At 48.3% G+C, this 68,732-nt stretch overlaps 1 long non-coding RNA gene and 1 pseudogene across 3 annotated transcripts; one reads left to right on the top strand and one right to left on the bottom strand.

Moving 5' to 3' along the window:
• Nucleotides 1-30,479: 30,479 nt before the first annotated feature.
• On the bottom strand, nucleotides 30,480-33,117 carry LOC310914338. 2 transcript variants are annotated; one of them, XR_014591005.1, is made up of 5 exons: nucleotides 33,074-33,117; nucleotides 32,902-32,946; nucleotides 31,863-32,018; nucleotides 30,806-31,022; nucleotides 30,480-30,643 (listed from the first exon to the last, which is right to left on the bottom strand). It is a non-coding gene; the product is annotated as an uncharacterized lncRNA (long non-coding RNA). The 2 variants fall into 2 exon arrangements; XR_014591006.1 differs by lacking the exons at nucleotides 32,902-32,946; nucleotides 33,074-33,117 and having other exon boundaries at nucleotides 31,863-32,766.
• A 522-nt stretch (nucleotides 33,118-33,639) lies between these two features.
• Nucleotides 33,640-60,593, top strand: LOC310914037 (T-cell surface glycoprotein CD1a-like; annotated as a pseudogene). Its single transcript has 6 exons — nucleotides 33,640-33,685; nucleotides 34,860-35,120; nucleotides 35,656-35,908; nucleotides 36,003-36,286; nucleotides 36,406-36,502; nucleotides 60,548-60,593. The product of its transcript is annotated as a T-cell surface glycoprotein CD1a-like (transcript).
• The last annotated feature ends 8,139 nt before the right edge of the window (nucleotides 60,594-68,732 follow it).

Below are 68,732 nucleotides of genomic sequence, written 5' to 3' on the forward strand. Positions count from 1 at the left end.
TAACTGTTCTTACCAAAATCGAAGAATGCAGTGCAGGTGTTCTCAAATTCAGTTCGGAGGTTTCCTGATCACCGACCTGCAGATTTCAGGAGACGAGTCCTGGGCCCTTGGAACTCGTCCGTCCGAGGTGAATTTGCAATCAGCTGCCGTCTCTGGTTAGAGATTTCTTCCCCTGTCTTCTCAGCTTGTCTTCTTTCCTTAAGAGGTTTTGCTGTGTCCACTGGAAAGCACCGATTCTGCCCACACTGGTGTCCATTCGTGCCCGTTCATGCCCATCCATGTGCCCACTCGTGTGCCCACCCAGGGACGCCAATTCTTGGGGTTTCAATCCAGTTGTTTCCTCACCCGAGATTCCAAAGCTGGCTGGTGGTTCGTGTGGGGACGAAGGGAGTGATTTTCCCTCTTGACCTCTGAAGGATTTAGGGTCTGCTGTCTGACTCTGTGTCTCTGTGTTCTGTGCTGAGCTCGGTGCTCGGTGTTCAGAGCGAGAATGATGAGGAGTCTCAAGGTCTTGGTTTTCTGGTTTCTCGCGTTGTTTATTAGTTCTTATCTTACAATTCTCTGTGTCCGGCCATGGTGTTCACAGCAGCCTGGACACGAGGTGACTCCCTTCCCCTGTGTCCGGCCATGATGTCCACTGCAGCTCGGACACAAGGCGACTCCCCTCCTGTGTCCAGCCATGGTGTTCACAGCAGCTCGGACACAAGGCGACTCCCCCGTGTGATGGGAGGTCGCTACCTCTTATACAGATAACTACGTACCCATTGTTTACAATTCTGTGCCAATGTCTATCACCTATACTAACACGGTCATTTCTACTTTGATCCAATCCACTGAAACTATTTTGTGCCCATGTCACTGCAGAAGATGGATGCCAAGGGAGAAGAAGAAGAACCCAGGGCACCGCCCTAAAACCACCATCTTGTCCCTTTGCATCTACATTCTAAAAATCCAAAACTACAAAATCTTCTGCACAGTGATAACTACACTACTCTCAGTAACACCTTTGTGACTTGCAATTCTTCTTTGTGTTAGATGTTTTTCTCATGGACCAAGATCAAAGACTGTGTCTTCCTGGGCTCTGTGCCAGGCAAACCCCCCTGCACAGACCCCAGACCCTCTTTCTTGGGTCCCAGGCCTCTCTACCAAGGTCTGTGACTTCCCAGGGCGCCCAGAGGGATGCCCTGGACTCCAACACCTGTCCAGTGTGTTCAGCCCAAGCACAGACAGACTGCAGCACACAGATCTCCTTTGCTCTCTGTTAGTTTCAGCCAGCTAAAGCAAAGATTTTTTTTTTCCTTTTTCTTCTGACTGTTTAAACCTGCTGCAGACTGAAAAACCCAGAGAAGCACCGAACAATAAACAAATCAATCCACAAAAATAAAAACAGCACAAATATACTCAAATTAACAGCACCAAAAACAATTATTCCTGACTCAATAAACCCATAATTCCTCAAAACCATCAAAACAAACTGACTACCTATAAATACACACAAAACCAAAAGATCCATTTGACTACAAACAATATCTCCTAAATTATGCAAAAATATGAAACATACACTGTAGTCAAGCAGGCTAAATAAACAAACCCCAATAATAAAACAAACAATTATCTAATTATAAATATTAAAAAACCTGTAAAAAATTAACTACATCACACTGTCTCAAACCCACTAAAACAAACACAACACACTCACCATGATAAAAGCCACCACTAAATAAATAAAAGCCTCCCCTACACCTCACACCACAGCCAACTACACCATTATAAACCTTAAAAAACAATTATGCGGAAAACACAATATACCCCAAAAATAATTCAACAACAAAACTCAGTTAAAAAATACTCTGACCATGTGAACTACGAATTCTAACATGAAATAAATACACCACATATCCCTCATCACACCACCTACAAACAGAATAAAGCCACACAATAAATCACTAAAAACCACCAAACAGAAAAACCAGCTCTACCCAACCTGAATCCCTCCACACAACACACAAAACCCCAATAACACATTTCAGAAGTCTCTCAAAAAGAGCTACTTAAATTAATTCTACCTCAAATACAAACAAACCCACATAAAGTTACCTTCACTCAAAAACCAAATTACTCACAATAAATAACACCAAAAAAGTCACACAAAACACTACACACCACCTAAGAACATCATATTGAAAAGAAGCCACAAAGAAGGGCCACTATTAATTAAAATTCCAGGAGAAAAGAAAATCTCTCCAGTTTAAACACAGACAGCAACAGAAGAAGAATTTCTTCAATCAACTTGAACTCCTTTTGTCTCCATAACTCCTTTTTCTTCTGGGAGCACCGGGGAGGGATTGGTGAGACGAAGCTGAAAAAGAAAAAAAAGTCCCCCCTATAAACCCACACTGGCTTACCTTCTGCTGCTGCTGGGTATAAAGGTTTGTCCCTCGTGGCCTCCAGAAGTGACGCTCCAAACCCACGTGCTCCTGCCTTCACTCCAAGAGCCACAGCCAGGACCCGAGCACTCACTGCTCTCAGCTGGATACCGAACTGAGCTGAGGCTCCCCCTCTTAAACCGCCCCCTCGTTATCCATTACAACTCCCACCTGTGCCTGGTGTGTCCCCTCGTTATCCATTACAGCTTCACCTGTGGGTGCCGGGGGATCGGGGCCGGGGGAGATCGGGGTCGGTGCTGAGCGCGGGGCGGAGCCGGGGGCGGTTCCCGGGACCCGCTGTCCAATCAGCGCTGCCGATGCCTCAGCGAGCCCGCCAATTGGGAGCCGGGCGGGGATTCAAATCGGTGCCGGAAAATGCCGATGCTCCATGAGCTCGGTGTGGAACTCTCCGGTGGGGTCCGGGGTCCTGGCACCTGGGACCCGCCCCGCGCCCGTGGAGCCCCGCCCCCGGCCGCCTCTGGGCCCCGCCCCCGGCCGCCTCTGGGCCCCGCCCCCGGCCGCCTCTGGGCCCCGCCCCCGGCACTGCCCGGCCCCGCCCCTGGCTGCCTCTGGGCCCCGCCCCCGGCACTGTCCGGCCCCGCCCCTGGCTGACTCTTGGCCCCGCCCCCGGCACTGTCCGGCCCCGCCCCCGGCCGCCTCTTGGCCCCGCCCCACAGTGCCCCGGCTCCACCCCGAGTCCGCCCAGCGCCCCGCCTTCTTCAAGTCCCATTTAACCAGAATGAATTTTCTGGGGATAGCAGCACCCAAAGCCAGCAGAACTGGCCTTAATCACTTTTTGGGGGATCTCTCTTTTCTTCCTCACCAAACTCCCACTGTCAAAACCCAGCCTGAGGCTCAGCTCCCCATCCCCTCAGTCTCTCCAAGGACCTCGGCTTGGATTTCCCAATCCAATAAGGCAGAAATTCTGCTGTCCTCATTGTATATCCTAATTGCAGTAATTGCTTAAGAAATAATTGAAAGACATTAAAGGAATGAAGGGAAATTAAACAAGAGCTGCCAGCTCCAGGGGCCATCCCAAGGGTTGCTCAAAACCCTCAAACCAATAATTTGCTTTAATTAACCAACTCAAATGGAGTAATTAATACCACAATGATACAGCATGATCCTTTATAATTGAGTTATAGAAAAATATTGAAGTATTTAAAACCTTTCTAAACCCAGAAACTCTTTTAAGAGATATACAGGGCACAGCTGCAGACAGAGTCTGGTGACTCAGGGGAAAAACCCCAAAGTTTTCAGTCTTTAGCATCTTCCACAATGTCACCGTTGACAGCAAACGTGGCTTCAGCCTCAGCAAGACAGACTCAGAGATTTTGCAGATCCTGGTCTCGCCTCAGCTTTTCAGCAGGTCCAGCCTGCAAGGAGAGAGAAGAAAATGAGTCAGAATGGACAGCCTACCTCCAGAAAATCAGCATCATCCACAAAGCATTAAATAGAGCTGTAAGAACTTCCCAAAGGTCCATTTCTCTGTGGACTGAGGGCTCCAGGTTGAAGCACAGGCTGCACCTGCCAAGGGCAGACTTTGGGAACCCCAGAAGTAAAAGCTGCTCGATATTTCAATACAAAGTGACAGCAACAACATTAAGTCCATTTGCACAAAAGGCAGAAGAGACGTGACTCAAACTTAAGTCAAGATCTGGGGAAGTGAATCACAACTAACTAAAAACAACCTATCAAATTATTGAGACACAAACAGGAACCTAATGCTGTGCTGGATAAACACAAAATGCTGATTACCATGAAAACTGAAGGAAAAGTTGCTGAAGATCTTCCATAACACAAGACAGCAATTACATGAAGCAGTGCAGTACGTGTTACAATGCACTGAAATGCTCGGGGTGAAATCATCTGTTCCACAGAAACTGTTGAAGCATATTAAGGTTTCACAGAGATGATTAAACAAAAATGATATAAGGTTAAATCTCACTCTTTGCAGCACCTCTTGCAAGAGAGCTCGACTTTCAAGAGTTAATGGTTCCTCATAAATAAGAGCTTGCTTTTCCAGGGTTCCTAGAATAGAGCCCAGATGCCACCGTTGAGATCCTGAAGCCAAAAATCCAAATACAGTGCTCCTTCAGAACCCTGAGGGACAGCCACGGATTCTGGGGCTACAGGAAACAGTGAAAAATGGCACCAAGATCAGTGCAGTGCTGGCTGGGAGAAGCAGCATTACTCTGTCCGAGAAAATGCCATTCTGCAGCCGGTTTAGTGCTTTAGAGAATTTTACTGCCATGAGAAAGAAAAAAAAAAAAAAAAAAAAAAAAAAAAAAAAAAAAAAAAGGTAATATAGCTGTGGAATGAAAAAAATCCCCAAACCACTGTCCAGAGTACGAGGGTGAACATCCCCAACAACACAGCAAAATAAATGAGAACTTCAGAAAATAACAGAGACATTAAATCCAGTTCAGATGAACAACCATCCTCCATTAGAACAATGCTCTCACCAAAGAACTCTGGCGTGGAGCCTTAATTCAGGATACAGTTACTGAGGAATAACTGAAGACCACTTTTAAGTGCTGTACACCAAACTAAACCCAAGCCCGCTTCCTTTTTCTAGACAGATTCTCCGACAGCTGAGTGAGAGGCTCAAGCACACACTCAGTCGTCAGATTTGCCTTTGCCCTCCTCAGCAAGGACAGAGCAGACGTGGCCAGTGCAGGTCAGACCCACCCCAAGCCCTGCCTGAGCCCCTCTGGCCACCCTTCCCCCTGCTAAGGCTGACCCCAACAGGCTCCAGCCAGGCCCTTTATGAGTTTGCTTTGTGCACTCTCCTGATCTAATGGGAGGGAACCCTCCTGTGCCCTGGGCCCGGTGAGATTTTCCTGGACAAAATGCAATTTCTGATACAAAAGGCAGACACGGTTGTTTTGTTTGGGTTTTTTTCTAGGATTTGCCCTACACAGGTGATGTTCCTCACAACTCAGCACTACGATGCCAACAGCAGCAATATAGAAAACCCCTCTGGGACAGAGCAGCAGAAAAACCCACCTCCAGACTCCCCAGAGAGATGACAGGAGGGCCCTCCCTGCGATGCCTGCTGAGCCAAGTGGAGCTGGCAGGGTGACCCATAGACATTCTGTGTTCACCCTTCAACAGAGTCAATGCGGAAACAGAACAAATCTCTCTCGGTGTCGAGATGCCTTCAGGTGCACCTGGAGATGCTGCAGTGTCCTTCAGCAGCCAGAGCAGAACAGGGTTTCTACTGTGCTGTAAGTGAGAAATACAATTTAATCAGAAGAAAATAAAAGGAAGCATCTCTCCTTGTATTTTTATATTAAAAAAAAATCATGCACTAGAATTTTTTTAAGTGTTCATTCTTGCTTTTATGCAAGTGTAAGTTATGAGGACTCAACTTCCAGCCTGAAATTGCAACAGCCCCTCAGGCTGACTGAGCTCAGCCAGACCACCAGAATCACTGAATTGTGGAAGGGAAAGCTCATCCCATTCCAGCCCCAGCCAGGGCACGGACACCTTCCACCAGATCCAGGGGCAGCCACAGCTTCTCTGGGGAACCCGTGCCAGGGCCCCGCCGCCCTCACAGGGAACAATTCCTTCCTGATATTTAATCTAAACCGGCCTCTGAGGCATAAACTGAAAAATCACAACTAATCCTTTATAGTAAATTAAAGACCATATACATTATGTATATTAGTATAGAATAGTATATAGTATAGTATATAGTATAAAATATAGCATACAATATAGTATATTAGAATACATTCCAAGTAGTATTTTAAAATATATAAATTTATTATTATATACTACATATATATAATATGTATTATATATATATTATTATATATATTAATATATTTAGTAACACTGTGCTTATTACTTTTTTGCATATATTTAAACATTACAAATAAGAAACCTTCAAATAATCAGACAATGAACTAGAAGAACTAACCTAAACAACAGAATAACAACATTAAGAGCACAAATAAAGAAATGAACACAGACTCTAAAAAAATACCTTCTCTTAAAATTGTGCCAAAAAAGCCAAAGCACACATGAGAAAGATAAAGGTGAAAAAATGAATAAAACAAGACCCCCCCCCCCACGGCCTGGAGACCACCACCACTAAAAACTGAGCTTGCCCAGAAAAGCATAAAGTAATTACTATTCCAAACGAAAATAACCAAGATCAAAAAATAAATATGTATGAAGAAAGTCTGTAAGACATTATGCATATGTAAAACCTCAGAAAATAAGAAAGGCGGCAAATCCGGCCCGGAACTGCCCTGGGCTCGTTCGGTTCGGCTGAGGGGGCGACGTTCAGGGAGACTCGGCTGGGTTCGCCTGTTCGGCGATTTCCGTCAGCCGTCGGCTACTCTCGGCTCTTCGGGGAAACTCGGCGATTTCCGTCAGCCGTCGTCTCTTCTCGGCTGTTCGGCAACACTCGGTCATTTTCGTCACTCTCCGGCTCTTTACGGTGACGTCGCGCCTTACATCACTTTCGCCCCTCCCCGCCGCCATCTTTGGAAGGTCGAGCACTGCGAGCCGCGCCGCCACCTTGGTTGTGGCACACTTAAGGACCTCATCGGTGTCTAACACAGGCGCCTGACTAAATTGGTTAAGCCGAACCCGGCTGCGGCGTGGCGGAACCCACAGCCCATGTCCCTACACCTGGAGACGCAACAGAAAATTGTCCCCGAGCGGCGCCGTGGTCGGGATTTTTATGCAGGCAGTCAAATAGACACACATGGGGGTCCTCATTTTTTCCCGCCCTTTTGGCCGCCATCTTTAGAAGGTCAAGCGCCGCGAGCCGCGCCGCCATCTTGGTTGTGGCATCCCCCCAAATGTCCCCCTCGGCTGCTCGCACAGGCGCCTGACCACATCGCCTGCCCGAACACTGCCGTGGCGCCGCTCAGCCACCATCCCTTGTCCGTGCACCTGCGTACGCCACGGAAAAATCGTTCCCGGGCGGCTCCGTGGTCCAGGTCGCGCGCAGGGAGCCGGCTGCCACGTGTCCGGGGTCTTTGCACTTTTTTCTCGCCTTTTTGGCCGTGATCTTTCGGCGCTCGGGCGGCAACACTGCCCGTGAGCTCAGAGCCTGGGGCTGCTACGGCGGAGAGCTGCAGTACCGCTTTTCATCCACGAGATGGCAGCATTGCCTTACAGTTCACAGCCCGGTGCCAGGCGGGGGGAGCTGCAGTACCGCTCTGTGTCCACACGGTGGCAGCACTGCCGCAGGGAAAGGAGGCAGAAAAGAACGTGGCCAAAATTCCCCTTCCAAACATCCCCGGAAATAAAGGCCCTAAAAGACCCCCAACCACAAATACTACGAAAATCCCACCATCAACCAAGCCAAAACCAAAAGAGCCTTCATTTTAGGCTATATTTAAATATTTCTTCTATTTCTTATTATGATATTTCTATTATATCATGTATTTATCTATGATAATTTATCTATTTATATTATCTGCCTATTTTTATTATTATAGTTTACCTATTATATCATGTACATTATATCAGGTATATTTTACAGATTATAATACATGCAACACATAATAAGAATATAGTGTATCTACTGATATTATTTTTCATATTTTACAGTTCCCTTTTTGTTACTTACATATTTTTGTACTTGTATTTTTTTTTTATTTACTTCTTGATATTTTAAACAATATGAATTCATTAACCTAAGAATTCAGAACCACAGTTAATTAAAATTGAATGACCCTGGTTTCCTAAAGGGTAACTATTTAATCTTTATTAAAATAATAATTAATAATAAAAATAATCTAAAAATAATTTAATAATTAAAATTATTTTCTTGTGCTCCATCCTTTTGGGGAGGGGGTTGTTTCTTCAGGGTTTGTTTTGGGGTTTCTTTTTTTTTGCTTAATTTTAGATTTCTTGGCTAATAAACAAGGAGGTGCAAAGAGTTACAAAATAAAATGTCTGAATTGTTTTATTGCCTCTGAAATACACCTCGACATCAAGTTCCTGCTGGCTATACTGTGCATGGGGAGAATGAGACCTGAAAGGAAAAAAAGGCACCACAGTGTTCACAGCTTTCTCCGTTCAGGTTTTTTAATTCAGCAGAAAATACAGCGGTTTTTCCCTAACTGCACTCTCAATTATATCCAGACACCCAATGGACATGGAGGTCATTTTTCAACTTCTTTCTTGCCAACAGCCAAACTTCCACCTACTCAGGGTAAGAAAGAGAACGGAGGAAAAAAAAAAAAAAAAAATAAAGAACAAAGAAAACATAAAAAATATGTGGAGGGAAAAATAGGATTAACAAGTTAAAGGTTTCTGTGTCCAAGTCCACCAGAAGGGTGGTCAGTGCTCAGAGAATGGGAGTCGCCTGGAAAACAGAGAATGCTTGGTCTTTTTTCATGTTATCCTTTATTCTTTTTATATTAAAGTGTGGCACAAATGAATTTAGTGTTCTTTGATGTCAGTCTTTTCCTGGTTTTTCTCTCCTTCAGGGTCAAACTTCCACGTACTCTGGGTAACAAATAGTATTTAAAAAAGGAACAAAGAAAACATGAAAATATAAAAAATTAAAAAATTGAATAAAAATTAATAAAAAGTTTTTAAAAAATTAAAAATACAAAAAATAAAAACATGGAAATAAAAAATTAAAATAAAATAAAAATATAAAAGTAATATAAAATAAAAAACTAAAATAAAAAAAATAAAGTAATATAAAATAAAAAGTAAAAAAAACCTAAAAGTAATATAAAATAAAGTTAAAACTAAATATAAAATCTTTTAAAGAACACACAACAACAGCTGGACTGGGATGAGGCCTTCCAGTGGCTTCACTTCCTACTGGCTCCATCCTTTTTTGCCAACTACATGCAAGAGGAAAAACAACAGGGATAAAGTTTCAAACAGGATCTCCTTGGTTGAGGCACTTCAAAATAAGATTTTTAACAAAAAAAAAAGTTGGCCAAAAAAGAGAGTCTCAAAATCAGGATATAAGTCTCACAGATATTAAAAAAAAAAATAAAAAGCTGTCTCTGGTGTGTATAACCTGCCAGCCCCTCATGTTTTCAGTCCTTAAATTGATTTTTAGCAAGGAGAACTTGACAATTCCAGACACTTTGTGCCAATCCAGGAATACCCTCTACAGCCCAACTACACCCCACAGGACAAATTTCAACTCCCCAGGACTTGTCCCATTCCCCCCACACCCAGACTGAGCAACAAGGCAGAGCAGCTCCAGGCCAAACACACCAACACCCGTGACACAGGACAGGACAAAAGGGGGGACACAACAGGGACAGAAATATCTCAGCAAGAAGAATGACCCTGAGGACCGAGAGAACTCGCAATGAGATGACCGAGGTAAGACCCATGGGGAGCTGACCAGGCTCAGAGAACCCTGCAGGAAGAAGATGCCAACGGGATCACTGATCCCAAGAAACGCAGGGATGGATGCCTGAGAATCCCAAGGTCAGAATCCTCCACTCGGCTGTGCACTTTTAGAAGACCTAATCTGCCAGAATGGATCACAGCAGTGCACAGCTGTGGATACAGCTCAGAACAAGACTTGGAAAGGCACCAGCCTGGATGGTTGTGAAGAGAGATGGCTTCTGATGTGTGTCTGAGCACCTGAGTCAAAGTCACCTGGCTGAGAAATGCAGAGATCAGAAATGCAAAGACTGATGCCAGGGTTTTTGAAGGGCCCTTTGAAGGGAAAAGGGAAAAGACATGAAAGAGACGAGTTGCCAAAAGACACAGAGTACACAACAGACAAGTGACATGACTTGCCCTGGGACTGCTCTGCCCTGCACACCTCAGCACTGGGATCAAAAATAAGACTTTTCCCTTTACACAGCCTAAGGGGTCACAGCTTGGACATCCCCATCTCCAAACCTGACCCAAAAATCCCTCCCGGTGACTCCCAACCCACACCCCACTTTCATCCCCTCTGTGGCTCCCAGCCCTCCACTTATCTCTCAGACATCTGGAGAAGCAAATCCACGCCAGGTACAAAAAAAGGCCGCCTCTCCCTCGGGGAAATTCCTGCTGTCACTGGGCTGGTGTCTCTCAGTCAGCTACAATAAAGGAAAGCAAACGTGACCGTGTGATCTCAGCAGCACATGGGGCAAAAACCAGCAATTCTGCTACTCACCACCTCCTGAGCACACCCAGGTCCTTGGGCCCTGTGCTCCAGCTCTGCTCAGACACCAACACTGCGGGGTGTGCCTGGGTTAAGAGCAGACAAGGTGATGTGGCACTGCTGAAACTTGAGCAGACCCTCCCTCCTCCTCCCTGACACACCTCAACTCCTCGGCTGTTACCAAAGCCCACCTGGATGGCCCCTTCAAATGGAGAAGGTCAAGGCTTCACCACAGAGTCCTGTAATGCTCCCACTGTCTGGCTGGTGAGGGGAGCTCGGCATCGTGTGAGTGGAACACCTAAAACACACAGCACTGGATGCTCAGAGTTCCACCAGCAAGTGAGGCTGGAGCAATAGTAACTGCTTCTGTCCACCCATCACTGCTCACCTCGTCCACTTCACCTTGACTGCAGAGACCCAGCTTTGCCTCCTAAAAATACAGACAAAGAGCAGTGCTGTAACATGGCCACCATTTACACTCCCCTGCAAACACAAACAGTGACTGACCTTCTCAGGGGAGCCCCCTCACCCGGGATGGGGCACTCTGCCATGGATTTAATCCATCTGCACCTGAAACAAAGTCAGGACAAGAGTCAAAGTGCTGCAGGAGAACTCGACAGCTCCAGACACTTTGTGTCACTCTCACTGTTTTTACTCCAGAGGGGTCCATCCCACTGGGGCCCTCTCCTCTCTAAGGTAACTTTAAATTGCCTCCTGGAAATGAAAAGGTTTTTCTCCTTCACCCCAGCACCAACCCCAACAACTTAACTTTGGGATATGAGTGGAAAAAATCCATCCTGGGCAGAAATGAACGTGCTGGCTCCGTGGATTTGGAGATGTTCTCTCAGTGCTGCCCAATCCAAACTCCAGCTGTGCACCTCCTCACACTACCTGGGACCACAGAACAGAAAATGTGACTATTCCCCTCCAGAAGAGTCACCCCCGGGGCTCCTCTGCACCGCTGTCCCGACTCCCCCTCAGATCTCCCCCCACTCCAGAGGCTGCCCAGACTGAACCCAGCAAAAGGAAAAGGGACACACTGAGCACAGCACTCACCTCTGGGCCACCTGCCCAAGGGCCAACTCACCCCCTCCCTCTATTCCTTGGCACACCTGGGGCAGCAGCAGCAGCACCTGCAAAGAAACAAAAAAGGAAAAATCATGGTGAGTTACTGTGAAACAGCAACGTCCCCGCTCTGACTGAAGCACAGCACAAGTGAACCTTAATGTTGCACCCACCTACCCTCCTCTGGCATCCTGGGCCAGCACATCTGCCAAAGGGACCACCTAAAATAAAATAAAAAAAAACCCAAACAGTGAATGCTTCAAGTTCCACCAGCAAGTGAGACTGGAGCAATAGTAACTGCTTCTGTCCACTCATCACTGCTCACCTCGTCCACTTCACCTTGACTGCAGAGACCCAGCTTTGCCTCCTAAAAATACAGACAAAGAGCAGTGCTGTAACATGGCCACCATTTACACTCCCCTGCAAACACAAACAGTGACTGACCTTCTCAGGGGAGCCCCCTCACCCGGGATGGGGCACTCTGCCATGGATTTAATCCATCTGCACCTGAAACAAAGTCAGGACAAAAATCAAAGTGCTGCAGGAGAACTTGACAGCTCCAGACAATTTGTGTCAATCCAGGAATACCCTCTACAGCCCAACTACACCCCACAGGACAAATTTCAACTCCCCAGGACTTGTCCCATTCCCCCCACACCCAGACTGAGCAACAAGGCAGAGCAGCTCCAGGCCAAACACACCAACACCCGTGACACAGGACAGGACAAAAGGGGGGACACAACAGGGACAGAAACATCTCAGCAAGAAGAATGACCCTGAGGATCGAGAGAACTCGCAATGAGATGACCGAGGTGAGACCCATGGGGAGCTGACCAGGCTCAGAGAACCCTGCAGGAAGAAGATGCCAACGGGATCACTGATCCCAAGAAACGCAGGGATGGATGCCCGAGAATCCTACGGTCAGAATCCTCCACTCGGCTGTGCACTTTTAGAAGACCTAATCTGCCAGAATGGATCACAGCAGTGCACAGCTGTGGATACAGCTCAGAACAAGACCTGGAAAGGCACCAGCCTGGATGGTTGTGAAGAGAGATGGATTCTGATGTGTGTCTGAACACCTGAGTCAAAGTTCAATGATATCAGTGCCTGTCCAAGGAACAGGGAGATGTTAAGAACGATCCCTGGGGTCTCCAAAAGACCCCTTGAAGGGTTAAGGCAAAAGACACACAAAACAAAACACACAACAGACACTGAGGGCACAACAGACAAGTGACACAACGTGCCCTGGGACTGCTCTGCCCTGCACACCTCAGCACTGTGAGACCTTCCCTTCACGTGCCCTAAAGGGGTCACAGCTTGGACATCCCCATCTCCAAACCTGACCCAAAAATCCCTCCCGGTGACTCCCAACCCACACCCCACTTTCATCCCCTCTGTGGCTTTGAGCCCTTCACTTATCTCTGGGATGTCCAGGGATGAGAATCCACATCAGGTGCCAAGGAAGGCTGTCTCTGCCTCAGGGAAATTCCTGCTGTCTCAGTCAGGTGCCATAAAGAAAACCAAACATCCACGGATGATCTCAGCAGGGCTGTTGGGTGAGAGGATCTCAGTGTGAGACAAGTGACCACCTGAAACACACAAACAATAAGGGATGCTCAGAGTTGCACCAGAAACACCACTGCCCTGACCACACAAATATATCAATTGTAGGAAACACAAACCAAAGTCCAGCAAAAAAAACCCCAACTCTTATTACTGATAGTCAAACTACCTAATACAATACAATAATACAATACAATACAATAATACAATACAATACAATAATACAATATAATACAATAATACAATATAATGATGTATACTATAATATATATAATAACATATAATATATTATATAATATATAATATAAAAACGTATAGCATAATATAATATGTAATAAAAATAACCCCATGTCCATTCCCCTCAAAAAACCTCCAAGATGCATATCTTATATATCTGGGTATACCCCCAATTTAAAGACCTGCCTCTAATCAAATAAGCGTAAACCCCACATCTTTTAAACTATATAAATTCATTAACCTAATGCATCAAAACCACAGAATTTTAAATCCTTAGTCAACACCATACACACCAATCCCATCACTATATACAAAAACAAATCCTCTTTTCTATTAATAAAATAACAAAAAAGTCTCAACTTTTAACTACAAAAAAACCATAAAAACACCGAATTAAAAATAAAATAATCTCATTATAACTAAGCAAAAACTTCAAACAAACTTCCTCCAAAACAAATGTTTTAAGCGTCAAAAAACCTCAAACATTTAAAATAACTCCTTCAGAAATGCCTTCTGTACATTCCAGACTGATTTTGGGAGCAAAGCAAGGAAAGAAAAGCACACAGCCTGTTTTAAGAAAACAGCGTTCACTCCTGTGCATTCCCTGTCCAGTGTATTCAGCCCAAGCACAGACAGACTGCAGCACACAGATCTCCTTTGCTCTTAGTTAGTTTTAGCCAGCTAAAGCAAAGACTTTTTTTTTCCCTTTTTCTTCAGACTGTTTAAACCTGCTGCAGACTGAAAAACCCAGAGAAGCACAAGAATAAACAAATCAATCCACAAAAATAAAACCAGCACAAATATACTCAAATTAGCAGCACCAAAAACAATTACTCCTAACTCAATAAACCCATAATTCCTCAAAACCATCAAAACAAACAGACACCTATAAATACACACAAAACCAAAAGATCCATTTGACTACAAACAATATCTCCTAAATTATCAAAACTATAAAACATATACCATAGTCAAGCAGGCTAAATAAACAAACCCCTACAAAACAACAAACAATAATCTAATTATTAATATTAAGAAACCCTAAAAAATTAACTACCTCACACTGTCCCAAACCCACTAAAACAAACACTAGATGCTCCCTATGATAAAAGCCACCACTAAATAAATAAAAACCTCCCCTATACCTCACACCACAGCCAATTACACCACTGTAAACCTTAGAAAACAAATCCTGGAAAAACACAATATCCCCCAAAAATAATTCAACAATGAAACTGAGTTCAAAAATACTCTGACCATGGGAACTATGAAACCAAACATGAAATAAATACACCACATATCTCTCATCATACACCACCTACAAACAGAATAAAGCCACACAATAAATCACTAAAAACCACCAAACAGAAAAACCAGCCCTACCCAACCTGAATTCCTCCACACAACACACAAAACCCCAATAACACATTTCAGAAGTCCCTCAAAAAAAGCTACTTAAATTAATTCTACCTCAAATACAAACAAACCCACACATAAAGTTACCTTTGCTCAAAAACCAAATTATATATTACAAATAATACCAAAAAAGGCACACAAAACACTACACACCATCTAAGAACATAACATTGAATAAAAACTACATGAAAGTACCACTATTCATTAAAATTCCAGCTGAAAAGAAAACCCCTTCACTTTAAACACAGACAACAACAGAAAAGGGATTTCTTCAATCAATTTGAACTCCTTTTGTCTCCATAACTCCTTTTTCTTCTGGGAACACCGGGGAGGGTTTATTAAGATGAAGCCGAAAAGGAAAAAAAAGTCCCCTCTATAATCCCACACTGGTTTACCTTGTGCTGCTGCTCAGTATAAAGGTTTGATCCCCATCGCCTCCCAAGTAACGCTCCAAACCCACGTGCTCCCCATGAACCACAGCCAGGACCTCAGCGTGAGCTCCTCACAGCTCCATGCTAAACTGATCTGAGGTTCCCCTCTTAAACTGGAACCGTCCCCTCATTATCCAACATAGCTCCCACCTGTGCCTGCTCTGTCCCCCCTCACTGTTCCCAGCTCCACCTGGGGCTGCTCTCTCCCCTCCCCATCCTGTGCCATCTCGCACCTGCAGCTGCTGCCCGTCCGAGGGTGAGGGCAGAGGGGACTTGCTGTTCATTCCCGGGACGGTTCATTGTCTGCACCTGACACGATGGGGCACCAGGCTTCCCTTGCTGTGGATAAGGACCCCTCTTCTCCTGCAGGTGCCCGAGGCTGCAACGGGGATTCCACCTCCGAAAGTCCGTATGCCTGAGGTTCATAATTCCCAAGGAAATTCCCCAGAAATCGTTACCCTTCATTTACAAATATTCCTTTGGAATCACTCCTGACCTGTCCTTCTGTGGAAGCGTTTCAAACATACATCGGAGAGTTCAGGAGCCGAGTTGGCTTGTTTATGACTTGGCTGACAAGCCCAGACAAAACCCAAACACCGAGAACGCCGGCCCGGCCCCGCCCCCTGGAACGCCCGGCCCCGCCCCCGGCCCTGCCCGGGCCCGCCCCCGGCCCCGCCCTTCTCCCTGGGCCGGCCCCGCCCCTCACAGCTCAGCCGAGCCGGGTCCGAGGGGAGAGGAAAGATTCTGGTATAATTTCAAAACGCATTGGGAAAAATAAATCTATGGAACAGCTCATTTCCTCTCCCAGATTGGCTTCTGTGTGATCGTCTGTGACTCCAACTGCTCTGATGGCATTTTCAGCCTGTGGAGCTGCAATGACCTGCCAGAGTCTAAGCACGACAGAAAATAATGGGAGAACTCCCTGGATCAGGCAGCGGAGCCCCTCAGTGGTGTCCCCAAGGCCCAGCAGTGCCCAGCACTTCTGGCTGGAATTTGAGGGGTCCCAGCACAGCCCCTCTGGAGTGTTCCTCCTCTGGAGTTGACACTTCCCAGCAGCCCTGACCAGGGTTTGGGGGTCCCAGCACAGGACCCCCGGCACATCCCCCTGCTTCTCCAAGTCCCGTTTAACCAGAATGATTTTCTGGGGATAGCAGCACCCAAAGCCAGCAGAACTGGCCTTAATCACTTTTGGGCGATCTCTCTTTTCTTCCTCACCAAACTCCCACTGTCAAAACCCAGCCTGAGGCTCAGCTCCCCATCCCCTCAGTCTCTCCAAGGACCTCGGCTTGGATTTCCCAATCCAATAAGGCAAAAATTATATCCTAATTGCAGTAATTGCTTAAGAAATATTTGAAAAACATGAAAGGAATGAAGACAAATTGAACAAGAGCTGCCAGCTCCAGGGGCCATCCAACGGTTGCTAAAACCCCTTACCAATAATTTTAATTAACCAACTCAGAGCAATTAACACCACACTGAGAGAGTATGATTCTTTTCAATTGAGTTATAGATTAATATTTCAGAATGTAAAAAACCTTTCTAAACCCAGAAACTCTTTTAAGAGATATACAGGGCACAGCTGCAGACAGAGTCTGGTGACTCAGGGGAAAAACCCCAAAGTTTTCAGTCTTTAGCATCTTCCACAATGTCACCGTTGACAGCAAACATGGCTTCAGCCTCAGCAAGACAGACTCAGAGATTTTGCAGATCCTGGTCTCGCCTCAGCCTTTCAGCAGGTCCAGCCTGCAAGGAGAGAGAAGAAAATGGGTCAGAATGGACAGCCTACCTCCAGAAAATCAGCATCATCCACAAAGCATTAAATAGAGCTGTAAGAACTTCCCAAAGGTCCATTTCCCTGCGGACTGAGGGCTCCAGGTTGAAGCACAGGCTGGACCTGCCAAGAGCAGACTATGGAAACCCCAGAAGTAAAAGCTGCTCGATATTTCAATACAAAGTGACAGCAACAACATTAAGTCCATTTGCACAAAAGGCAGAAGAGACGTGACTCAAACTTAAGTCAAGATCTGGAGAAGTGAATCAGAACTAACCAAAAACAACCTGTCAAATTATTGAGACACAAATAGGAACCTGATGCTGTGCTGGATAAACACAAAATGCTGATTACCATGAAAACTGAAGGAAAACTTGCTGAAGATCTTCCATGACACAAGATAGCAATGACATGAAGCAGTGCAGTACGTGTTACAATGCACTGAAATGCTCGGGGCGAAATCATCTGTTCCGCAGAAACTGCTGAAGCACATTAAGGTTTCACAGAGATGATTAAAAAAAATGATATCAGGTTAAATCTCACCCTTTGCAGCACCTCTTGCAAGACAGCTCGACTTTCAAGAGTTAATGGTTCCTCACTAATAAGAGCTTGCTTTTCCAGGGTTCCTAGAATAGAGCCCAGATGCCACCGTTGAGATCCTGAAGCCAAAAATCCAAATACAGTGCTCCTTCAGAACCCTGAGGGACAGCCACGGATTCTGGGGCTACAGGAAACAGTGAAAAATGGCACCAAGAACAGTGCAGTGCTGGCTGGGAGAAGCAGCATTACTCTCTGAGAAAATGCCATTCTGCAGCCGGTTTAGTGCTTTAGAGAATTTTACTGCCATGGGGGAGGGAAAAAAAAAAAAAAGGTATTATAGCTGGGGAATGAAGGGAAAAAATCCCCAAACCACTGTCCAGAGTCTGAGGCTGAACATCCACAATAAGACATCAAAATAAATAGAGACTTCAGAAAAAAAATAGAGACATTAAAACCAGCCCCAATGAAAAGCCGTCTATTAGAACAATGCTTGCACCAAAGAACTCTGGCGTGGAGCCTTAATTCAGGATAAAGTTACTGAAGAATATCTGAAGACCACTTTTAAGTGCTGTACGCCAAACTAAACCCAAGCCCGCTTCCATTTTCTAGACAGATCCTCAGACTGCTGAGTGAGAGTCTCAAGCACACACTCAGTCGTCAGATTTGCCTTTGCCCTCCTCAGCAAGGACAGAGCAGACGTGGCCAGTGCAGGTCAGACCCACCCCAAGCCCTGCCTGAGCCCCTCTGGCCACCCTTCCCGCTGCTAATACTGGCCCCAACAGGCTCCAGCCAGGCCCTTTATGAGTTTGCTTTGTGTATTCTCCTGATCAGATGGGAAGGAACCCTCCTGTGCCCTGAGCCCGGTGAGATTTTCCTGGACAAAATGCAATTTCTCATACAAAAGGCAGTTTTGTTTGGGTTTTTTGTAGGATTTGCCCTACACAGGTGATGTTCCTCACAACTCAGCACTACGATGCCAACAGCAGCAATACAGAAAACCCCTCTGGGACAGAGCAGCAGAAAAACCCACCTCCAGACTCCCCAGAGAGATGACAGGAGGGCCCTCCCTGCGATGCCTGCTGAGCCAAGTGGAGCTGGCAGGGTGACCCATGGACATTCTGCGTTCACCTTTCAACAGAGTCAATGCGGAAACAGAACAAATCTCTCTCGGCGTCGAGATCCCTTCAGGTGCACCTGGAGATGCTGCAGTGTCCTTCAGCAGCCAGAGCAGAACAGGGTTTCTACTGTGCTGTAAGTGAGAAATACAATTTAATCAGAAGAAAATAAAAGGAAGCATCTCTCCTTGTATTTTTATATTAAAAAAAAAAATCATGCACTAGAATTTTTTTAAGTGTTCATTCTTGCTTTTATGCAAGTGTAAGTTATGAGGACTCAACTTCCAGCCTGAAATTGCAACAGCCCCTCAGGCTGACTGAGCTCAGCCAGACCACCAGAATCACTGAATTGTGGAAGGGAAAGCTCATCCCATTCCAGCCCCAGCCAGGGCACGGACACCTTCCACCAGATCCAGGGGCAGCCACAGCTTCTCTGGGTAACCTGTGCCAGGGCCCCGCCGCCCTCCCAGGGAACAATTCCTTCCTGATATTTAATCTAAACCGGCCTCCCTTCATCCTGAGGAAGCCCTTCCGCTTGTCCATCACTGCGTGTCCTTGTGAGAAATCCCTCTCCATTAGGGCATAAGCGGCTGGCACAGACCCCCCCCAAATCAATGTTCTGGGGGCTCCCGGGGCCACACGAGCACTCCGGGCGTTTTACCGGCTTCTCCTGCCGCCTTCCCCGGGAACCCCCGGCACGGCTCCAGCGCCGACAGCGAGTGCTCCAGCTCCGGGCACAGCGCCAGCGTGTCCCGCCCGCCCGCCGGGGGATCGGCAGCGGCCCCGACACCGCCTTCGAATGGCCCGCCGAGGAAGCGGCAGTGACGGCGGACACCAACCCGGGGCCGCCCGGGAACTGCCCCCGGCTCGGGCGGGCGCGGCTCGTTCGGAGAAACTCGGCTGGGCTCGGCTGTTCGGAGAAACCCGGCTGGGCTCGGCTGTTAGGAGAAACTCGGTCATTTCCGTCAGCCGTCGGCTCTTCGGCTGTTCGGCAACTCTCGGTCATTTTCGTCACACCTCGCCTTTTTTGGTGGCAGAGAGCATTACGTCACTTTCGCCCCTCCCTGCCGCCATCTTTAGAAGGTCAACAGCAGCGAGTCGAGCCGCCATGTTGGTTGTGGCGACCCTTAAGGCCCCCCATAGGTGTCTAACACAGGCGCCTGACTAAAATGAGTAACCTGAACCCGCCTGCGGCGCGGCTGAACCCACAGCCCGTGTCCCTACACCTGGCGACGCCACAGAAAATTGTCCTCGGGCGGCGCCGTAGTCGGGATTTTTGTGCAGGCAGTCTGATAAACACACATGGTGGTCCTCATTTTTTCCCGCCCTTTTCGCCGCCATCTTTAGAAGGTCAAGCGCCCCGAGTCGCGCCGCCATCTTGGTTGTGGCACCCTCCCCAAATGTCCCCCTCGGCTGCTCGCACAAGCGCCTGACAACATCGCCTGCCCAAACACTGCCGTGGCGCCGCTCAGCCCCCATCCCGTGTCCGTCACCTGCGTGGGCCGCTAAAACAGCTCCCGGGCACCTCCCTGGTCCAGGTCGCGCGCAGGCAGCCGGCTGCCACGTGCCCTGGGTCCCCTCTTTTTTTTTCTCGCCTTTTTGGCCGTGATTTTTCGGTCCTCGGGCGGCAGCACTGCCCGTGAGCTCAGAGAACGGGGCTGCTGCTCACCTCGGGTGCCGGCACGGGAGAGAATTGCAGTACCGCTGTATGTCCAAAGGATGGCAGCACTGCCGCACAGCTCTCGGGACGGGCACGGGGGAGAGTTGCAGTACCGATCTTTATCCACAGGATGGCAGCATTGCCTTACAGATCGGCTCGGGGGAGAGCTGCAGTACCGCTCTGTGTCTACATGGTGGCTGCACTGCCGCAGGGAGCGGAGGCAAAAAAGAACGTGGCCAAAATTCTCCTTCCAAACATCCCCGAAAATAAATGCCCCAAAAGACCCCCAACCACAACAACTACGAGAACCCAGCCACCAACCAAGCAAAAACCAAAAAAGCCTTCAGTTTAGGCTGTACTTCAAAATTTCTTCTATTTCTTATTGTGATATATCTAATAACCATTACAATTTATCTATTATATCATGTACATTATATTAACTATATTTTACATATTATAATATATGGAACAAGTAATAATATACTGTATCAATAGTGTATATATTGCTATTATCTATCATATTTTATAGTTCTATTTTTGTTACTTATATTTTTCTTATTTTTTTGTATTTGTATTTTTTCAATTCGTATTTACTTCTTGACATTTTTACCGATATTTTAAACTATATGAATCCATTAACCTAACACATCAGAACCACAGTTATTTAGAATTGAATGACCCTGGTTTTCTAAGGGGTAAATATTTAATCTTTTTTAAAATAATAGGGGCATATTTTCTCTTTCTGTGTGCTTTTGGGGAAGGAAGGTTGTTTGGGGGGGGGTGTGTTTTGGGGTTTTTTTTGTTTCCTTAGTTTTGGATGTCTTTGCTAATAAACAAGGAGGTTCAAAGAGTTACAAAATAAAATGTCTATATTATTTTATCTCTGCCTCTGAAATACACCTCGACATGAAGTTACTGCTGGTAATACTGAGCATGGGGAGAATGAGACCTGAAAGGAAAAAACAGGCACCACGGTGTTCACAGGTTTTTTAATTTAGCAGAAAATACAGAGGATTTTGGCTAACTGCACTCTCAATTCTATCCACACGTCCAGCAAACAGCGAGGTCAATTTTCAACTTCTTCCTTGCTGACAGACAACCTTCCACGTACTCGGGGGAAACAAGAGGGTGGATTTAATCCATCTGCATCTGAAACAAAGTCAGGACAACAGTCAAAGTGCTGCAGGAGAACTTGACAGCTCCAGACACTTTGTGTCCATCTAGGGATACCCTCTACAGGCCAACTACACCCCACAGGACAAATTTCAAGATCCCAGGATTTGTCCCATTCCCCCTACACTCAGACAAGCAACAAGGCAGAGCACCTCTGAGCCAAACACACCAACAAACGTGACACAGGACAGGACAAAAGGGGGAACACAACAGGGACAGAAATAACTCAGCAAGAAGAATGACCCTGAGGACCGAGAGAATTCGCAATGAGATAACCGAGGTAAGACCCATGGGGAGCTGACCAGGCTCAGAGAACCCTGCAGGAAGAAGATGCCAATGGGATCACTGATCCCAAGAAATGCAGAGGCGGATGCCTGAGAATCCTACGGTCAGAATCCTTCACTCAGCTGTGCACTTTTAGAAGACCTAATCTGCCAGAATGGATGGTGGCAATGCACAGCTGTTGATACAGCTCAGAACAAGACCTGGAAAGGAACCAGTCTGGAAGGTTGTGAAGAGAGATGGATTCTGATGTGTGTCTGAGCACCTGATTCAAAGTTCAATGATATCAGTGCCTGTCCAAGGAACAGGGAGATATTAAGAACGATGCCTGGGGTCTCCAAAAGACCCCTTGAAGGGTTAAGGCAAAAGACACACAAAACAAAACACACAACAGACACAGAGTGCACAACAGACAAGTGACACGATGTGCCCTGGGACTGCTCTGCCCTGCACACCTCAGCACTGTGAGACCTTCCCTTCACGTGCCCTAAAGGGGTCACAGCTTGGACATCCCCACCTCCAAACCCGACCCAAAAATCCCTCCCAGTGACTCCCAACCCACACCCCACTTTCACCCCCTCTGTGGCTTTTAGCCCTTCACTTATCTCTGGGATGTCCAGGGATGAGAATCCACATCAAGGGCCAAGGAAGGCTGTCTCTGCCTCAGGGAAATTCCTGCTGTCTCAGTCAGGTGCCATAAAGAAAACCAAACATCCACGGATGATCTCAGCAGGGCTGTTGGGTGAGAGGATCTCAGTGTGCGACAAGTGACCACCTGAAACACACAAACAATAAGGGAGGCTCAGAGTTGCACCAGAAACACCACTGCCCTGACCACACAAATGTATCCATTTTAGAAAACAAAACACAAACAAAAGTCCATTAAAAAAAAGCCAACTCTTATTATTCCTAGTCCATTTTCCAAATATAATAAAAATAACCCCATCTCCATTCTCCTCAAAAAACCTCTGAAATATACACCCAGAACACCCCCTACTGAAATACCTGCCTCTAACCACATAAAAACTAGAAAACCTATATTCCTTGACCTATAGAAATTTATTAACCTAGTACGTCAAAACCACAGACTTTTAAATCCTTAGTCCACACATGTAGACCGTATACACCAATCCCATCACTACATACCAAATCAAAGCCTATTATCTATTACTAACAGAACAAAAAAAGCCTCTACCTTTAACTGCAATAAAACTTCTAATTAAAAATAAAATAATTTCATTATAACTAAGCAAAAACTTCAAACAAACTTCCTCCAAAATAAATAATTTAAACACCAAAAACCCTCAAAAATTTAAAATAGCTACTTCAAAAACGCCTTCAGTACCTTTCAGACTGATTTTGAGAGCAAAGCAAGGAAATAAAAAGCACGCAGCCTGTTTTAAGAAAACAGTGGTCACTCCTGTGCATTCCCTGTCCACTGTATTCAGCCCAAGCACAGACAGACTCCAGCACACAGATCTCCTTCGCTCTTAGTTAGTTTCAGGGCAGAGAAGTTCCCTGCACTGATTATTTCCCCTTTTTCTTTGGGCTCATTAAACCTGCTGCAGACTGAAAAACCCAGAGAAGCACCGAGAGCTGCACCTGCAGCCACGGGGCCTGGACCTCAGCATTTTATCAACACCAGAACAGCGGATAAGAGACCAAAGGAGCTGAGCTACAACCCACAGCAAGGACTTGCTGAATTTACCATCTCCTTTCAGAAAAACAAAGTGTTTTATTATTTTTTGTTATTTATTCTTTATGCTTATGACCACTTTGTTTGTTAAATAAATAGTTTTTTCCATTTCTTCCTAAAGAAATTCTTTCACAAACCAATTTAAAAGAGAGACCATTTTGGTTTACTCTCTAAAAAAAACCCTATTCAAAAGTTTCCTCTCAGGTTTACCCTAAACCACAACAACAAACAAATCAATCCACAAGAATAAAAACAGCACAAATATACTTCAATTAACAGTACCAAAACCAATTATTCCTAACTCAATGAACCCATAATACCTCAGAACCACCAAAACAAACAGATCACCTATAAATACACACAAAACCAAAAGATCCCTTTGGCTACAAACAATATCCCCTAAATTATCCAAAACTATAAAACATACACTGTAGTCAAGCATGCTAAATAAACAAATCCCATAAAACAATAATCGAATTATAAATATTAAGAAACCCTAAAAAATGAACTACATCACACTGACTCAAACCCACTAAAACAAACACAACACCATTGCCATGATTAAAGCCACCACTAAATAAATAAAAACCTCCCTTATACCTCACACCACAGCCAATTACACCACTGTAAACCTTAGAAAACAAACTCTTGAAAAACACAATATCCCCCAAAAACAACTCAGTAACAAAACTCAGTTCAAAAATACTCTGATCATGTGAGCTATGAAACCGAACATGAAATAAATACACCACATATCCCTCATCACACCACCTACAAAGAGAATAAAGCTACACAATAAATCATTAAAAACCACCAAACAGAAAAAAAACCAGCTCTACCCAACCTGAATCCCTCCATACAACACACAAAACCCCAATAACACATTTCAGAAGTCTCTTTAAAAAAGCTACTTAAATTAGTTCTACCTCAAATACAAACAAACTCACACATGAGGTTACCTTCACTCAAAACCCAAATTACTCACAATAAATAATACCAAAAAAGACAGACAAAACACGACACACCACCTAAGAACCTCATATTGAAAAGAAGCCACATAGAAGGGCCACTATTAATTAAAATTTCAGCTGAAAATAAAATCTCGCTACTTTAAACACGGATAACAACAGAAAAAAGGAGTTTCTTCCATCAATTTGAACTCCTTTTGTCTCCATAACTCCTTTTTCTTCTGGGAGCACAGGGGAGGGACTGGTGAGACGAAGCTGAAAAGGAAAAAAGTCCCCCCAATAAACCCGCACTGGGTTATTTACCTGTTTGGCACAAAGGTTTGTCCCTCGGCGCTTCCCGAGGAAATGCTCCAAATCCAAATGCTCTTGTAGTCTCTCCATGAATCACACCCAGAACCGCAGGATAAAGTCCTCACTCCTCACAGCTCGATACTCAACTGAGCTGAGGCTCCCCTTTTAAACAGCCCCCGGCTGGAACCGCCCCATCGTTATCCACCACAGCCCCACCTGTGCCTGCTCTGTCCCCCCCCTCACTGTTCCCAGCTCACACCTGGGGCTGCTCTCTCCCCTCCCCATCCTGTGGCATCTCTCACCTGCAGCTGCTGCCACTCCGAGGGTGAGCGCAGAGGGGACTTGCTGTTCATTCCCGGGACGGTTCATTGTCTGCACCTGACACGATGGGGCACCAGGCTTCCCTTGCTGTGGATAAGGACCCCTCTTCTCCTGCAGGTGCCCGAGGCTGGAACGGGGATTCCACCCCTGAAAGTCCGTATGCATGAGGTTCATAATTCCCAAGGAAATTCCCCAGAAATCGTTACCCTTCATTTACAAACATTCCTTTGGAATCACTCTTAACTTGTCCTTCTGTGGAAGCATTTTAAACATTCATTGGAGAGCTCAGGAGCCGAGTTGGCTTGTTTATGACTTGGCTGACAAGCCCAGACAAAACCCAAACACCGAGAACCCCGGCCCTGCCCGGCCCCGCCCCCGCCCCGAGCCCGCCCAGCGCCCGCCCAGCGCCCGCCCAGCGCCCGCCCAGCGCCCGCCCAGCGCCCGCCCAGCGCCCGCCCAGCGCCCGCCCAGCGCCCGCCCAGCGCCCGCCCTGCCCGAGATGGGGGCGGGACCATCGCCCGCGGCCCCGCCCTTCTCCCTGGGCCGGCCCCGCCCCTCACAGCTCAGCCGAGCCGGGTCCGAGGGGAGAGGAGAGATCCTGGTATCATTTCAAAACGCATTGGGAAAAATAAAGATACCGATTACATGAAGCAGTCCAGTATGTGTTACAATGCTCTGCAATGCTCTGGGTGAAATCATCTGTTCCGCAGAAACTGTTTAAGCATATTAAGGTTTCACAGAGATGATTACAAAAAAAAGATATCTCACCCTTTGCAGCACCTCTTGCAAGACAGCTCGACTGTCAAGAGTTAATGGGTCCTCACGAATAAGAACTTGCTTTTCCAGGGTTCCTAGAATAGAACCCAGATGCCACAGTTTAGATCCTGAAACGAAAAATCCAAATACAGCACTCCTTCAGAACCCTGAGGGACAGCCACGGATTCTGGGGCTACAGGAAACAGTGAAAAATTGCACCAAGAACGGTGCAGTGCTGGCTGGGAGAAGCAGCATTACTTTGTCCGATAAAATGCCATTATGCAGCCAGTTTAGTGCTTTAGAGAATTTTACTGCCATGGGGAAAAAAACAGGGAAAAAAAAAAATTGAACCAAAAATAGTGCATTGAAACAAGCAAAATAGTGAAAAGATGCCATAAATATGAAAAACATAGTTACTTCTAATAAAAGCAAAAAATAACAAAAAATGGAAAAAACGCGGTTTTATTTCTGATCCTTTAAACGCTGCTTTAAATCCAGAAACTACAGAAGCGCTTCTCGCTGGCCCCTGCTAGCTACAGCCGGTCCTCCTGCCCCGCACCAGGCCTCCGGCCGCCCTGGGTACGGCTGGCGCCACTGCCCCAGGACACCGCCGGCCCCCAGACACTGGCGCAGGCGGACGCGGGAGTCGCGTCCGTGCTCACCCTCGCTCCCCGGGCCGGCAGCTGCGGACATCCCGTCCCGGCGCAGCGGCGCTCCTCCCGACCGACCGACCGACCGACCGCGCAGCTCGAAACGCCGCTCCCCGTCCCCTCAGGGCGCTACTTATGCCCCAGGGCCGGCCAGCTCAGCCAATCACAAGCGGAGGCAGCGCCGGCCCCGCCAATCCCTGTTGAGGAAGCGCCGGCCAGGTGAGCCCAACCAATCACAAGCGGAGGCAGCGCCGGCCCCGCCAATCCCTGTTGAGGAAGCGCCGGCCAGGTGAGCCCAACCAATCACAAGCGGAGGCAGCGCCGGCCCCGCCAATCCCAGCTCGGCTCCGCGAGCCCCCCCCCGCTGTCCCCTCACGGCCCCGCTCCCGCCAGGGCGGTCGCGATCGGGACCGGGAGCGCTCCGGGCGGCACGAGCCGCTCCTGCTCCGCCCGCAGCCGGCGCTGCGCCGGCGTCCTGCCGGGGCTCCGGGCACGAGAGGACGGCTGTGGCGATTTCCTGGTGCCGGCAGGGCCGGGCCGGGCCGCGGGGAACCCCCGTGCCGGCCCCGGGACCCCCCAAATCCTGCCACTCCCCGTGGTGCCGGGGAATCTGTTTCCAGCATAGGCAGAAAAATCTTTACGAGAAACCTCAAAACTCGGGGACACGGGGTCTGACGGGAGAGCGGAGATTCTGGTATAATTTCAAAACGCATTGCGAAAAATAAATCTATGGAACAGCTCATTTCCTCTCTATGGAAACCTCAGAAGTAAAAGCTGCTCGGCTAATTCCATAAAGCATTCCAAAATCAGGGTCCTGGGGAGCGACGTTCGGGGCAACTCGGCTGGCTTCGGCTCTTCGGGGAAACTCGGCGCTTTCCCTCAGCCGTCGGCTCTTCTCGGCTGTTCGGCAACACTCGGTCGTTCTCGTCACCCCCCCGGCTCTTTTCGGTTGCGAGAAGCATTACGTCACTTTCGCCCCTCCCTGCCGCCATCTTAGTTGTGGCTGAAGCCAATTCTGGTCGAGACGCCATCTTGGTTGTGGCACCCCCTTAAGGCCCCCGTCGGTGTTTAACATAGACGCCTGACTAAATCCACTAACCTTAACCCGGCTGCTGCGCGGCTGAATCCACAGCCCGTGTCCCTACATCTGGAGAAAGCACAGAAAATTTCCCCCGGGCGGCGCCGCGGTCAGGGCTTTGTGCAGGCAGTCAACTAGACACACATAGGGTCCTCTCATTTTCCCGCCCTTTTCGCCGCCATCTTGAGAAGGTCAAGCGCCCCGAGCCGCGCCGCCATCTTGGTTGTGGCACCCCCCACAAATGTCCCCCTCGGCTGCTCGCACAGGCCCCTGACCACATCGCCTGCCCGAACACTGCCGTGGCGCCGCTCAGCCCCCATCCCGTGTCCGCGCACCTGCGTACGCCGCGGAAAAATCGCTCCCGGGCGTCTCCGTGGTCCAGGTCGCGCGCAGGGAGCCGGCTGCCACGCGCCCGGGGTCCTCGCATTTTTTCCCACCTTTTTGGCCGTGAACGTTCGGCGCTCGGGCGGCAGCACTGCCCGTGAGCTCACAGCTCGGGGCTGCTGCGGGCCCGCGGGGACGGGCACGGCGGAGCGTTGCAGTATCGCTTTTTATCCACAGGATGGCAGCATTGCCTTACAGATCACAGCCCGGGGCTGCTACACGCCTCGGGTGGGGAGAGCTGCAGTACCGCTCTGTGTCCACACGGTGGCAGCGCCGCCGTAGGGAGCGGAGACAGAAAAGAACGTGGCCAAAATTCCCCTTCCAAACATCCCCGAAAATAAAGGCCCCAAAAGACCCCCAACCACAACAACTACGAGAACCCCGCCATCAACCAAGCCAAAACCAAAAAAGCCTTCATTTTAGGCTACACTTCAATATTTCTTCTATTTCTTATTTTGATATTTCTATTAATCATTACAATTTATCTATGATATGTACATTATAGTAGGTATATTTTACATATTATAATATAGGGAACATGTAAAAATATAGAGTGGATTTATTGATATTACTTTTCATATTTTATAGTTCTCCTTTTCTTGCTTATATATATATATATTTATTTTTTTGTGTGTGTTTTCTTCTTGATATTTTAAACATATGTATTCATTAACCTAACAGATCAGAACCACAGTTAATTAGAATTGAATGACCCTGGTTTTCTAAGGGGTAAATATTTAATCATTATTAAAATATTATGGGCACATTTTCTCTTTCTGCGTGCTTTGGGGGAGGGGGGGGTTGTTTGTGGGGGGGGGTTGTTTTTTTGTTTTTTTGTTTTTTTTTTTTTTTTCTGAATTTTGGATTTCTTGGCTAATAAACAAGGGGGTTCAGAGAGTTACAAAATAAAATGTCCGCACAGTTTTATCGCTGCCTCTGAAATACACCTCGGCATTGACTCACTGCTGGCAATACTGTGCACGGGGAGAAGGAGACCTGTTTAGGGTTTGAAAGGAAAAGAAAGGCACCACGGTGTTCACAGCCTTCTCCGTTCAGGTTTTTTAATTCAGCAGAAAATACAGAGGAGTTTTGCTAACTGCGCTCTTGATTATATCCAGACGTCCAGCGGAGAGGGAGGTCATTTCTCAACTCCTTCCTTGCCCACAGCCAACTTTCCACGTGCTCAGGGGAAAAAAAGAGTAGGATAAAAAAAAATGAAATAAAGAAAACATGAAAAAAAAATTAATATAAAACAAATAAAATAAAAGTTGAAAAAAAAACCTCAAAAGAGTAAAAAAGAAATAAAATTTAAAATAAATTAAAAATATAATAAATTGTTTAAAATAAAAAATATCATGAAAGTAAAATCTAAAATATCCATAAATTGAAAAATGAAAAAATTAAGAGTAATTAGGATTTTAAATAGTAATAAAGAAAAATAAAAACTAAAAAGTAAATAACAGAACAAAAATATAAAAATAAAAGAAATAAACCCAAATCATTTTAAAAATACAAAACAAAAAAAAAAAACCCCATGAAAACATTAACCACAATACAATATTTAACATAAAAAATACAAAAATCAAAAAGTAAAAAGGAAAATAATAATTAAAATAAAATATGAAACTAAATAATAAACACAGCTTTCCCCTTTATGCCACTGACTACCACAGCTCTGGGAGCATCCTGGATTATGCAGGGATAGGGAAAACAAACCCAGTGCCTCCCAGAAAATAAGGTTTTCTAGACAAATCCCAGTTTTGCTTGGAAACAAATTCTGTTTTATCGGGAAGTTCACTTTGGATGAACATCCACATGTGCCAAGGCAGGAAAGAACCACCCCCTTGTGTCCAAGGAACAGCAACTAGGCCAGGATTTAAGTTTTAATGGAACTTATATAATAAAAAACGCACCAAATTGAACTTCACAAAGAGACGAATCACGGCAATTAAACACTTAACGAGTTTTCCTGGGAATTCCCAGAATTCTGCGGATACGGCGCTGAACAATTCTAGATTTACCAACATTAATTGGGTAAATTTCCTTGGAAATGTCCCCTAAGAAGTAGCAAAATTCCAACTTGGATGGAAAATAGGAAAAAATAAATGCTGCCTTACTAAAATCAGAGAGAGGCTAAACATCAAATAAAAGGAAGGAATAATATCTAACTCCCAGCTTGCCTGCAAAACAAGCCCGGAAATTTCTAACGCTGAAAACTTTTGGAACGGTCAGGAAGTTGGTGGAAGCCCATGGAATGAGGATTTCAAATCTGCTTCCTCTGCTCTGATTTTCAAGGGAAGAGGGAGTTAAACATGCCTGTTTACTCCTATTCGAAAAAGGATCTCTCATTTATGGGAGTAACAATCCAAAGGAACTCCAATCTTACTTGGATTTGACAGCTGAAACTCTCAGCAGAGTTGCGAAGTTTCAGCGGAACAAAAGAGCCACAATTCCTGGAAAAACAAAATGCAACTCAGCAAAAGACAGCAATTCCATTGACAAATGCATGGAGGAGGAGGAGGAGGAGGATGACACCAGGAACACAAGCCAGCTGAAAGCAACGATTTATTGGAAAGGGCTGGAAATCAAATGGACAGTCTCTGGTCATGCTCAGGCATTTCTCCAGGAGTCAGAGAGAAAAGTGGGAACCCTGCACTGGGATAAGGCCTTCCTGTGGCTTCACTTCCTACTGGCTCTCTCCTTTTTTGCCAACTACCTGCAAGAGGAAAAACAGCAGGAATAAAGTTTCAAACAGGAGGTCCTTGGTTCAGGCAGACTGAAGTGCAGCTCCCAGGGAGCGAGTCCAGGCTGTGCCCAGGGGAGCTCCGGGAATCTGGGATTGCCCGTGGAATTAAAGGGCTGGAAAAGCAGGACCCACCTGCCGGGTTTAGTGCTGGGACACAGCAAGGCCTCGGCTCAGGGGCAGCAGTTAGAGCCGGGACCGCAGGAGAACGCCCCAAAGCCGGGTTAAACATCCTGCGTGACATGCAGCACGCTCCAGGAGAAACTCGGGTGGGAGAAGCCCCCGGATGCTCCACGTTCCTTGCCTTTAGCTGCTTTGCCTCCCTCAGAATGCTGACCTCGCCGTGCAGCTCCTACAAAATAGGAGAACCTATGGGAATCATCCACTGGTGGATCTCTAGTTATTAAGAAACAAAATGTGTCCAAGCTCTACTGCAAAGCAGCAGCTCCGAGGAGACACAGGGATTTATTCCAGAGGGGACACAAGTACTTCACAGCTTTTAATACATAAATGAATAGGAGCAGAAATTTTGCGTTTATTTTAGGTCTGATGATGTCCACAGTTGCACAAGCATGGAGGGGCCGTAATCACATTCCTATGTTATTTAGGATATTTTGAATGGCAATATATAACAAACCAATATGTCTCATAATCTGCTATTCAAAGGAAACTAATCATAAGCCGATAACGTGCAGTTTGGGGTCTATCTGTAATTTACCACACTTTTGGTTAAATTACAGCTCCTGACTGTAAAACCCCTGAGAAATCACAATTTAAATCAATTACACCTCAAAATAAAAGAATTGTGACACATAATGGCATTAAAAATTATATTCTTGCATATATAACGCAGACCTTTATCAAATACCAAAAGGTATAGAAAATCTATTTGGTAATTGCTTTGATGTCTCCTGTGAATACAGCAAATTACAAGACCCTCCTGTCGCTAAAATAAGATTTGAATGTATCCACTTTCTGGAGTGTATATTGGACAAGAACAAATATTTGCAAAGGTCCGGTTTCACTTCGAACTTCTTCCAAGCAGTTGTCTCCTGTCTGATGCAGATATTTTAGTATTTTGTTGATGGATTATGATATGGATTAAGACAACAGCACACTTCTTGGTCTTTTCAGCTATGTACTGAAAAATTACCTACACAAGAAATGAAAAGCCTTACCCGAATGAATTTACCTCTCGGACAGAAGTTACAGCAATCATCTGCCTGCCTTTGACGACAGTAGCTTCTCTCTGAGAACTTCTGCCCAGTGTTGAAATGTTTCTGGTAGATCTTCAAGCATTCCCCATCTGAGGCTTTTCTCCTCCACAGAAATCCTGCAGAAAGGAAAGCTAAACCAGAAAAGTTGTTTGTAAGAGATTCAAACAAGTCACACCTAGATATATAACAGCAGGAGAAGGAAGCAAAAGTTTTGGGTGGGTGGTCTGACAAATATTGAAAAGAAACAAATTGTTTTTCTAACACAGTAGGCCCATGAAAGCAGAACTGGCTGAAGGACCCAGGGGTTTCTTACCAAGGCACAGCAAGGTGGTACTACCTGCCTAGAGAAAATTCATAATAATCCCCTAAAAATTACAGAAAAACAACATTTTCTTTAAAATAAAAATACAACCACACCATTAAATTATCACATTGGCAATATTCACAGGTTTTCAAGTATTACACTCGAGTTGACTTAATACATTTTTCGGAGCATGCACAAATAAATATTCAGAATTCCCAAGTACCTTTCCCTGCCTTGCCAGATTCTCCTCAGAAGCAGCCAGGACTTGGAGATACTGTAATTGCTAAGACACTTAAAAAAAAAAAAAAATTTGAATTCCAGCCTTTGAGATCACTTTATCTGGCAGGAGGGCAGTAGGATTCCTATTTGCTCAAACAGGATTCAGCCCTTCCTGCTGAGATGCCCCCAGAAAGCTGGCTCAGAATCACCAGTGAAGGTCAGAGCTGTTGGTGAAGCTGTTTTCCACTGTGTTATCTGATTGCTTCAACATCATTTCCCCGTATTCACCAATTTCCCTCTTGTGCATGAAATCAATGCATCAATTTACTTCCTGACTCCCAAAGCTCATTCTGCTTTTCATTTAAAAAAAAGAGAGTGAAAATCAATCCAAAATGGTTCCACAGCTGCTGAATTATTCTCTGCCTCGTGTCTTTACCGATGCTGAGGGGCACCATCATGCAGCTGCTTCTAGGAGCTGGACTTCACCTCACCGAGTGGGTGGCGAGGGAGGCTCCGTCCGTCCCTGGATACGAACGCTGCGGGAAAAGGAAAGACCTCAGCGGCCCGGCCCCGGCCGAGCCCGGCAGCCCCCCCGGCCCTTCCTGCCCCGCTCCCCCTCAGAGGAGAGGGGCTGCGCGCCCCGGCCCACGGTCCCCTCCCTACCTGCAGCCGGGCTCGGCGGGCTCGGGCCGGGCTCGCCTCGGTTCGGCTCCACCCGGCGCGGTTCGGCCGCGCTCGGCCAAGCGGCGCTCGGCTCCGCTCGCTCCGCAGCCCCGGCCGCAGGCGAGGGCTCGGTGTGTGCGGCGGGAGCGGCGGGCGCGGAGCGGAGCGGGGCCGGCGGGCGCCGGAGCCGTCCAGAGGCCTCTCGGGCGGGCGCGACCCCGGGAGGGCGGCGGCATCTCGCCTCCGGCGGGCCGCACGACGGGCCGGTGTCCGCGGCGCCGCCCGGCCGGGCTCCAGCGGGCCCGGGCTCTCCGCCTCAGCCGGGGGCACCGGGGACGGGCGGCGGCCGGCCGTGAGGAGCGAGGCGCTTTTGTCCCTCCCACACATCTCCAGCCTTCAGCTTGGGAGCTCTGGGCCCCTCCCTCATACACCGATTCTCCAATTGGTGGAGAGCCGCCGCAGTGACTGCTGCGCTGGCCTGAAGCTTGAGATCCCGCAGTCGCTGCTGCTGCTGCTGCTTCAGCCTTGCCGCGTGCACCGTGCAGCCCCATCTCCTCCTCCTCCTCCTCTTTCTCCCGATCCTCCTCCCTGGGATGTGGGCAGACCCAGAGGGTAAGTGGGAGCCCTGGCTCACCTCAACCGTTCTCATCCCCCGCCCTGTCACAGGACCCCACAAGTTCACTCAGGGGAGGCACGGCCAGGCCACTGGGCCGTATGGGGGAGCAGATAATTCCCAGCATCAGAGGGTGACCTCCCACCATGCACCAGCCAAGCATGCTTTGTCCCTGCCCACCCTCTCTCTTCCTGCCTCCAGCTCAGGACTTCTGTCCCACCAGCTCCAACACAGAGCCTTGGGCACACGGGTAGAAGAAACAAGAGTGGTGCCAAAAGAGGCCTTGAGGCTTGAGTTTGCCTGCAAGATGTCCTCCCCCTGCAGGGAGCCCATGGGTGCCAGGCAAATCTGAGATCCACAGGGTGCTGAGGGCCCCTTAGAGCAGCCCCTAATTTATTAGGGAGCTGCATCTCCTAAACGGTGTTGCAGGCACTGCTGTCACACAGAGATTTTTACCATAAGCCCATGAGACTTTATGCTTCCAGGGCAGGCAGCATCAGCCACAGAAAGGCAGGATTGATCTCTGGGCTGGGCTGGTGTTCTGGCCCTATCAGGGAGCCCCAAGCCTGGACAAAAATGCTCTTTCCTATCAAGCATCCTCTATCCTGCGTACCATGTCCAGGTCTTTGGCAGACACAGGTCCTGGCACAGGTGCTTCTCCTGGGGGGAACCATCACCCCAAATAAGCAGCAAGGGTGCTGTTCTCGCAGTCAGACAGCAGCACTAGCTGGGAGGGAGGGGATAAAATGGCTAAAATCTGCAGCAGACAACCATTGTTGAAAGTAAAACAGAGAATCAAAAAGAGCGTGAAGTCAAACAAGAAAGCAACTCTGAGGAGGGTGAAGAGCATAGAATCATAGAAGCACAGAATGATTTTGGGGTGAAAAGGACCTTTAAAGGCCATTCAGTCCAAGCCCTCTGCCATGGGCAGGGACACCTTCCCTGCTGAGAGCTCCAAAAAACCTGGCCTTGAACGTTTCCAGGGATGGGGCTCCACCATACGTTTGGGTAACATATGGCAGTGTTTATCTATCCCTCACATAGAAAATTTATTTCTTACTATCTGATCTGAATCCCATGTTTCCCTGCCAGCACCTCCATTTGCCATTTCCCCTTTAGCACCTCCAGTCATCTCCTTCCTGCACCCTTTCCTGTCTCCATCCTCCCTCCTAGCAGAGTTGCAGATTATCCAGTAGCTCCTGAGTGGCCTCTTTGCCAACATCGGGTCTGCTGAGGTGTCATGCGTGGCACTCGTAGGGGACATATGCATCTTACCAGTGCATCCTGCCCACTGGAGCATCTGCTTCCACTGGCCCCGGGCCAGCCAGGCTGCAGCTGAAGGTGATGGGGAAAAGATCACATCCCAGTACAAAATCGGTTTGTGCAATATCATCCAATTTGTGCACGCCACAGTTCAGCAGACAGAAGAGCAGTGTGAGTAGAGGAAGGAGCCCTGCCAGAGCCCTCCTCCCCAGCAGGATGGCATCTGATGTCTCATCGGGTGCAAGAGCTCCTGAAACCCTGCAGCTGCTGGGGCATATGACTAGCAGGGTTGGGCAGGGCAGCAGACCAAAAATGCCCCTCAGAGCTCCTGCCATGTGGCACAAGGAACCCCTCTGCGTGTCAGAAAGCTGCCACCAAATTTCCTGGAACTGCAGGATTGACACAGCCAGAATCACGAAAGAGAAAACTGGGGGCAAATCTTTTGGAGGACAGAATTTTTTTTAAAGAAGCACCGCACACCAGTATCTACTCTATTCTTAAGAGGCTTCTGTAGGCTTGCAGGGTGTCTGGGGTCTCCTGAAGCATGGCGTGACCCCCTGCTGGCCATTGCACCCTGCTTTCCACTCCATCCCTGTATGTGCCATCAGCCAGACCCCAGTTCATGCCATCCATGTCCCACACACTCAGGGGACCTCTCCACTGGCTTTTCCCTTGACAGAGCCATTGCTGGTGCAGTTCTGTGCAGGTTCTGTGCCGCAGCCCAATACGACAAGGCAGGGCTTCCTGAATGTCAGTTGGGGTGGCAGAGACCTCGCTGATTTTGAGGTAGATAGACAGCACTGGAGGTCATGGCAGCCATCACAGGTGGCAGAGCTGATCAGCAAGAGCCTCAAGAAGCAGAGGTCAGAGTGCTCATGGAGCACTTTGTCTCCATGTGGATATGCAGAGCAACTTCCTCAGGCTGAAGAGGTATGGGATGGCAATTTTGGAGAGACAAGGTGAGCCCACCGTGACCCTGCAAGAGCTACCCCCACGCTGGGGCCCAGCCCTGCCCCACAGAACTTGCCCCACGTTATTGCTCTCATGCCCCAGAGCTGCCTGTGGCCACGGTCTTTGCGCACAGCCCCAGGCTAGAGCGGCTGCTGCCCGTTTGCCACGCCAGTGGCTTCCACCCCAGTCCCATCAGCGTGGCCTGGCTGCGGGACGGCCAGGAGGTGCCTCCGGGCCCGGCGTTTAACAGCAGCCCCATCCTGCCCAAGGCTGACCCCACCCACCAGCTCTGCAGTGTCCTGGCCGTGGCCCCCGTGCTGGGCACAGCTGTGTCAGCCGTGTGAGCCACCAGAGCCTGGGCGCCCGCAGCCTTCTCATCCCGTGGGGTAGGTTCCATTCAGACATGGGGTGCAGGCTGCAGATGACAGCCACTGGCCCTGTGAGGGGCAGCACCTGATGGGCGCTGTCACCCTCACACAGTCGCCCTCTTCCCTCCCTGTCCCAGCAAAGCACAGCACATCCCCTACCATCAGCATCACCATTGCGGTGCTGCTTCTTGTGGCCACAGCCTCTGCTTGGGTATTTTGGTGGCGGAAGCACAGGTGAGCTCTCCTTCCCATCACCTGCGGTAAGATTTATGGGCATGTAGGTCAGTGCAGGGGTTGCAGCAGCAGCAGCAGCTCTGTAGGGGTTAAGCCCCTGAGTGCCATCAGAGCTCACACATAGCCTTTGCAGGAAGGGTAATGAGGGTGCATGAGAGAGCCAAGAATTTATCATGTGAGGCCTGTTTGCCCACAGAGCAACAACTCTTCTACTCTCCCGTGGAGTCCCTGGAACCCCCATCCCCTCTCTAGATCACTGACCCCTGCCCTGCTCTTTGGACCACCCCCGTGCCCTTAGACCATTGGTTCCTGATCCCTATTTAGGCCCGTGCACAGCACATGGCCAGGTCTTTCTGTCCCTGAACCCTCTGGTGTGCTGGAACAAACCTTGCTGGAATTTATCATAACAACAGTCCCTTCTTGCCTCTCTTTGCTGAGCCTAGCCACGGCATGTGTGATGCGAGTCTGACTGCTTAGCCCAAATCCTCCGCGAGTGGCTTTTCCACAGGAGATGTTTATGGGGCTCTAGATAGCAGCTCCACCATGCAAAAAGCACACTGCTAGAGATCTTTGTCTCGGCTCCAGCTCTGCAACAATTCAGCTGATTTGAATATCATCACTAAGTCCACTCCAGAGTCAATATCCCAGCCGCACCGTCCTTTTCAGCTGCAGCCCTAGAGTCCCCATCCCTGCCCCACAGTCACTATGCCAGCCCTTTCATCATTTCACCATGCACCTCTCAGTTCCTTTCTCAGCTCTGCAGTTTCTTTCCATTACCACTCACAATTGCAGCCCCACAGTGATTTCAGCAGCAGCCCTACAGTGGCTATCACAGGCCCAGACAATATCTGTGCAAGCCTGGGATTTCTGGTGCAATCTTCCATTCCCCTTTTCAGGTCTAGTTATCCTGTTCCATTTTCAGTCACAATAGGCAGTGCAAACATCAATATCACAGGCCTACAGAGATTTCAGCACACAAATCCTACAGTCTTTACACCCGTCCTATAGTTCCTATGCCATTAACAATGTCTATCCCACCCTCTGGTGATTTCAAGTGGAGTTCTAGAAAGCCCTTCCCAGCCCCAGTGGTTATAGCTCTTAACCCACAAGCTTTATTTCACGGCCAGCTGAGTTCTTCTTCATCCAGCCCTACGTGTGTGTTTCTCCACCTCCGCAGCCTGAATCTTGTCCTGCTTTAAATAGGCAGGATCTTCATCTTGGCATCAGCCCGGTAACAATTCAGCTCTGAGCCCTACAGTGTCTATGCTCACCCTGCAGTCAATATCCCAGCCCCACTGTGATTTCAGCCCCAGCCCTTTAGTGCCACACCCAGAGCCAGGCAATATCCCAGCAGCGCCAGCTTCTAAGGAGCCATCTTAGAGCAATCCCTTTTCATCTGTACACCCCTCTCCTCCCAATTTCAGCCTCAAGACCCAGCCCCAACATCAATATCACAGGCCTACAATGATTTCAGCACAGCAATGATACAGGCTCTATGTCAGCCCTGGAGTTTCTATGGCCTTGGCAGTCTCTATGCCACCGCTGCAGCAATTTCAGCTGGAGCCCTGCAGAGTCCCCTTCCCAGCCCCAGTGATTTCAACTCTCGACCCGCAAGCTTTATTTCAAGTCCAGCACAGTTCTTCCAGCTCTGCGTGCGTTTTTCTGCCTGTCTCTGCCAGGTGTAGCTGCTCCAGGTTGAGACAACAGGGTCCTTTTTTTGTCTCTAGTTGTGCGGTTTCAGCTTCAGCTCTAGAAATGGTATTCCACCTCCATCCCATTAATCTTTATTCCATTACCAACCCCTGGGCACATGTCCCATTTCACAGTCGCTTCCCAGGTCTACATTCACTATCCCCTTTGAACAGTGACTGCAATTGCAGCACTGCAGTGCCCAGTGATTTCAGCTTCAGTCCCACAAGCTTTATTTCACTGCCAGCTCTTCTATTCCACTTCTGTCTCCACATCTTCCCAGCAGTGGCACAAAATGCCGCTTCTGGTTCTCAGAGTATGATTTTTGGATTTTTTGTAGCTCTGTGTTGTTTTAGCTCCCCTCTTGTACCCATAGTCCAGCCTCAACCTGCCAATCCTTACTGCAGCAACGGCTCTCCAGTCCCTACCCCAGCCCTTACAGTGATTTCAGCTCCAGCCCGCAGTTCCCGTCCCGGCTCCATATTCCCCAGAGCAGCCCCCCAGGGGTTTTACCCCAAAGCCTACCATCTTTGTGTCTCCTCCAGCTCTGCTGTCTCAGCTCCAGCTCCTCAGCTTCCCACTGCCTGCAGCTAAAACTGCTACTGCTTCTCACTGCAGCCCGGGGCTGTTGAGAAGGCCACAAGTCAGTCATTGTCATCACTTCAATGTCTTTAGGAGTTGTATCACCCACCCTCCTGGGTTCTCAACCTTGGGGACACTTGAAGCCCGAAGGCCAACATGTATCTCCCCCCTTCCCCTGGGTCTCAGCCCAGCACTTGTCCGAAAGCCCCCTCAGCTCCCCCAGGCAGCACCAGGGGCTGGAAAGAGCCACTGGGCCCCTGCTCCCTCATCCCAAAAGGTGTCCACGGGTTGGTTCTCAGGCCCTGGAGCCCTCCGAGCCCCCACAGCCTCAGCCTCTGCTGGGTACCACGGGGCAAGGGCTGGTAACCCCCCAGGCATCTCCTGCAGGCCCTGAGCTGCAGCTCCATCCCCTTCTCCCGTGGGGAGAACCCTCCAGCCCCAGCATTTCCACTGTTCCACACTGTTTTGGGCGTGCCTCTAGTGCCAAGGGCTTTATTCCACATCCTGGGGCTTTCTGTCTCTACTGGGCTCACAACTGCTGTTTCAGCCCTAGCCCTACAACCTTTACTGAATTAACATCAGATATTTAGAAAAAAAAAAAAAAAAAAAAAAAAAAAAAAAAAAAAAAAAAAAAAAAAAAAAAAAGAAACAAAACCACGAGCCAAAAATAGTGCATTGAAACAAGCAAAATAATGAAAGATGCAATAAATATGAAAAACATAGTTACTTCTAATAAAAGCAAAATAAAATAAGAAAAAGTGCAAAAACTGCTGCTTTATTTCTGATCCTGTAAACACTGCTTTAAATCCAGAAACTACAGAAGCGCTTCTCGCCGGCCCCTGGTAGCCACAGCCGGTCCTCCTGCGCCGCACCAGGCCCCGCACCAGGCCTCCGGCCTCCCTGGGTACGGCTGGCGCCACTGCCCCAGGACACCGCCGGCCCCCAGACACTGGCGCAGGCGGACGCGGGAGTCGCGTCCGTGCTCACCCTCGCTCCCCGAGCCGGCAGCTGCGGGCATCCCGTCCCGGCGCAGCGGCGCTCCTCCCGACCGACCGACCGACCGACCGCGCAGCTCCAAAGGCCGCTCCCCGTCCCGCCGCCGGACTGACGCCCACGGCCCCTCAGGCTGCTATTTTTGCCCCAGGGCCGGCCAGCTCAGCCAATCACAAGCGGATGCAGCGCCGGCCCCACCAATCCCTGTTGAGGAAGCGCCGGCCAGCTGAGCCGAACCAATCACAAGCGGAGGCAGCGCCGGCCCCGCCAATCCCAGCTCGGCTCCGCGAGCCCCCCCCCGCTGTCCCCTCACGGCCCCGCTCCCGCCAGGGCCGGCGGATCGGGGCCGGGGGCTTCGGGGCCCGGGCTGAGGGCGTGGCGGCGTTGCGGTCGCGATCGGGACCGGGAGCGCTCCGGGCGGCACGAGCCGCTCCGGCTCCGCCCGCAGCCGGCGCTGCGCCGGCGTCCTGCCGGGGCTCCGGGCACGAGAGGACGGCGGTGGCGATTTCCTGGTGCCGACAGTGCTGTTGGGTGAGAGGATCTCAGTGTGAGAGAAGTGACCACCCGAAACACACAAACAATAAGGGATGCTCAGAGTTGCACCAGAAACACTACTGCCCTGACGACACAAATATATCAATTTTAGAAAACACAAACAAATGTGCAGCAAAAAAAAGCCAACTCTTATTACTCCTAGTCCATTTTCCAAATATAATAAAAATAACCCCATCTCCATTCCCCTCAAAAAACTTCCAAAATATACACCCAAAACCCCCCCAACTTAAAGACCTGCCTCTAACCAAATAAGCATAAACCCCACATCTTTTAAACTATATAAATTCATTAACCTAATGCATCAAAACCACAGAATTTTTAATCCTTAGTCAACACCATATACACCGATCCCATCACTATATTCCAAAACAAATCCTATTTTCTATTAATAAAATACCAAAAAAGTCTCAACTTTTAACTACAAAAAAACCATAAAAACACCTAATTAAAAATAAAATAATCTCATTATAAGTAAGCAAAAACTTCAAACAAACTTCCTCCAAAATAAGTATTTTGAATGCCAAAACCCCTCAAATATTTAAAATAACTACTTCAGAAATGCCTTCTGTACATGCCAGACTGATTTTGAGAGCAAAGCAAGGAAAGAAAAAGCACGCAGCCTGTTTTAAGGAAACAGTGTTTACTCCTGTGCATTCCCTGTCCAGTGTATTCAGCCCAAGCACAGACAGACTGCAGCACACAGATCTCCTTCGCTCTTTGTTAGTTTTAGCCAGCTAAAGCAAAGACTTCTTTTTCCCTTTTTCTTCTGACTGTTTAAACCTGCTGCAGACTGGAAAACCCAGAGAAGCACAACAATAAACAAATCAATCCACAAAAATAAAAACAGCAGAAATATACTCAAATTAACAGCACCAAAACCAATTATTCCTGACTCAATAAACCCATAATTCCTCAAAACCATCAAAACAAAGAGACCCCCTATAAATATACACAAAACCAAAAGATCCATTTGACTACAAACAATATCCCCTAAATTATCCAAAACTATAAAACATATACTCTAATCAAGCAGGCTAAATAAACAAACCCCTACAACACCACAAACAATAATGTCATCATAAATATTAAGAAACCTTAAAAAATTAACTACATCACACTGTCTCAAACCCACTAAAACAAACACTAGATGCTCACCACGATAAAAGCCACCAGTAAATAAATAAAAACCTCCCCTATACCTCACACCACAGCCAATTACACCACTGTAAACCCTAGAAAACAAACCCTGGAAAAACACAATATTCCCCAAAAACAATTCAAAACCAAACTCAGTTCAAAAATACTCTGACCATGTGAACTACGAAACCAAACACGAAATAAATACACCACATGTCTCATCACACCGTCTACAAACAGAATAAAGCCACACAATAAATCATTAAAAACCACCAAACAGAAAAAACCCAGCTCTACCCAACCTGAATCCCTCCACACAACACACAAAACCCCAATAACACATTTCAGAAGTCTCTCAAGAAGAGCTACTTAGATTAATTCTACCTCAAATACAAACAAACCCATCCATAAAGTTATCCTCACTCAAAAACCTGATTATGTATGATAAATAATACTCCAAGAAGTCACACAAAATACTACATATCCCCTAAGTACATAATATTGAATAAAAGCCACATAGAAACATCATTATTTATTAAAATTCCAGCTGAAAAGAAAATTCCTCCACTTCAGACACTGACAACAACAGAAGAGGAGTTTCTTCAATCAATTTGAACTCCTTTTGTCTCCATAACTCCTTTTTCTTCTGGGAGCACCGGGGAGGGATTGGTGAGACGAAGCTGAAAAGAAAAAAAACATTCCCCCAATAAACCCAAAGTGGCTTATCTGTTTAGCATAGAAGTTTGTCCCTTGTCGTCCCCCGAGGAAATGCTCCAAATCCAAATGCTCCTGCAGTCTCTTCGTGAACCACGGCCAGAACTCAGGATAAAATCCTCATTCTTCACAGCTCGATATCGAATTGAGCTGATGCTCCCCTTTTAAACCGCCCCCGGCTGGAACCGGCCCCTCGTTATCCATCCCAGCTGCACCTGTGCCTGCTCTGTCCCCTCTACATTAATTCTAATTTACCGGTTTCTACTCGCTGCCTTCCCCGGGAGGCCCCGGCACGGCTCCAGCGGCGACAGCGAGTGCTGCAGCTCCGGGCACAGCGCCAGCGTGTCCCGCCCGCCTGCCCGCCCGCCGGGGGATCGGCAGCGGCCCCGACACCGCCTTGAATGGCCCGCCGAGGAAGCGGCAGTGAGGGCGGACACTGGCCCGGAACTGCCCCGGAACTGCCCCCGGCTCGTTCGGTTCGGCTGAGGGGGGCGACGTTCGGGGAAACTCGGCTGGGTTCGGCTGTTCGGCGATTTCCGTCAGCCGTCGGCTATTCTCGGCTGTTCGGCAACACTCGGTCATTTTCGTCCCTCCCCGGCCCTGTTCGGTGACGCCGCGACTTACGTCACTTTCACCCCTCCCCGCCGCCGTCTTTAGAAGGTCAGCCGCAGCGAACCGGGCCGCCATCTTGGTTGTGGCACACTTAAGGACCCCATCAGTGTCTACAACAGGCGCCTGACTAAAATGTCTACCCTGAACCCGCCCGCGGCGCGGCTGAACCCACAGTGCGTGTCCCTACACCTGGAAACGCCGCAGAAAATTGTCCCCGGGCGGCGCCGTGGTCGGGATTTTTATGCAGGTACTAAGATAGACACACCAGAGGTCCTCTCTGTTTCCCGCCCTTTTGGCCGCCATCTTTAGAAGGTCAAGCGCCGCGAGTCGCGCCGCCATCTTGGTTGTGGCATCCCCCCCAAATGTCCCCCTCGGCTGCTCGCACAGGCCCCTGACCACATCGCCTGCCCGAACACTGCCGCTGCGCCGCTCAGCCCCCATCCCGTGCCCGCGCACCTGCGTACGCCGCGGAAAAATCGCTCCCGGGCGGCTCCGTGGTCCAGGTCGCGCGCAGGGAGCCGGCTGCCACGTGTCCGGGGGTCCTCTCATTTTTTCTCGCCTTTTTGGCCATGATCTTTCGGTCCTCGGGCGGCAAAACTGCCCGTGAGCTCACAGCCCGGGGCTGCTACGGCGGAGAACTGCAGTACCGCTTTTTATCCACTAGATGGCAGCATTGCCGCACAGTTCACAGCCCGGGGCTGCTATGGGCACGGGGGAGAACTGTAGTACCGCAATTTATCCACAGGATGGCAGCATTGCCTCACAGTTCAGAGCCCGGTGCCAGGCAGGGGGGCTGCAGTACCGCTCTGTGTCCACACGGTGGCAGCGCCGCCGCACGGAGCGGAGGCAAAAAAGAACGTGGCCAAAATTCCCCTTCCAAACATCCCCGAAAATAAAGGCCCCAAAAGACCCCCAACCACAACAACTACGAGAACCCTGCCATCAACCGAGCCAAAACAAAAATAGCCTTAATTTTATGCTATATTTCCATATTTCTTCTATTTCTTATTATGATATTTCTATTATCTCATGTATTTATCTAGTATAATTTATCTATTTATATAATCTACCTATTTATATTATTAAAAATTATTTATTATATCATGTTCATTTTATTAGGTATATTTTACATACTATAATATATGGAACATGTAATAATAGTGTAACTAAAGATATTATTCTTAGATGTTGTAGTTGTCTTTTTGTTATGTATATATTTTTTTTTTGTATTTTTATTTTTTTTGGTAGCATTTATTTCTTGATATTTTAAACTATATGACTTCATTAACCTAACAGATCAAAACCAGAGTTAATTAGAATTGAAAGACTGGTTTTCTAAGGGGTAAACACTTAATCTTTATTAAAATAAAAATAAATTCTAATAAATAATATAAAAATAATTTAAAAGTAATAATATAAAATGAAATAATTTTCTCTTTCTGCGTGCTTTTGGGGGGAGTGTTTGTGGGGGCTTTGTTTTGGGGGTTTTTTTGTTTGCTTAGTTTTAGATTTCTTGGGTAATAAACAAGGAGGTTCAGAGAGTTATAAAATAAAATGTCTACTTAGTTTTATTGCTATCCCCTAACCCCTAACCCGCTACCCTGACCCTTGACCCCCTGACCCCCTGACCCCCTGACTCCTGACCCCTGGCCTTTGACCCCCTGACCTATGACCTTTGACCCCCGAACATTGACCCCCTGACCTATGGCATCTTGACCTTTGACCTCTGACCCCCTGACCTCTGACCCCCTGACCTTTGACCTATGACCTTTGACCTTTGACCCCCTGACCTTTGACCTATGACCCCTGACCTTTGACCTATGACCCCTGACCTCTGACCTTTGACCTATGACCTTTGACCCCCTGACCTTTGACCTATGACCCCTGACCTTTGACCTATGACCCCTGACCTTTGACCTATGACCCCTGACCTCTGACCTTTGACCTATGACCTTTGACCCCTGACCTTTGACCTATGACCCCTGACCTTTGACCTATGACCTTTGACCTTTGACCCCTGACCTTTGACCTATGACCCCTGACCTATGACCTTTGACCCCCTGACCTTTGACCTATGACCCCTGACCTATGACCCCTGACCTTTGACCCATGACCCCCTGACCTTTGACCTATGACCCCTGACCTATGACCCTTGACCTTTGACCCCTGACATATGACCTTTGAACTATAACCCCTGACTTACAACCTTTAACCTATTACCCCCCTGACCCCCGGCCTTTGACCCTGACCCCCTGACCTTTGACCGTAATGCATTCTGAACCCTAAAATCAACCCCACATGTAACCCTATATGTAAATGTAACCCTGCATAATTAATTGGGTGATTTGCATATGTGTAGGTAATTAATTAGGTTATTTGCATAGGGTGATTAATTATTCAACTGGCTAATTGGGTCATTAGTGGTCCAGGTGGGAGTGGGGGGTGTGGTGATTAAGCAATCATCTATAATCAGCTGCTCCCACCTGGAGGACTAATTAGGGGGGCATACAGTATGTATACCCTGTGTATAGGGGGGCTATTGGGTGTATATATAAATAAAAAAGAATAAAAATAATAAGTCTGGTGCAGTGGTAGGAATTTTCATGCGGCCAGGGACCAAATATTTTTATTTATTTAAAGTTTTTTTTAATATTTGTTCCCTGGCCGCATGAAAATTCCTACCACTGCACCAGAGTTAGAAATAAAGTTAAACTTTATTTCTAACTTTAAATTACAAATAAAGAGAAAGAGAGAAACAGAGAAAAACAGAGAGAGAGAGCGAAACAGACAGAGAAACAAAGCAAAAAAGAGTCAGAGCAACAGAGAAACACAGTGAGTTAGAGCGAAAGAGAGACTTGGAGAGAAACAGAGTTGTTAGAGTGGAAGTAAAAGAGAAACAGCATTAGAGTGAAACTGAGACAGAGTGAGCGTGAGAGAAACAGAGAAACAGACTGAGAAAGAAAGAGAAACAGTTACACTGAAATAGAGTTACAGCGAAACACAGGGAAAGAGAAACAGAGCTAGAGAGAAACACAGAATGAAAGCAAAAGAGAAACAGCTAGAAATAGAACAACAGAGGAAAATAAAGAGTTAAGAGAGAAAGAAGCAGAGTGAGAGAGAAAAGGAAATAGCATGAAGATATAGAGAGGAAAATAAATAGACTTACCTGGAAGTAGGGAAATAGAGTGAAGGAAAGCAAGAAATAGAGCGAGAGAAAATGACTCAATGACACCAAATGAAGACAGGAGCCAAAGGGGGGCAGAGAGGGCGGGAGGGAATCTTAATTAAGGTGGATTCAACTACTATTGAATGAACATTTTTATTTACACTTCAGCAAAACACATGGAAACAACATATACAAATGCAAGTACAGATACAACCCGTAGACACGCTGATAAAAGTACAGCTTCGTACAGAGCGATACATGGAAACACGGCAGCAAATGCAAATACGGAACAATACAGGGAACCGCAAGCCAAATACACATTGAGACAATAGAACAGTTTTTCTGCTTCTGAAACATCCATTAGATCTCATTTTATTGGTACAGGAAATGCAAAACAAAAGCAGCACATGTAACATAGAACAGTCATCCACCACACGCACCTCCTTCAGCTTGCACACAAACCCACCCTCGCTCTCACCTCAAAGCACCTCCCAAGAACCCCCAATCATTGACACACACTCGCAGCACTCCTCGGGAACGTGGTTCCCGGGAGCCTCGACACAAACCGGCCTGCCTGACGAAAACCTCGGTCCACAGGCCGTCGGCACCCAAACTTTGGCGATGAACATCGCCTCGCAGACCGGCCGGGACCGAGGAAAAAAAACCCAGCCGGGGGGGAAAATTAAAAAAAAAACCCTGAGCTGGGGATTTTTTATTCTAAATTTAAAATGTGTTGAAAAACCTGAAAGGCAAAAGTCACGCACACAAGGTTAGAACCAGTCAAACCAGTCAGCGCACACACACACACAGGCAAACACAAGCAAACACAGAGGACTCTCATACACACACAATCACTCTTCAGCATACATGGTAGATTCCAGGAAACTTGTAGCATCAGCAACCACAGAGATGCTAATCCTCCTCAGGGACCTGGAAGACAACAAGAGGTGGTCAACAAGCGCTTATCTGACAGCAAGTTATCCCCACTCCAGGCCCACATCTCTTATGCCCAAAACTCCACAGAAAAGAGGTGAACTGTGAAGTTTTACAACTGTTCTACCTCACTAACACTATGTGCCAGGGCAGGGCAGCTCACACATAAGCGGCATAAGATAGCCTGATACAACATAGTCACATACAATAGGATACAGCATAGTCACATACAATAGGATACAGCATAAGCCAGCATAGTATGATACAGCATAGTCACATACAGTACAATACAACATAAGCCAGCATAGTCACATACAACATATTCAGATACAATGTAGGCACATACAATATGAACCAACATAGTGAGATGCAATAGACTCAGATACAATGTAGGCACACACAATATAAGCCGACACTGAGAGACGCAATATTGGCGCATTCAACATTGGCACATACAACATGAGCAGAGACAGGTAGAATACAAGTGCTGACTTCAGATAACTCTGAAAGATACTGCAGGCACGTGAGGGGAATCTAATACCCTCCCTATAAAAGTCCAAGAGAATGGCATCTGAAAAGGCGGTGCTACCCAAGCTGAGAATGAAAATGGATGAGAACGCTCGAGTGTCCGTGTGCCGGCCTCAAAAAGTCAAAACGTAACGAGGCCGGAATAAGGATGATCCGGGAAAGTACACGAGGAGAGTACGGCCAAAGGGGGCCGGAATGGTGCGGATACAGTGTCTGGATGTAACAAAGGCCTATCACACAGAAGACAAGGGACACAAACTACATAATGCAGACGCAGACAACACAGCAGACATAACTTGAAACTGCCAGGCAGTTTCACCTTATGGACCCAAGACTCCTAGCACAAGATGAGCCACAGGCTGATGATGCCAAAGGAAAGAAAGCTTTAAGGCAATAGCACGCGATGATGAAACGGAACTCCTTACAAGAACTAGTGCCTAAGTTGTTAATAGGATGCTTGAGAAGCTGGGTAGGCCGAGAGAAGGAAGCGATGACTGCCGGGTGACCGTGGCGATAGCTCTGGACCTGAAGGCGACCTCCTCGGGTGAAAACGTTCACGAGGATGTTGAGACTCGAAGATGGACGACGGCGCAAAACACGCGAGGACGCGGAACTGCCCTGCCCGGCAAAGCCTCCGGTGATGCCGAGGTGAAACCCTCTCCCATTAGTTGCGAGGGGCCCGTCCCACTAGGGCTCTCTCCTCTAAGCTGACTTTGAATTTCCTCCTTTTGCAAAGCTTTTTCCCCTTCACCCAAACACCAGCCCAAACACTTATCTTTCAGAAGATGAGCGGACAAAAATCCATCTTCAATGGAAAAGAACACATCCACTTCAGTGCTGCCATATCCAGTCTTGGGCTCCGCACCTCACGGTACCTAGGACAACGAAACAGAAAATGTGACAATTGCCTGACAGAAAAAGTAATCCCCAGGCCTCCCCTGCACCGCTACCCCGGCTCACCTCAGATCGCCATTTGACTCCTGAGGCTGCCCAGAGGGTACCTGCAAAAGGAAAAGGTACACATTTAGCGTGCTGTTACACACCGCTCACCTGAGTCATCCTGCCAAAATGTCAACTCACCTGCTTGCCTCTCTTCCCTGGTATCCGTAGGGCCGCAGCAGCTCCTACAAAGAAACAAAGCAAAAAGCAGGCTGAGTTACTGTGAAAACACAATTGCTCCAGTCTGACAGAACTCTGAAACATGTATATCTTAAACTTGTACCCACCAAGCTGCTGGGATCCAGGACTGGAACGCCTTGCAAGTAGACCACCTAAAAAAAACCCCAAAAAAACTCAACAGTGTATGCTTAGAGTTGCACCAGAAATTGAGGCCTGAGCAACAACTGCTTCCATCCACCAGTCAACACTCACCCTGTCTGCTTCACCTGGAGTGCCAATATCCCATGTTACCTCCTAAAAATAAAGACAAAGAACAATGAAATACACCTCAACATCAAGTTACTGCTGGTAATACTGTGCATGGGGAGAATGAGACCTGTTAAGGGGTTGAAAGGAAAAAAAAAAGGCACCACAGTGTTCACAGCTTTCTCCATTCAGGTTTTTTAATGTTGCAGAAAATACAGAGGTTTTTCACTAACTGCACTCTCAATTATATCCAGACATCCAATGGACATGGAGGTCATTTTTCAACTTCTTTCTTGCCAACAGCCAAACTTCCACCTACTCAGGGTAAGAAAGAGAATGGAAGAAAAAAAAAAAAAAAACAACAAACACAAAAACAAACAAAAAACCCAAAGAAAACATAAGTTAATGGTTTCTGTGTAGAAGTCCACCGGAAGGGTGGTCAGTGTGCAGAGAATGGGAGGCTCCTGGAAAACAGAGAATGCTTGGTCTTTTCTCATGCTATCCTTTATCTTTTTCATATTAAAGCATGGCACAAATGAATTTAGTGTTCTTTGATGTCAGCCTTTTCCTGGTTTTTCTCTCCTTTAGGGTCAAACTTCCACATACTCTGGGTAAGAAATAGTATTTAAAAAAGGAACAAAGAAAACATGAAAAAATAAAAATTAAAAAGAAATTGAATAAAGTTAATAAAAAGTTTTTTAAAAATTAAAAATACAAAAAATAAAAACATGGAAATAAAATAAAAATCTAAAAAAATCTAAAAGTAATGTTTAAAAAAGTTAAAAATTAAAAATAAATATAAAATCTTTTAAAGAACACAAAACAACAGCTGGACTGGGATGAGGCCTTCCAGGGGCTTTGCTTCCTACTGGCTCCATCCTTTTTTACCACCTACCTGCAAGACGAAAAACAACAGGGATAAAGTTTCAAACAGGATGTCCTTGGTTGAGGCACTTCAAAATAAGATTTTTAACAAAAAGTCGGCCAAAAAAAGAGAGTCTGAAAATCAAGATATAAACCTCGCAGCTATTTAAAAACAAAACAAAAAAGCTGTCTCTGGTGTGCATAACTTGCCAGCCCCTCATGGTTTGAAGTCCTTAGCATTTATTTTTACCAAGTTGACAACTAAAACCTTGTAGAAAGGTTAAAAAAAAAATCCTGGACAAAGCCAGGCATTTTCCCAAGCCCCCTCAGTGTGGAGCTGTGTCAGCCCCAAGTGTTTGGTCCCCTAGCCCAGCCCAGAGCAGGCTCCAGCTGCTCCCCGGGGGTGGTTACCAAGGGACTCACTTGTTTGGAGCTGTAAATGCAGGTGCCCTGCACTGGAGTGCCAATAAATGTGAAATATGTGACTCTCATCATCAACAGTGACTGACCTTCCCTGGAGAGCCCCCTCACCCGGGATGGGGCACTCTGCTATGGATTTAATCCATCTGCATCTGAAAGGAAGTCAGGACAAAAGTCAAAGTGCTGCAAGATAACTTGATGGCTCCAGACAATTTGTGTCAATCTAGGGATACCCTCTACAGGCCAACTACACCCTACATGACAAATTTCAAGTCCCCAGGACTTGTCCCATTCCCCCTACACCCAGACTAAGCAACAAGGCAGAGCAGCTCCAAGCCAAACACACACCAACACCCGTGACACAGGACAGGACAAAAGGGAGGACACAACAGGGACAGAAATATCTCAGCAAGAAGAATGACCCTGAGGACCGAGAGAACTCGCAATGAGATGACCGAGGTAAGACCCATGGGGAGCTGACCAGGCTCAGAGAACCCTGCAGGAAGAAGATGCCAACGGGATCACTGATCCCAAGAAACGCTGGGATGGATGCCCGAGAATCCTAAGGTCAGACTCATCTACCTATCCCTGCATTCTGACAAGACCTAATCCACCTGAATGGATGGTGGCAGTGCACAGCTGTGGATACAGCTCAGAACAAGACCTGGAAAGGCATCAGCCTGGACACTTGTGAAGAGAGATGGATTCTGATGTGTGTCTGAGCACCCGAGTCAAAGTCACTTGGCTGAGGAATGCAGAGATCAGAAATGCTAAGATTGATGCCAGGGGTTTTAAAAGGCCCCTTGAAGGGCAAAGGGAAAAGACATGAAAGATATGAGATGCTCCAAAACCACAGAGTGCACAACAGACAAGTGACACGACGTGCCCTGGGACTGCTCTGCCCTGCACACCTCAGCACTGATCAAAAATGAGACTTTCCCTTTACACAGCCTAAGGGGTCACATCTTGGACATCCCCATCTCCAAACCTGATTCACCAAACCCCTCCTGGTGACCCCTGACCCCACATCCCGCTTTCATCCCCTCTGTGACTCCAAGCCCTCCACTTATCTCTCGGATGTCTGGGGATGGGAATTCACATTGGGTGCCAAAGAAGGTCGCCTCTCCCTCTGGGAGACTCCTGCTGTCACTGGGCTGTTGTCTCTCAGTCAGCTACAATAAAGAAAACCAAATATCAAAGCATAATCTCACCAGCACATCCCCCAAAACCTGGCAATTCTGCTACTCCTCCTCTCCTAAGCATGCCTGGGTCCTTGGGCAGCACACTTCAGCTGGACTCAGAGGCTGACTCTTGCAGTGCCAAGGTCTTAGAGACATTATTGGTCCTGAGCCCACCCACCACAGCCTCCATTAGGGGTGTGAGCAACCCCAGTTAGAGCAGGAAAGGAATGCAGGCTGGACATCCCCAGTGAACCCAAACCCTGTGGACTCTGCCCCCCACTATCACTTCCTGCCTGGCCCTAGCCTTGGGCTTACTGCCTGCACCTCTCAGGGCTTCTGGCATTGTCCTGCATTAGGATTGCTGCCTGCACCTGCTCTCAGGGAAACACAGTGTTGGTAGCAGTGCTGTGAGGGCTGGTACACCTGTACTCTGACTTGTATCCCAGCCTGGGCCCCTGATTTTCACTGTGTGCTCTCTAGCCTGTGAGTCCTTTACCTCTCAAGCCCTCCCTCAGCCTTCAGCCTCTGTAGGTCACTGCTGAACTGCTCTGCGCCCTCCTGCTGAACCCTACTACCCTACACCCTGCAACCCGGGATGCTCCTGGGACACGGATCCCAGGATGCCCAGGCGGGCAAGGCCAAGAATCTCCCCCCACTGCACCCTAACCCTGTGGACTCTCAAAGACTAAGACGACCAACGGTGCAAATCTTGCTAGAATGCAGAGATGGGTTGGGACTGCCCTGCCTGGCCAAGGCTCAGGTGATGCTAAGGAGAAACCCTCTCCCTTTACTCCTGAGGGGTCCATCCTGAGGGCCCTCTCCTCCTCCAAGGTAACTTTAAATTGCCTCCTGGGACTGAAAAGGTTTTTCCCCTTCTCCCAACCACCAGCCCCAACACTTTGCTTTTGGAATACGAGGGGACAAAATCCATCCTGGACAGAAATGAATGTGTTGGCACCGTGGATTTGAAGACGTTCTCTGCATCCACCTCGGTGCTGCCATACCCAAACTCCAGCTGTGCACCTCCTCACACTACCTGGGACCACAAAACAGAAAATGTGACTATTCCCCTCCAGAAAAGTCACCCCCGGGGCTCCTCTGCACCGCTGTCCCGGCTCCCCCTCAGATCTTCACCCCACTCCAGAGGCTGCCCAGAGTGAACCCAGCAAAAGGAAAAGGGACACACTGAGCACAGCACTCACCTGTGGGCCACCTGCCCATGTGCCGACTCACCCCCTCCCTCTATTCCTTGGCACACCTGGGGCAGCAGCAGCATCTGCAAAGAAACAAAAAAGGAAAAATCATACCGAGTTACTGTGAAACAGCAACCTCCCTGCTCTGACTGAAGCAGGACACAAGTGAGCCTTAATGTTGCACCCATCTGCCCTCCTCTGGCATCCTGGGCCAGCACATCTGCCAAGGGGACCGCCTAAAATAAAACAAAAAAAGACCAGTGAATGCTTAGAGTAGAACCAGAAGAGAGACTTCAGCAATAGTAACTGCTTCTGTCCACCCATCACTGCTCACCTCGTCCACTTCACCTTGACTGCAGAGATCCAGCCTTGCCTCCTAAAAATAAAGACAAAGAGCAGTGCTGTGACAAGGCCACCATTTACACCTCCCCTGCAAACACAAATAGGGACTGACCTTCTCAAGGGAGCCCCCTCACCCGGGATGAGGCACTCTGCCATGGATTTAATCCATCTGCATCTGAAAGAAAGGTCAAAAGTCAAAGTGCTGAAGGAGCATTTGACAATTCCAGACACTTTGTGTCACTCTAGGAATACCCTCTACAGGCCAACTACACCCTACATGACAAATTTCAAGTCCCCAGGACTTGTCCCATTCCCCCTACACCCAGACTAAGCAACAAGGCAGAGCAGCTCCAAGCCAAACACACACCAACACCCGTGACACAGGACAGGACAAAAGGGGGGACACAACAGGGACAGAAATATCTCAGCAAGAAGAATGACCCTGAGGACCGAGAGAACTCGCAATGAGATGACCGAGGTAAGACCGATGGGGAGCTGACCAGGCTCAGAGAGCCCTGCAGGAAGAAGATGCCAACGGGATCACTGATCCCAAGAAATGCAGGGATGGATGCCCAAGAATCCTAAGGTCAGACTCATCTACCTATCCCTGCATTCTGACAAGACCTAATCCACCTGAATGGATGGTGGCAATGCACAGCTGTTGATACAGCTCAGAACAAGACCTGGAAAGGCACCAGACTGGACACTTGTGAAGAGAGATGGATTCTGATGTGTGTCTGAGCACCTAAATCAAAGTTCAATGATATCAGTGCCTGTTCAAGGAACAGGGAGATGTTAAGAACAATGCCTGGGGTCTCCAAAAGACCCCTTGAAGGGTTAAGGCAAAAGACACACCACACAGGACACACAAAAGACACAGAGTGCACAACAGAGAAGTGACATGACGTGCCCTGGGACTGCTCTGCCCTGCACACCTCAGCACTGTGAGACCTTCCCTCTCTGTGCCCTAAAGGGATCACATCTTGGACATCCCCATCTCCAAACCCGACCCAAAAATCCCTCCCAGTGACTCCCAACCCACACCCCACTTTCACTCCCTCTGTGGCTTTTAGCCCTTCACTTATCTCTGGGATGTCCAGGGATGAGAATCCACATCAGGGGCCAAGGAAGGCTGTCTCTGCCTCAGGGAAATTCCTGCTGTCTCAGTCAGGTGCCATAAAGAAAACCAAACATCCACGGATGATCTCAGCAGGGCTGTTGGGTGAGAGGATCTCAGTGTGCGACAAGTGACCACCTGAAGCACACAAACAATAAGGGATGCTCAGAGTTGCACCAGAAACACCACTGCCCTGACCACACAAATATACCAATTTTAGAAAACAAAACACAAACAGAAGTCCATTTAAAAAAAGCCAACTCTTATTACTCCTAGTCCATTTTCCAAATATAATAAAAATAACCCCATCTCCATTCTCCTCAAAAAACCTCTGAAATATACACCCAGAACACCCCCAACTGAAATACCTGCCTCTAACCACATAAAAAGTAGAAAACTTATATTCCTTGACCTATAGAAACTTATTAACCTAGCACGTCAAAACCACAGAATTTTAAATCCTTAGTCCACATATGTACACCATATACACCAATCCCATCACTACATACCAAATCAAAGCCTATTATCTATTACTAACTTAACAAAAAAAGCCTCTACCTTTAACTGCAATAAAACTTCTAATTAAAAATAAAATAATTTCATAATAACTAAGCAAAAACTTCAAACAAACTTCCTCCAAAATAAATAATTTAAACACCAAAAACCCTCAAAAATTTAAAATAGCTACTTCAAAAACGCCTTCAGTACCTTTCAGACTGATTTTGAGAGCAAAGCAAGGAAATAAAAAGCACGCAGCCTGTTTTAAGAAAACAGTGTTCACTCCTCTGCATTCCCTGTCCAGTGTATTCAGCTCAAGCACAGACAGACTGCAGCACACAGATCTCCTTTGCGCTTAGTTAGTTTCAGGGCAGAGAAGTTCCCTGCACTGATTATTTCCCCTTTTTCTTTGGGCTCATTAAACCTGCTGCAGACTGAAAAACCCAGAGAAGCACCGAGAGCTGCACCTGCAGCCACGGGGCCTGGACCTCAGCATTTTATCAACACCAGAACAGCTGATAAGAGACCAAAGGAGATGAGCTACAGCCACAGCAAGGGCTTTCTGAATTTACCATCTCCCTTCAGAAAAACAAAGTGTTTTATTATTTTATGTTATTTATTCTTTATGCTTGTGACCACTTTGTTTGTTAAATAAATAGTTTTGTTCATTTCTTCCTAAAGAAATTCTTTCACAAACCAATTTAAAAGAGAGACCATTTTGCTTTACTCTCTAAAAAAAAAAAAAACCCTTTTCAAAAGTTTCCTCTCAGGTTTACCCTAAACCACAACAACAAACAAATCAATCCACAAAAATAAAAACAGCACAAATATACTTCAATTAACAGCACCAAAACCAATTATTCCTGACTCAATGAACCCATAATACCTCAGAACCATCAAAACAAACAGACCACCTATAAATACACACAAAACCAAAAGATCCATTTGGCTACAAACAATATCCCCTAAATTATCCAAAACTATAAAACATACACTGTAGTCAAGCATGCTAAATAAACAAATCCCATAAAACAATAATCTAATTATAAAAATTAAGAAACCCTAAAAAATGAACTACATCACACTGTCTCAAACCCACTAAAACAAACACAACACCCTTGCCATGATAAAAGCCACGACTAAATAAATAAAAACCTCCCCTATACCTCACACCACAGCCAACTACACCACTGTGAACTTTAGAAAACAAACTCTTGAAAAACACAATATCCCCCAAAAACAACTCAGTAACAAAACTCAGTTCAAAAATACTCTGACCATGTGAGCTATGAAACCAAACATGAAATAAATACACCACATATCCCTCATCACACCACCTACAAAGAGAATAAAGCTACACAATAAATCATTAAAAACCACCAAACAGAAAAAAAACCAGCTCTACCCAACCTGAATCCCTCCATACAACACACAAAACCCCAATAACACATTTCAGAAGTCTCTTTAAAAAAGCTACTTAAATTAGTTCTACCTCAAATACAAACAAACTCACCCATGAGGTTACCTTCACTCAAAAACCAAATTACTCACAATAAATAATACCAAAAAAGTCAGACAAAACACTACACACCACCTAAGAACCTCATATTGAAAAGAAGCCACATAGAAGGGCCACTATTAATTAAAATTTCAGCTGAAAAGAAAATCTCGCCACTTTAAACACAGATAACAACAGAAAAAAAGGAGTTTCTCCAATCAATTTGAACTCCTTTTGTCTCCATAACTCCTTTTTCTTCTGGGAGCACAGGGGAGGGACTGGTGAGACGAAGCTGAAAAGGAAAAATGTCCCCCCAATAAACCCGCACTGGGTTATTTACCTGTTTGGTACAAAGGTTTGTCCCCCGGCGCTTCCCGAGGAAATGCTCCAAATCCAAATGCTCTTGTAGTCTCTCCATGAATCACACCCAGAACCGCAGGATAAAGTCCTCACTCCTCACAGCTCGATACTCAATTGAGCTGAGGCTCCCCTTTTAAACCGCCCCCGGCTGGAACCGCCCCCTCGTTATCCATCACAGCTGCACCTGTGCCTGCTCTGTCCCCCCCTCACTGTTCCCAGCTCACACCCGGGGCTGCTCTCTCCCCTCCCCATCCTGTGGCATCTCTCACCTGCAGCTGCTGCCACTCCGAGGGTGAGGGCAGAGGGGACTTGCTGTTCATTCCCGGGACGGTTCATTGTCTGCACCTGACACGATGGGGCACTGGGCTTCCCTTGCTGTGGATAAGGACCCCTCTTCTCCTGCAGGTGCCCGAGGCTGAAACGGGGATTCCACCCCCGAAAATCCATATGCCTGAGGATCATAATTCCCAAGGAAATTCCTCAGCAATCGTTACCCTTCATTTGAAATATTTCCTTTGGAATCACTCCTGACTTGTCCTTCTGTGGAAGCGTTTCAAACATTCATTGGAGAGTTGAGGAGCCGAGTTGGCTTGTTTATGACTTGGCTGACAAGCCCAGACAAAACCCAAACACCGAGAACTCCAGCACTGCCGGCCCCGCCCCCGACCGCCTCTGGGCCCCGCCCCCGGCACATCCCCCTGCTTCTTCAAGTCCCATTTAACCAGAATGATTTTCTGGGGGCAGGAGCACCCAAAGCCAGCAGAACTGACCTTAATCACTTTTGGGGGATCTCTCTTTTCTTCCTCACCAAACTTCCACTGTCAAAACCCAGCCTGAGGCTCAGCTCCCCATCCCCTCAGTCTCTCCAAGGACCTCGGCTTGGATTTCCCAATCCAACGAGGCAGAAATCCTGCTGTCCTTATTGTATATCCTAATTGCAGTAATTGCTTAAGAAATAATTGAAAGATATTAAAAGAAGGAAGAGAAATTAAACAAGAGCTGCCTGCACCAAGGGCCATCCAAGGGTTGCTAAAATCCCTTACCAATCCCTTGGCCCTTGGGGAGGGGGAGTGGATTCCTCACCAAAGTTGGTGGGAAGGAAAGGGGAGTTGCCAGGCCCACCCCCATGGTGTTTAGAGCAGAGTTGGGGCTCCCCAGCCGTGTCCTAGCTTGGGACTAGGTAGAACAGCTTGTCCCTTCCTCCCCGGGAGCCCCATCCCCAGAATGAGGTAAGTGATGCAGGGGCAGCCTGAGCTGGAGATGACAGGAGTAGGAGGGGGGTGACGCAAAGTATCCTTTCCCCCTGTGTAGGGGTTGAGAGGACAGAAACCATCCTTCCTGGTCAGGTCTGAAATCCAAAAGCCGTTACCTGCATTAGTGCTGATGCATCTGACAGGAACAGGGATAGGACAGTGTAATATTAGTGTGGAGGGGGCGTCAGGAAAACCCAGCTTGAATATCTTTTTTCCTAGTGCTGCTGCCTGGAATTTTTTTCCCCGTCTTCGCCTTCTGACTGGGCTTTTCCCAGCTGCAGCCTGTCATCGTACTTCATGCTCAAGACCTTATTTCAGCTTTTGTCCCTCCCACACATCTCCAGCCTTCAGCTTTTGGACCTATGGGCCCCTCCCTGACACACTGATTGTCCTCTGCCATTAACAATCTCTATCCCACCTCTCTGCTGATTTCATGTGTTCAGAGTTCAGGTGTTCAGCAGTTCTAGAAAGCCCTTCCCAGCCCCAGAGTTTTCAGCTCTTGACCCATAAGCTTTATTTCACGGCCAGCCCGGTTCTTCCACCTCCACATTCATTTTTTCTGCCTGTCTGCGCCAGGTGTAGCTGCTCCAGGTTGAGACAACAGGGTCCTTTTTTTGTCTCTAGTTGTGCGGCTTCAGCTTCAGCTCTAGAAATGCTATTCCACCTCCATCCCATTAATCTTTATTCCATTACCAACCCCTGGGCACATGTCCCATTTCACAGTCGCTTCCCAGGTCTACACTCATTATCCCCTTTGAACTGTGATTGCAATTGCAGCACTGCAGTCCCCAGTGATTTCAGCTTCAGGCCCACAAGCTTTATTTCACTGCCAGCTCTTCCGTTTCACTTCTGTCTCCACATCTTCCCAGCAGCGGCACAAAATGCTGCTTCTGGTTCTCAGAGTACGATTTTTGCTTTTGCTCTAGCTTTGTGTTGTTTCAGCTCAGCGCCTGTTCCCATAGTCCAGCCTCAACCTGCCAATCCTTACTGCAGCAACAGCTCTCCAGTCCCTACCCCAGCCCTTACAGCGATTTCAGCTCCAGCCCGCAGTTCCCGTCCCAGCTCCATATTCCCTAGACCAGCCCCCCAGGGGTTTTACCCCAAAGCCTACCATCTTTGTGTCTCCTCCAGCTCTGCTGTCTCAGCTCCAGCTCCTCAGCTTCCCACTGCCTGCAGCTAAAACTGCTACTGCTTCTCACTGCAGCCCGGGGCTGTTGAGAAGGCCACAAGTCAGTCATTGTCATCACTTCAATGTCTTTAGGAGTTGTATCACCCACCCTCCTGGGTTCTCAACCTTGGGGACACTTGAAGCCCGAAGGCCAACATGTATCTCCCCGCTTCCCCTGGGTCTCAGCCCAGCACTTGTCCGAAAGCCCCCTCAGCTCCCCCAGGCAGCACCAGGGGCTGGGAAGAGCCACTGGGCCCCTGCTCCCTCATCCCAAAAGGTGTCCACGGGTTGATTCTCGGGGCCTGGAGCCCTCCGAGCCCCCACAGCCTCAGCCTCTGCTGGGTACCACGGGGCAAGGGCTGGTAACCCCCCAGGCATCTCCTGCAGGCCCTGAGCTGCAGCTCCATCCCCTTCTCCTGTGGGGAGAACCCTCCAGCCCCAGCATTTCCACCGTTCCACACTGTTTTGGGCGTGCCTCTAGTGCCAAGGGCTTTATTCCACATCCTGGGGCTTTCTGTCTCTACTGGGCTCACAACTGCTGTTTCAGCCCTAGCCCTACAACCTTTACTGAATTAACATCAGATATTTAGAAAAAAAAAAAAAAAAAAAAAAAAAAAAACCCAAAAACAAAAAAACACAAAAACAAAACCAAAAAAAAACACACAAAAAAAATCCACCAAAACCAAAAAAACAAACCACGAGCCAAAAATAGTGCATTGAAACAAGCAAAATAATGAAAAGATGCACCAAATATGAAAAACATAGTTACTTCTAATAAAAGCAAAATAAAATAAGAAAAAGTGCAAAAACTGCTGCTTTATTTCTGATCCTGTAAACACTGCTTTAAATCCAGAAACTACAGAAGCGCTTCTCGCCGGCCCCTGGTAGCCGCAGCCGGTCGTCCTGCGCCGCACCAGGCCCCGCACCAGGCCTCCGGCCGCCCTGGGTACGGCTGGCGCCACTGCCCCAGGACACCGCCGGACCCCAGACACTGGCGCAGGCGGACGCGGGAGTCGCGTCCGTGCTTACCCTCGCTCCCCGGGCCGGCAGCTGCGGGCATCCCGTCCCGGCGCAGCGGCGTTCCTCCCGGCCGACCGACCGCGCAGCTCCAAACGCCGCTCCCCGTCCCGCCGCCGGACTGACCCCCCCCCGGCTCCTCAGGGCGCTATTTATGCCCCAGGGCCGGCCAGCTCAGCCAATCACAAGCGGATGCAGCGCCGGCCCCGCCAATCCCTGTTGAGGAAGCGCCGGCCAGGTGAGCCCAACCAATCACAAGCGGAGGCAGCGCCGGCCCCGCCAATCCCAGCTCGGCTCCGCGAGCCCCCCCCCGCTGTCCCCTCACGGCCCTGCTCCCGCCAGGGCCGGCGGATCGGGGCCGGGGGGTTCGGGGCCCGGGCTGAGGGCGCGGCGGCGTTGCGGTCGCGATCGGGACCGGGAGCGCTCCGGGCGGCACGAGCCGCTCCTGCTCCGCCGGCAGCCGGCGCTGCGCCGGCGTCCTGCCGGCGCTCCGGGCACGAGAGGACGGCGGCGGCGATTTCCTGGTGCCGGCAGGGCCGGGCCGGGCCGCGGGGAACCCCCGTGCCGGCCCCGGGACCCCCCAAATCCCGCCGCTCCCCGCCATCAGCATCAGCATTGTGGTGCTGCTTCTTGTGGCCACAGCCTCTGCTTGGGTATTTTGGTGGCGGAAGCACAGGTGAGCTCTCCCTCCCATCACCTGCGGTAAGATTTATGGGCACGTAGGTCGGTGCAGGGGTTGCAGCAGCAGCAGCAGCAGCAGCAGCAGCAGCAGCAGCAGCAGCAGCAGCAGCAGCAGCAGCAGCAGCTCTGTAGGGGTGAACTCTCTGAGTGCCATCACAGCTCACACATAGCCTTTGCAGGAAGGGGAATGAGGCTGCATGGGAGAGCCAAGAGTTCATCATTTGAGGCCTGGTTGCCCACAGAGCAGTAAGTCTTTGCTCTCTTGTGTAGTCCCTGGAACCCCTTGGGGCAATTGCCAGGCTCCTGCCTTGGAAGGACGCAGCATAGAGTCTTGCCTGCCTAGGCTGAAAGAATGGCGCTTCCTGGGTGCTTTGCCCCAGTTTCTTGTGTGCCCATTCCCCCGGTCCTGGTAGTTTCTCTTTTCCCTGCTTCCCTATTGGTGGTGGTATCCCAGTGTCCGCTCCTGTCCCCTCTCTAGATCACTGAGCCCTGCCCTGCTCTTAGTAGCACCCCCGTGCCCTTAGACCATTGGTTCCTGATCCCTATTTAGGCCTGTGCACAGCACATGGCCAGGTCTTTTTGTCCCTGATCCCTTTAGGGTGCTGGAAAAAACCTTGCTGGAATTCATCGTACAAAAAGGCCCTTCTTGCCTCTCTTTGCTGAGCCTAGCCACGGCGTGTGTGATGTGAGTCTGACTGCTTAGACCGAATCCTCCGCCAGTGGCTTTTCCACAGGAGATGCCTATGGGGCTCTAGGTAGCAGCTCCACCATGCAAAAAGCACACTGCTAGAGATCTTTGTCTTGACTCCAGCTCTGCAAAAATTCAGCTCCCCCCCTACGATCACTGAGTCCAGCCCAGAGTCAATATCCCAGCCACACAGTCCTTTTCAGCTCCAGCCCTAGAGTCCCCATCCCTGCTCCATAGTGACTATTCCAGCCCTTCCATCATTTCAGCAGGCATCTCTCAGTCCCTTTCTCAGCTCTGCAGATTCCATTTTCACTCACAATCCCACCCTGCAGTCAATAGCCCAGCCCCAACAGTGATTTCAGCCCTGGCCATACAGCATTTCCACCCCAAGACGCAGGCAATAACCCAGCAGCGCCGGCATTTCAGCCCTCTTCCAGCCCCTCCCACTTTCAGCTCTCCACACGCCCTCTCCCATGTTCAGCCTCGAGACCCAGCCCCAACAGCAGTATCACAGGACTATTTATTTCAGCACACCCATCCTACAGGCTCTATGTCAGCCCTAGAGTTTCTATGGCCTTGGCAGTCTCTATGCCATCGCTGCAGGGCTTTGAGCTGGAGCCCTGCAGAGTCCCCTTGCCCAGCCCCAGTGATTTCAGCTGTTGACCCACAAGCTTTATTTGACAGCCAGCTGGTTTCTTCTAGCAGCATGCACGGTTTTCTCCGACTCTGGCAGCAGCAATTTCTCCACCGTCACGGGGCAGGATGGTTGTCTTGGCCCCAGCTCTGCCACGGTTTAGCTCCGACCCGAGAGTGTCTGTGCCCACCGTGCAGTCAATAGCCCAGCCCCACAGTGATTTCAGCCCTGGCCATACAGCATTTCCACCCCAAGACGCAGGCAATATCCCAGCAGCGCCGGCACTTCAGCCCTCTTCCAGCCCCTCCCACTTTCAGCTGTCCACACGCCCTCACCCGTGTTCAGCCTCGAGACCCAGCCCCAACAGCAGTATCACAGGACTATTTATTTCAGCACACCCATCCTACAGGCTCTATGTCAGCCCTAGAGTTTCTATGGCCTTGGCAGTCTCTATGCCACCGCTGCAGGGCTTTGAGCCGGATCCTTGCAGAGTCCCCTTGCCCAGCCCCAGTGATTTCAGCTGTTGACCCACAAGCTTTATTTGACAGCCGGCTGGTTTCTTCTAGCAGCATGCACGGTTTTCTCCGACTCTGGCAGCAGCAATTTCTCCACCGTCACGGGGCAGGATGGTTGTCTTGGCCCCAGCTCTGCCACGGTTTAGCTCCGACCCGAGAGTGTCTGTGCCCACCCTGCAGTCAATAGCCCAGCCCCAACAGTGATTTCAGTCCTGGCCATACAGCACCTCCCCCCCAAGGACGCAGGCAATAACCCAGCAGCGCCGGCACTTCAGCCCTCTTCCAGCCCCTCCCACTTTCAGCTCTCCACACGCCCTCTCCCGTGTTCAGCCTCGAGACCCAGCCCCAACACCAGTATCACAGGACTATTTATTTCAGCACACCCATCCTACAGGCTCTATGTCAGCCCTAGAGTTTCTATGGCCTTGGCAGTCTCTATGGCACCGCTGCAGGGCTTTGAGCTGGAGCCCTGCAGAGTCCCCTTGCCCAGCCCCAGTGATTTCAGCTCTTGACCCACAAGCTTTATTTCACTGCCAGCTCTTCTGTTTCTGTTCTGTCTTCACGTCTTCCCATCAGTGACACATCGTGCCGCTTTTGGTCTCAGAGTATGATTTTTGGATTTTTTGTAGCTCTGTGTTGTTTTAGCTCCCCTCTTGTACCCATAGTCCAGACCCAACCTGCTAATCCTTACTGCAGCAACGGCTCTCCAGTCCCTACCCCAGCCCTTACAGTGATTTCAGCTCCAGCCCGCAGTTCCCGTCCCGGCTCCATATTCCCTAGACCAGCCCCCCAGGTGTTTTACCCCAAAGCCTACCATCTTTGTGTCTCCTCCAGCTCTGCTGTCTCAGCTCCAGCTCCTCAGCTTCCCACTGCCTGCAGCTAAAACTGCTACTGCTTCTCACTGCAGCCCGGGGCTGTTGAGAAGGCCACAAGTCAGTCATTGTCATCACTTCAATGTCTTTAGGAGTTGTATCACCCACCCTCCTGGGTTCTCAACCTTGGGGACACTTGAAGCCCGAAGGCCAACATGTATCTCCCCCCTTCCCCTGGGTCTCAGCCCAGCACTTGTCCGAAAGCCCCCTCAGCTCCCCCAGGCAGCACCAGGGGCTGGGAAGAGCCACTGGGCCCCTGCTCCCTCATCCCAAAAGGTGTCCACGGGTTGATTCTCGGGGCCTGGAGCCCTCCGAGCCCCCACAGCCTCAGCCTCTGCTGGGTACCACGGGGCAAGGGCTGGTAACCCCCCAGGCATCTCCTGCAGGCCCTGAGCTGCAGCTCCATCCCCTTCTCCCGTGGGGAGAACCCTCCAGCCCCAGCATTTCCACCGTTCCACACTGTTTTGGGCGTGCCTCTAGTGCCAAGGGCTTTATTCCACATCCTGGGGCTTTCTGTCTCTACTGGGCTCACAACTGCTGTTTTAGCCCTAGCCCTACAACCTTTACTGAATTAACATCAGATATTTAGAAAAAAAAACAAAAAGAAAAACCCAGAAAACACAAACAAACAAACAAACAAACAAAAACAAACAAACAAAAAAACCACGAGCCAAAAATAGTGCATTGAAACAAGCAAAATAATGAAAGATGCAATAAATATGAAAAACATAGTTACTTCTAATAAAAGCAAAATAAAATAAGAAAAAAGTGCATAAACTGCTGCTTTATTTCTGATCCTGTAAACACTGCTTTAAATCCAGAAACTACAGAAGCGCTTCTCGCCGGCCCCTGGTAGCCACAGCCGGTCCTCCTGCGCCGCACCAGGCCCCGCACCAGGCCTCCGGCCGCCCTGGGTACGGCTGGCGCCACTGCCCCAGGACACCGCCGGACCCCAGACACTGGCGCAGGCGGACGCGGGAGTCGCGTCTGTGCTCACCCTTGCTCCCCGAGCCGGCAGCTGCGGGCATCCTGTCCCGGCGCAGCGGCGCTCCTCCCGACCGACCGACCGCGCAGCTCCAAACACCGCTCCCCGTCCCGCCGCCGGACTGACGGCCCCGGCCCCTCAGGGCGCTCTTTATGCCCCAGGGCCGGCCAGCTCAGCCAATCACAAGCGGAGGCAGTGCCGGCCCCGCCAATCCCAGCTCGGCTCCGCGAGCCCCCCCCCGCTGTCCCCTCACGGCCCCGCTCCCGCCAGGGCCGGCGGATCGGGGCCGGGGGGTTCGGGGCCCGGGCTGAGGGCGCGGCGGCATTGCGGTCGCGATCGGGACCGGGAGCGCTCCGGGCGGCACGAGCCGCTCCTGCTCCGCCGGCAGCCGGCGCTGCGCCGGCGTCCTGCCGGGGCTCCGGGCACGAGAGGACGGCGGTGGCGATTTCCTGGTGCCGACAGTGCTGTTGGGTGAGAGGATCTCAGTGTGAGAGAAGTGACCACCCGAAACACACAAACAATAAGGGATGCTCAGAGTTGCACCAGAAACACCACTGCCCTGACCACACAAATATATCCATTTTAGAAAACACAAACAAAAGCGCAGCAAAAAAAAGCCAACTCTTATTACTCCTAGTCCATTTTCCAAATATAATAAAAATAACCCCATCTCCATTCCCCTCAAAAAACTTCCAAAATATACACCCAAACCCCCCCCAACCTAAAGATCTGCCTCTAACTAAATAAGGATAAAACCCACATCTTTCAAACTATATAAATTCATTAACCTAATGCATCAAAACCACAGAATTTTTAATCCTTAGTCAACACCATATACACCGATCCCATCACTATATACAAAAACAAGTCCTATTGTCTATTAATAAAATACCAAAAAAGTCTCAACTTTTAACCACAAAAAAACCATAAAAACACCTAATTAAAAATAAAATAATCTCATTATAAGTAAGCAAAAACTTCAAACAAACTTCCTCCAAAATAAGTATTTTAAATGCCAAAACCCCTCAAATATTTAAAATAACTACTTCAGAAATGCCTTCTGTACATTCCAGACTGATTTTGAGAGCAAAGCAAGGAAAGAAAAAGCACGCAGCCTGTTTTAAGAAAACAGTGTTCACTCCTGTGCATTCCCTGTCCAGTGTATTCAGCCCAAGCACAGACAGACTGCAGCACACAGATCTCCTTCGCTCTTTGTTAGTTTTAGCCAGCTAAAGCAAAGACTTCTTTTTCCCTTTTTCTTCTGACTGTTTAAACCTGCTGCAGACTGGAAAACCCAGGGAGCACAACAATAAACAAATCCATCTACAAAAATAAAAACAGCACAAATGTAAATTAACAGCACCAAAACCAATTATTCCTGACTCAATAAACCCATAATTCCTCAAAACCATCAAAACAAACAGACCACCTATAAATACACAGAAAAACCAAAATATCCATTTGACTACAAACAGTATCCTCTAAATTATCCAAAACTATAAAACATATACTCTAATCAAGCAGGCTAAATAAACAAACCCCTACAACACCACAAACAATAATGTCATTATAAATATTAAGAAACCCTAAAAAATGAACTACATCACACTGTCTCAAACCCACTAAAACAAACACTAGATGCTCACCCTGATAAAAGCCACCACTAAATAAATAAAAACCTCTCCTATACCTCACACCACAGCCAATTACACCATTGTAAACCTTAGAAAACAAACCCTTGAAAAACACAATATCCCCCAAAAACAATTCAACAACAAAACTCAGTTCAGAAATACTCTGACCATGTGAACTATGAAACCAAACACGAAATAAATACACCACATGTCTCATCACACCGTCTACAAACAGAATAAAGCTACACAATAAATCATTAAAAACCACCAAACAGAAAAAACTCAGCTCTACCCAACCTGAATCCCTCCACACAACACACAAAACCCCAATAACATATTTCAGAAGTCTCTCAAGAAGAGCTACTTAAATTAATTCTACCTCAAATACAAACAAACCCATCCATAAAGTTATCCTCACTCAAAAACCTGATTATGTATAATAAATAATACTCCAAGAAGTCACACAAAATACTACATATCCCCTAAGTACATAATATTGAATAAAAGCCACATAGAAACATCATTATTTATTAAAATTCCAGCTGAAAAGAAAATTCCTCCACTTCAGACACTGACAACAACAGAAGAGGAGTTTCTTCAATCAATTTGAACTCCTTTTGTCTCCATAACTCCTTTTTCTTCTGGGAGCACCGGGGAGGGATTGGTGAGACGAAGCTGAAAAGAAAAAAAACATTCCCCCAATAAACCCAAAGTGGCTTATCTGTTTAGCATAGAAGTTTGTCCCTTGTCGTCCCCCGAGGAAATGCTCCAAATCCAAATGCTCCTGCAGTCTCTTCGTGAACCACGGCCAGAACTCAGGATAAAATCCTCATTCTTCACAGCTCGATATCGAATTGAGCTGATGCTCCCCTTTTAAACCGCCCCCGGCTGGAACCGGCCCCTCGTTATCCATCCCAGCTGCACCTGTGCCTGCTCTGTCCCCTCTACATTAATTCTAATTTACCGGTTTCTACTCGCTGCCTTCCCCGGGAGGCCCCGGCGCGGCTCCAGCGGCGACAGCAAGGGCTGCAGCTCCAGGCACAGCGCCAGCGTGTCCCGCCCGCCTGCCCGCCCGCCGGGGGATCGGCAGCGGCCCCGACACCACCTTGAATGGCCCGCCGAGGAAGCGGCAGTGAGGGCGGACACTGGCCCGGAACTGCCCCGGAACTGCCCCCGGCTCGTTCGGTTCGGCTGAGGGGGGCGACGTTCGGGGAAACTCGGCTGGCTTCGGCTGTTCGGGGAAACTCGGCTGGGTTCGGCTGTTCGGCGATTTCCGTCAGCCGTCGGCTATTCTCGGCTGTTCGGCAACACTCGGTCATTTTCGTCCCTCCCCGGCCCTGTTCGGTGACGCCGCGACTTACGTCACTTTCACCCCTCCCCGCCGCCGTCTTTAGAAGGTCAGCCGCAGCGAACCGGGCCGCCATCTTGGTTGTGGCACACTTAAGGACCCCATCAGTGTCTACAACAGGCGCCTGACTAAAATGTCTACCCTGAACCCGCCCGCGGCGCGGCTGAACCCACAGTGCGTGTCCCTACACCTGGAAACGCCGCAGAAAATTGTCCCCGGGCGGCGCCGTGGTCGGGATTTTTATGCAGGTACTAAGATAGACACACCAGAGGTCCTCTCTGTTTCCCGCCCTTTTGGCCGCCATCTTTAGAAGGTCAAGCGCCGCGAGTCGCGCCGCCATCTTGGTTGTGGCATCCCCCCCAAATGTCCCCCTCGGCTGCTCGCACAGGCCCCTGACCACATCGCCTGCCCGAACACTGCCGCTGCGCCGCTCAGCCCCCATCCCGTGCCCGCGCACCTGCGTACGCCGCGGAAAAATCGCTCCCGGGCGGCTCCGTGGTCCAGGTCGCGCGCAGGGAGCCGGCTGCCACGTGTCCGGGGGTCCTCTCATTTTTTCTCGCCTTTTTGGCCATGATCTTTCGGTCCTCGGGCGGCAAAACTGCCCGTGAGCTCACAGCCCGGGGCTGCTACGGCGGAGAACTGCAGTACCGCTTTTCATCCACTAGATGGCAGCATTGCCGCACAGTTCACAGCCCGGGGCTGCTATGGGCACGGGGGAGAACTGTAGTACCGCAATTTATCCACAGGATGGCAGCATTGCCTCACAGTTCAGAGCCCGGTGCCAGGCAGGGGGGGCTGCAGTACCGCTCTGTGTCCACACGGTGGCAGCGCCGCCGCACGGAGCGGAGGCAAAAAAGAACGTGGCCAAAATTCCCCTTCCAAACATCCCCGAAAATAAAGGCCCCAAAAGACCCCCAACCACAACAACTACGAGAACCCTGCCATCAACCGAGCCAAAACAAAAATAGCCTTAATTTTATGCTATATTTCCATATTTCTTCTATTTCTTATTATGATATTTCTATTATCTCATGTATTTATCTAGTATAATTTATCTATTTATATAATCTACCTATTTATATTATTAAAATTTATTTATTATATCATGTTCATTTTATTAGGTATATTTTACATACTATAATATATGGAACATGTAATAATAGTGTAACTAAAGATATTATTCTTAGATGTTGTAGTTGTCTTTTTGTTATGTATATATTTTTTTTTTGTATTTTTATTTTTTTTGGTAGCATTTATTTCTTGATATTTTAAACTATATGACTTCATTAACCTAACAGATCAAAACCAGAGTTAATTAGAATTGAAAGACTGGTTTTCTAAGGGGTAAACACTTAATCTTTATTAAAATAAAAATAAATTCTAATAAATAATATAAAAATAATTTAAAAGTAATAATATAAAATGAAATAATTTTCTCTTTCTGCGTGCTTTTGGGGGGAGTGTTTGTGGGGGCTTTGTTTTGGGGGTTTTTTTGTTTGCTTAGTTTTAGATTTCTTGGGTAATAAACAAGGAGGTTCAGAGAGTTATAAAATAAAATGTCTACTTAGTTTTATTGCTATCCCCTAACCCCTAACCCGCTACCCTGACCCTTGACCCCCTGACCCCCTGACCCCCTGACCCCCTGACTCCTGACCCCTGGCCTTTGACCCCCTGACCTATGACCTTTG

This window comes from Zosterops lateralis (genome assembly GCF_965231275.1).
Source record: "Zosterops lateralis genome assembly, chromosome: 12".
Classification (NCBI taxonomy): Eukaryota; Metazoa; Chordata; class Aves; order Passeriformes; family Zosteropidae; genus Zosterops; species Zosterops lateralis.